This window comes from Amblyomma americanum, chromosome 1 (assembly GCF_052857255.1).
Source record: "Amblyomma americanum isolate KBUSLIRL-KWMA chromosome 1, ASM5285725v1, whole genome shotgun sequence".
In the NCBI taxonomy this organism is placed as follows: domain Eukaryota; kingdom Metazoa; phylum Arthropoda; class Arachnida; order Ixodida; family Ixodidae; genus Amblyomma; species Amblyomma americanum.
The window spans coordinates 546,083,026-546,155,114 of NC_135497.1; the positions used below are offsets into that span (position 1 = coordinate 546,083,026).

General features: G+C 45.9%; 1 protein-coding gene and 1 long non-coding RNA gene across 2 annotated transcripts; both read right to left on the reverse strand.

The window, feature by feature from the left end:
* Positions 1 to 3,920: 3,920 nt before the first annotated feature.
* Positions 3,921 to 58,642, reverse strand: LOC144108020 (uncharacterized). Its single transcript, XR_013309461.1, has 3 exons — positions 58,562 to 58,642; positions 26,689 to 26,792; positions 3,921 to 5,137 (listed from the first exon to the last, which is right to left on the reverse strand). It is a non-coding gene; the product is annotated as an uncharacterized LOC144108020 (long non-coding RNA).
* LOC144112737 (uncharacterized) lies at positions 29,651 to 52,712 on the reverse strand. Its single transcript, XM_077645586.1, has 4 exons — positions 52,600 to 52,712; positions 52,437 to 52,536; positions 34,627 to 34,858; positions 29,651 to 29,801 (listed from the first exon to the last, which is right to left on the reverse strand). The coding sequence occupies exons 1-4, from the start codon at positions 52,710 to 52,712 to the stop codon at positions 29,671 to 29,673; spliced, it is 576 nt and encodes a 191-aa protein (XP_077501712.1). The 3' UTR covers positions 29,651 to 29,670.
* Positions 58,643 to 72,089: the final 13,447 nt, after the last annotated feature.

Below are 72,089 nucleotides of genomic sequence, written 5' to 3' on the forward strand. Positions count from 1 at the left end.
CTGTTTTCTGTGTGGGAAATTGGAAACTGTTCTGATCTTACCATGCCACTAGTTTATTCATTGTCAACTGTATTTGTCTTTGGCATGTTGCTACGTTTGAGGATGTGCAGGTTATTTGAAGGTCATCAACGTACACTAAATACAGGATGGACTTTGGGATTATTTTACTTATGGAATTCATCTTTACAATAAAAACTGTTGTGCTTAAAATACACCCCTGGGGAACCCCGTTCTCTTGAACGAAGCTCCTGGACAGGGTTGATCGCAGGCGTACTTGAAATAAGCGGTCGGAACGGTCGGAAAGAAAGTCACTGAGACAGTTTAACATCCTACCGCGGATACCTAGGTCGCCGAGGTCGCGGAGGATCCCAAACCTTCAGGTTGTATCACACGCTTTTTCCATATCAAAGAAAACGGCAAGACTGTGCTGTTTGTGTATAAAAGCTTCTCTTATGGTGTTTTCAAGGCGAACTAAATGGTCTGTTGTTGAGCGTCCTTTTTTATAACCGCATTGATGGACATCAAGAAGTTCGCGGGATTCAAGGACAAATGTTAATCTTATATTAAGGATACTTTCGAAATATTTCGCGAGACAGCTTGTGAGGGCTATCGGCCTATAGCTACTTGGGGAAGTTGGTGGTTTTCCAGGTTCCAGCAATGGCACTATTATAGCTTTCTTCCACTCTTTAGGTATTTTTCCTTCTGTGAATATTTTGTAAAAGAAATTCAAGAGTGCCTCTATGGCAGGCTGGGAAAGATGGGCAAGCATTTGATAGTGTATCTGGTCGGGTCCTGGAGCAGTTTTTTTGCCGGCAGACAGTACAGTATTGATTTCTTGGAGAGTGATTAAATTGTTGTATTGTTGGTTTGCACCTCCACTTGTTGGAAGTCTGTTTTTCGGCAATACTTTTGTATTTCAGGAATGACTGCGTATAGTGAGATGAACTAGACACTGCAGCGAAGTGCTGCCCCAAAATGTCTACCTGTTTCGCTATGCTTGTTTGTATGCCAGGTGTTGTCAAAAGAGGAATCGTGAACGATGAGAAGTTGCCATTTAATTTCCGAACCTGTTATCACATTTTCTTTGATGTTATTTGGCAGCTTATAGATGAAATATAACTCTGCCATGAAGCTTTCTCGGCACTGCGACGGACGTACCGAGCTTTTGCTCTTGCCTTTTTAAAACATACGAGGTTATCATGTGTAGGGTACCTGCGAAATTTGCCCCAAGCTCTATTTTCTTGCTTTTTTTTGCTGCCTTGCATTCTTTTGTCCACCACACTGTGTGTTTTTGCCGCAGCACTCCTGAAGACTGAGGAATAGCTAAGTGTGCGGCAGTAATGGTACAATTCGTGGACATTTCGTTTGTCTCATCGAGACTGTGGTTTTCTAAAACTATATTTTCTAAATTGGCTTGTGCTCTAAAAATTTACCAGTCTGCTAAATGCAGCTTCCGACGTCGCGGTTTCGTTAGGATGATTTCTGTTTGAGATGTCAAACTTATTAATACAGGAAGGTGATCACTGCCACATGACATTTCAACGGCATCCCATATAAAATCATTAAAAACAGATGGTGAACTAAAAGACAAATCTAAACAGCTCATATTGCTCAAGGCTAGAGAGCAGTATGTGGCCTTTTCCGTGTTTAAAAGACATATTATCTGGGAGAATAAAACCTTCAATTGGTTGCCCCCTAGAGTTGCAGCGCTCGCTTCACCAAAAAGAGAAGTGAGCGTTAAAATCCCCAACTACCAGATATGGCTCTGGAAGTTCATCTATCAGTTCTTGTAGATCATGGACTGTTAATGTAAAATGTTTAGGAATGTATACGGAAAGGATTGTTAGTGTTTTATAGCTGACGATGCTGACAGCAACTGCCTCAAGTTTTGTATTGAGCTTTATTTCTTGAGCAGGGATGCCGCTTTGAACGACAATCGCGACGCCTCCCGAGTGTCGATTTGCCTGCTCGCGATAGCATCTAAAATTTTTATAATGTTTCAGGATATGCACATGTTGTGGACCAAGATTGGTCTCCTGAAGACATAAAGCTGTGGGCAACATTGACCCTAAAATATGTGTTATGTCACTGTAATTCTGCATAAGTCCTCTACAATTTCATTGAATTAAAAAACCAATGTTTATGTTTTGGGGTGAGAACGCCAAAGTGTTTACTTATGCTCTGGGCCCGCTATGAGGGGTTGGTCTTTTTTTCGCCCAAGAAAGCTGTTCCGCCGCTGCAAAGAGGGCGGCGTGGGCACTTACTTGTGCACACTTATTTGTGCTAAACGCAAGAATTTTGCAAGATGTTACGCGATTAGACACATGCGTATTTTAGTTCATCGCATGCAAGCAAAGACGCAATGACAAGCTTAGCCTAGTGCTGCTATTTTGTTTTTACAACAAAAACCATTCTTTTTTTCAACAAACCGACGCTCCTCTTACGGATATAAGTCGCAGAATCGTAACTCTAAATAAAAAATAACTCAAATTTATCCCTCATATCTTTTGTTATAGGCGAGATGAGACGAAACGAAAGTCGAGTGGCCCATTTACGGCCAGTGAACGTGCTGAAAACGCCAGTAACAACGCCGAATTGAGTCCGAGGCGGGGAGTCCGGCTTCGAAGGTCGCCGCCATTTGGGAACCATGTTTTAACGTGCCCAGCAGTCGCCCCCACCAAACTCGGGAACTTGCGTACATAACGCGAGCGTACGTTAAGGCTCGATATAAAATAGCCTTTAGCGCCCGCGCACTTTGAAGCATGCTAGGCCATATACCCATATCCTTATTTTTTTACTGGCAATACACTCTGCGGCGTGGAAACGTCACCAGTGCACTCATTGAATTTTTGCTAGTGCTGCAATGAAGTTCTGAGATAGAGTATACTTACGGTTCTTCGTTTTCAGATTTTATACTTTTTCAAATTCGGGAGTAAAAATGGGGATTAAAACTTGTCAACTTGATATTAGGTGGAAGATCGGGTTTTTCGTGCAAAATTTTGAAATTCGTGTTTTTTGGGTTAATTTAACAAGCTGTAATAATATATTCGATCTTTGTATTAGAGGACAACAATTAGGAATACGTTTTAGGTTAGTAAGAGGAGAAAAATCAGAGTTCTCAAGAAAATATTCCAGAATTCGGCATACCTTTGGTAGTTAATAATTACTGGCAGTAAAAAGCTTGGATCAGTTTTGAGACATGAAACATTCTATTCACACAAGCCGATCATTGACTTTTTAAAGGTCCTTTCAACATACACAGTGGTTTGCATGCGCAGCATTTCGCTTTTCATACGGGACCTTCCAGTCTTGGCAGGTATCTCAGCTGAGAGAATGTTCTCTTAACATCGCAGCTGCAATTAGCTAGGCACAGAAATGTCAACGCGGCATTAGCTAGCCCGAGTAGCGCTAGGTGGCGTCGTGCCAATAGTGCATGACTTCAACACCTGTATTAGGAAAGCTTGCTTCAATCAAGTACTGGATAAACTCATCGCGAAGCGCGTCTACACGTCAGTCACGGAAATCAAGAAAGGTGGGTAGTCATCAAACGACTGACTCAGCAGCCGCTTCTGCAATGGGTTCAGTAGGGCTCCCAATTTCCATAACGTCACCTGCCTTTCGTCTTTGTCTGAGACGTTTCATTTCAGGGTGCAGTAGCATTCTGTGGAGATTTTCGTGAAAGATGGGGTCACGCGACCTGCAGTCTAGATACTCTGTCTGTCGGCCGTCCATCGCCCGCGTGCCAACTGGGGCAGAGTAGTTCATCGGGCACAGTTGTTGCAGACATGAGGGCAAAATCAAGTTTTATTCCATTTTCAGCAACATGTTCAGAGTGCAAAAATCAGATAAAATCGTGTTTTAACCAAAAACGAAAAACTAAGTACACTTAAAGACGCAAGCCCGCCGCTCCTATCACCCGTGAAGGAGCCGCGCTGGCTCCAAATGGTGGGGGATTTTTTAATTACAATGTTTTGGTTGTAGATCGGTCGCAGTTTACATCAGGTTGTCAAACCCAACCATATAGGCAGTTCTGTTGAAATGTTGGTTTAACGGTGTTTAAAAAGATTCAGTTCACAACTGTCCACAGCCGATGCCACTATGCGTATCGCAGTACTTCGATTCCGAAGCATTCCCCCAATACCTAGCAGCAGCATTTCCTCAGGCAGCTTACAAGGAGAAATCGTAACAGTGCCACATGCCTTGTGCGTAGTTCATGTACAAAACGTACACAGTATATCTACTGCGAAAATGACGCTCACCGCAACAGGATCGTGCATACATTATGCGGTGTGCTTGGCTAGGCTCATTTCCACGTCGATTAGTCAAATACCATCTGCATCCCTCTTCCCAATAAACGGCACCGCCGCCGTGACTCTACTCTTCAGCCAACATGCGAATGATACCATTAATTTTAACCGTTGTGACACATAAAGAAGACATGCTGCAGGCATGCTGCAGACAGCAGGCCCTGTGCTGCTTGGTGAAAAGCCTGCGGCAACCAATGCACAATGTTTACCTTCGGTGGTTGAACCAAGGCACGGCATGCTGCATACTGAAGCGGCTGCACTTATCATGCTCTACTATATGATGACATTGCCCAACACGCAGGCACCCACTGTGTGGTAGCTTAGCTTGCCATGGAATTGTCCTTTTGATCTGCGTAACTGGTTCGATACACTTGTCCTGTATAATGTTAATACATGTTAAAGAGCCACTATTAATCAAAATTAACCCCAGTTTTTTTTATTACAGCGCACCTCAGAGCTAACAAGCAGCTTCGCCACATCCACAACAACACATAGCAACTAGCACCGAAAGCACACAAATATGCACAGCCACCAAGACACTTGTGAAGACACCCTTCCTTACACGGTCAACATCTTCAGTTTGCTCCACCAAACAGAAGCCCACCATCAGTGCTGACTGTGACGACTTGCCCTGACCATGCCACTAGAGCCATCTTAATAGGATGCAAACCCTACACGAGGGCTTGCACAAGTTTTGCCTTGTTCATAGCTGAAAGCTGCTTGAGAGGGATGGTGGAGTTGATGTCAGCGTGATCGCCTGTGCACTGCCAGAGCTGCCACTTTCCATTATCTCGGCAACAATGCTGAGGAGCTGGCTGACGTAGCCTGCACTGAATAAATACAGATGGAAAACAACATTGTTTATTGTTCCTTTGCTTGTTAATGATGTTCCTTGTACGTTTTTCACACTGACCCCCCACCCCCTATGTAATACTCTCAAAAGATGGCCTTTATGGGTATGCTGAATAAATAAATAAAAAGAATGCAGCCGTAAGAAACACTGCAAAGAACTACAAATTGACCCTCTCCCTCGGCCATTTATGTTTCTGTGCACAAATTTCAAGCTCTCCAAAATATTCCGCGCATGTGAAAGTGTATACTTCGAAGAGGATTTGTAGCAACTGATTTTAACTTCATTCAATTAAGTATTGACAACAAGAGTCTTTATTTCATTCAAAATGTTAAGGACCTCTATACTTAAACAAAAAAATCTGAAGGCTAGCAGCACTGAACTGGACGACTGCAGGTGCTGCATTCTTTGAAGCAGCCTCTGCTAAGTTAAGCCAAGTAAGAATGATATGTTTATTCTTTCTCTCTTTCTCTCAGACATGCTTACAGATGTTAATCCAGGAATCAAGATGACCGTACCGATACCATTCTAGAAAGTCAGTGTTACTCAGCACCCAACTGCTCAGTGTCAGAACATTACACACAAATTTCACCATTCCTTTACTTACGGTGAAAGTAAAGCAAACACAGCAAACGACTAATTCTCTGAATGCTCACTGCTGTAACACAAATTTCCGTCTCTCTGTTGTATCCGTTGGTATCCACGCCATATGTTGGCGGCTTTTGACCACTTTAACTTGCGCGGTCATGCTATTGCTACAAGTTAAGGCTACAACGCCCCCATCAAAGGCATGACTTGCGGCGAACCTTAGTGACTGAGAGAAGTATTCGCACCTTTGAGGAACGGTGGCGCCACGAGGCGGTTTTTCAGCCATTGACCGGTGATCAGCGTTGCCAGTGCAAACAATTACCCTTCGCGCATTGGACTTGCCGATGCGAAAAGTTTAAAGACATCATTTGTGTAGTGCCCCATAGAATAAATCGTGCACTCTGAGGTGAACTGAGTCTGCACAGTTCCTCTAAGTACTAAAACTGAAAGCACTTTGGAGCCTGGAGCTGTGGATAGGGAATAACGTGATTGATTCGTATGCAGTGGTTGTATATAGTGAGCTTGTCTGGAATTTTTTCCGGTGGCGTTATCTCGGTGAATTAATCGCCATAGCGTGACTGTTTACGGCGTTCCTCGTGCGGAGTTTTAAGGCAAGATTAGGTATTTGTTCAATTCAGAATCTGAACCCTGTGTGACCACAGTTGAAGGCAGTCACCTTGCCGTCACTGCAAATTACCGTACAGTCTCACGACATGCCATAAAGAATGCAAAAAGAAATCAAGGCGCGAACTGGCTAAGAAGGTTGAAGATATGTGCTCTAAAAGTGTGGTTTTATTATGAAGGTCTGAAGATGTTTTCACCGTAGCACTCATGAAAGATTTAAATAAAGCGGATCCGTGTGCACTATAATGTTTTTCAAAATGTTCTGTATGTCTGCGCACTTTATTGTGTTCACGACTTTTGTGAACGCTCTTTCGTATGCGCGCGTTTCCGTGGCACCTCCATCCCCGCTTCGTTCTCCATTACCACGATGCCGTCGCGCCATCTACTGGTGGCGCTTAGAAGTGTAAATTACTTTTACGGCACTGCCTGCAAAGCATGTCGCTGATACAATGTTGACACAGCGAGGGTCCATCCTTATCTTCATATCAGCCTGATTTGAAAACATTTACATTAGACGGTTGTATGGGACGCGGTAAAATGCTTTTGAAAAATCAACACAGACAGCATCAACGTAGAGCGATAAGTGCATTAAATGATGAAGGTCGGTTAATTCGAACAGTTGAGTTTGGCTGGAAATACTTTTTCGAAATCCGTGCTGTTTAATCAAGAGGAGATTATTTTCATTTAGGTATGTTATAATATGGGTGTATATTATACGTTCTAGTCCCTTGCATCTAACTGACGTTAGTAAGATGGGTCTATAATTGCTTGGATGTAAACTCTCCCCGGATTTGAATACCGGTATTATAAACGCAGCCTTCCATTCAACCAGCACGCATCCTGTGTCGATGGAATGCTGAAATATTAAATAATATAAGGGAACCGAATGGTGACTGGTTAGCTTTAAAATTTTTGTGCTGATGCCATCGGGACGTGGATGTGCTTTAAGCGGCATTCGTTCTGTTACACGAGATACATCGCGTGCTGTAAATAAAAGGGGTGCAAAAAGACAGGCAATAGAAAGTTGTGAAAGCTTAAGTGAATTATTAAGAGACAGTTCATTGTAAATACCGTATCAAAGTTATTGTTCAACTCCTTACCACAGTTGGCTGTTGGTAACGCACTACCGTCTTTCCTCAAAAGTGTTGGCATCGAGTGATTATTTTTTAGATTTACAACGTTCCAGAACTTTTTAGGATCCGTTTTTAATACGTTAAGAAGCGCGAAATTCAAGTACCGGTTCGTTTTGCGTCAAGAATTGTTTTTTTCGACCAACCCAGATATGTTTTTGCAGTTCTGCCTTTCATATGGAGTGTTATTTCGTGATACTTTCTTGTACGCTCTTTTCTTTTTATTTAAGCACTTCACGTGTCATGTAAACCACGGGTCGTTAAATCATGATGTCATTGACAATTCCGGCACACAGAAATCTTCAATCTTCTTTAACTAATCGCAAAATATGCAATTGTTTTGAGTGGTCGTACGATTGTCTTTGGTTTCTATTGCACTGCGCAGCTCTGGAGTTACCCAAAGCTTGCCGATTTTACGACTTTTCGTTCATGCCACGTGAGGAAAACAGTTATGATATAATTGTTTATAGGTATCAATAAACATATATAGGCGAAATTTGCATAATCGAGTTGGGCTATCTTCCTCCAATCTACTTTGACGATCTGGTCACCAAAATATTTCAATGATGTCTCTGTAATTGCTTGGTGGTTGATGCAGAGTTACTCCCTTATGGTCCGGCCTTCTCAATGCAAGCAAACACCGGAAGATGATCACTTCTACAAGAAGATAAAGCGCCTGATATATCATTCGGTTGTATAGTGTTAGTGATAATCAAAGCGAGAATAGAATGGCTTTTCCTTGTTACTCTTGTTGGTATATTATTCAAGCCAACAAAACAGTTCGACATAATGGTATTAATAGAATCCCTAGCATATGGGCTGCGAGTATTTTTGTCAACATTAAAGTCGACACAGGCTATTAAACTTTTAAGCAGAACGTTAAGTTGGTCGAGTTGGTATATAATCATCTTTTGAAAAACAGCGCAAACAACGTCGGACAAGAACAAGGACACGGGACCAGCGCTGACTCTCAACTAAGGCTTTATTAGCAACACCTGGAGCTTATAAAGGGAGATACATACACAGAGTACATCACATGATACGCTAAAAGAGATAAAACATGAGGCAGAGAAGCACGCGACGCTCAAAGGCCACCAAGAAAAGCTATCTCTTTGTCATGAAGATTGACTGAAGGTTTGCTGACACACTTTGGTTCTTGACTGATATAGAATGCTTCCATGATTTCTCGCGTGGTTTGATCACAGTGCGTGCACAGCACCTTTGTGCTACGCCACATGGCTGTGCATTTTTCTTCTTCTTTTTCATTATTTCACACTTTTTACAGTGGCTCACCAAATATGAAAGTTCATTGTTGTTGTCAAGATTGTTTCTGTGCACTTGCAACCTTTTATTTAAGCACCGTCCTGTCTGTCCAATGCAGCGGGCTCCGCAGGAGAGTGGAACCTCTTACACAACCCCTTTGCGACAAGCGACGTTATTGTCTCTGTGCGCGGTGCCACAACCGTTCGTTTTTTTCCGACGGTTCCGTCTCCCTTTGGATCGCCGGACATAACTGCTTTAGTTTGATGGAGCTGATATAGCTACATTAATTTAATAACGACTTGCCACATTTTTCAGCCCATGGGTGATGAGATGTTGGTAAGGAAGAACAGCAACTTTTTCTTCTTTTTTTTTGTTCTGGTTGCCACGAGTCTTCTGGGTGTCCTGCTGTTTGACCCACTTGAGCAAACGAGAGCAGGCCTCTGTTATCGTGAAACTTGGGTACCCGGCAAGCCTAATCCCGGAAAGCTGTGACTGGAAACTGTCGCTGAGTGCATGTTGACAGGATTTTGTCATAGAATTACGAAGGCAGGAACTGGCAATGCCGTTTTTAACAATTTTTGATTGACTTGAATGGGAACTAAGGAGCGGATTGGTTGATCTGGGGGTTGTATTTCCAGCAGACATGATCGAGACCGAACCGCAGGCGCAAATCCAAGAACTGCAACTCATCATCGGATGGTGCCTCAAAGGTGAAATCCAGCCCGGCTCCACATTTTCTAAATACCTTCAAGATAACACGCATGCGCGATGCTAAACGATCATGGTCGGTGAACACTACGTAGTCGTCCACATACCTCACGGTCTTAAGGTGCAGTGCCGATAGTTCTTTCTCGAGGTCCCTATTTAAGTACATCAGAAAATTTTCGCTAAGGACCGGGGCGACGTTTCCTAGAGCTACTCTGGTTTTACCTGTGTTCGACTGTCGTGGGTTGGCAGGGCAAACTTTATTCACAGAAGGCAGGAGTGTGTATCGGGTCAAGAGTCGCACCGGTCCTTAGCAAAATTTTTCTGATGTACGTAGATAGGGACCTGAAGAGGGAACTAACGGCACGGCACCTTAAGACCGTAAGGTATACGGATGACTACCTGGTGTTCACCGACCGTGATCGTTTAGCATCGCGCATGCCTGACATTTTGAAGGTATTTAGAAAATGTGGAGCAGGGCTGGATTTCACCTTTGATGCACCATCCGATGTTGAGTTGCAGTTATTGGATTTGCGCCTGCGGTTCGGTCTCGATCATGTCTGCTGGAAATACAACCCTAGATCAACCAATCCGCTCCTTAGTTCTCATTGAAGTCATTCAAAAATTGTTAAAAACGGCATTGTCAGTTCCTGCCTTCGTAATTCTATGACAAAATCCTGTCACCATGCTGTCAACGACAGTTTCCAGTCTCAACTCTCCAGGATTAGGCTTGCCGGGTATCCAAGTTGCACGATAACAGATGCCTGCTCTTGTTTGCTCAAGTGGGTGAAACAGCAGGGCACCCAGAAGACTCGTGAAAACCAAAAAGAAAAAAAGTTGCTGTTCTTCTGTTGTAGCGGCGGGTGCAGCCCAAGCACACGAACTGCTAGCAACCAAAACCATCCCGGTTTATTGCCACATAGTCATATATATACACATAGCGACACTGGTGCCTCTGGCGGCAGGTGATCCCCAAACCGGAACCGAAACCACATATACAACATATTCCCTTCCTTATAAAAAAGACAGCTACATGGGTTAGTGATTTAGTAGTGGTAGTACGTTAGTGCTCTTTTACAGAAATATATTTACAGTAAGAACAATGTGCTTGTCTTATGCACTTAATACAAAGATATAAAACAAAAAGAGGAAAACAAGATACAACTCTATTTTTGTCCATATTTCACGTCAGCAAACTCAACACTCGTGCAGATTGTGACAGGTTCATGTTCACTGCAAAACGTGTCTTTCTGTACTTAGTGCCCATAGCGGTCTGGAGGTCGTCTATTCCTTGATGGCTGTATTCTACGCTGAGGTCCCGATGCTTCTGAGAAACCACTGGCGGCAGGCGAAGTCTCTTCCGGCTCACAGCCGGTCACTGGTGACATAGGCGGCTGCTTCTCAGCAGCCACAGCTGAAGTTCCAGTTGGCGCTTCTGAAACGGGTCTCTCCAAGGTAGACGGTGAGCTGCTTTCCCTAGCGGTGTCATTTGTATCACTCCTTTCCCCCCACCCACAGATAGATGCAGAAGCTCGTGGCATCCTTGACAACTTTGAAGCGTTCCACGTTTTTCCATCACCAAGTTTGAAGGACGATTGCCCCTGCTTTCTTATCACTTTTCGTGGGCGGCTAAAAGCCAGGTCACCTTTAAAAGCAGTTGTTTGTTTGCGTACTTGTACAAGGTCACCAACATTCACTTTGGTTTCCATTGCGGCCCTGCGAGTGTCTTTGTATAGTTTACTGGATTGCTGCTTTTGCTTCACCCGCTCGCGTAGGCGGTGGAGCTCTGAAGTAGGGTCGGTTGCAAATATTGCTGACGGATACCTAACGACATCGAGCCGAGTCCTTGGCAGACGTCCATGCAGGAGAAGTGCTGGAGCAACTGCAGTTGTGGAATGCGGCGTACAACGGTAAATGGCCAAGTATTCTGTTACCGTTTGGCGTAAGGGACGCTGCTCGAGTGTAGCCACTTGAACAAAGCTTTTAAAAACTCTGTTGAACCATTCTGCCTGTCCGTTTGCTTGCGGGTAGTATACGGACGAATGCCGCAAGCGGATGCCGCGATCCTGCAGAAAAGCTTGGAACTCTCGAGATGAAAACTGTGGCCCGGTATCGCAAACAATTTCCTCTGGGTAACCTTCACGTGCGAACACTGACACCAAGAAGCCTGTTACTGTGCGTGTTTTGGCTTGGTTGCAAAAGCATACTTCGGGCCACTTAGAAAAGTAGTCGACCAGCGTGATCGCATATCGACAATCGTGTGGTGCTCTCTCAAATGGGCCAACAATGTCCATGCCAAGCTTTAGCCACGGTTCCTTTGGTAAGGGGACCGGGTTCAATGGTGCAGCCATAACCTTCGTGCTCTTGTCCGCTGCCTGGCATATACTACACGTTTGAATAGCTAGCTCGACTTGCCGGTCCATGGCTGGCCACTAAAATTTTTCTCGCAGACGTGCTTTCGTTCGTACAATTCCAGGGTGAGCCTCATGAGCAGCGGTAATTATCCGCGCTGTAAGTGATGCGGGAACCACAAGGCGTTCGCCACGCAAAATCAAATTGTCCACCACTGACAGTTCATCGCGAAGTTTGAGGAAAGGTTGAAGCTCACCCGGCGCAGATTTTTGCGCAGGACAAGACGATTCAATGCAGGCCTTGGTTCGTTGCAGTGTGCTGTCTTCCGACTGGGCCTGTTCAAACTCTTCCCTGGTAATGCAAGAAGATATAAGGGCAACTGATACAGTTTCATCTGGTAAAGTCTTCTTCCTGAGGAGGTGACGCAGGGAGGCGAGAGAACGCATCTGCTACTCGATTTTGCGAACCCTTCCGGTACTTTACTGTATAGTTGTACTGCAGTAGGCGCTCCGCCCACCGTGCTATCCGCAAAAGACGCCTTCCTGGCCCTTGAGTAGACAGCAATGCGACCAAGGCTTGATGGTCAGTAAGTAACGTGAAATGGCGTCCCCACAAGTAAACATGGCAATTCTCGCACGCCCAAACGCACGCAAGCGCTTCGCGTTCTCCTGCTGAATATCTCCTCTCTGCAGATGAAAGCGCTCGACAAGCAAAGGCGACAGTGTGTAGTTTCTCTCCCTCCATCTGTTGGAGAACCGCTCCAAGCCCACAGTCTGAAGCGTCAGTGGAAACAACAACTGGAAGAGATGCATTGAACATCCGCAGGACTACGTTGGACGCAAGTGCCTCTTTGATCTTTCGAAAACTGGAGTCTACCTCGCCAGACCAAACAAATCGTTGCCCCTTTCGAAGCAGAACGCGCATCGGTTCAACCATATCGGCAAAGTTGGGAACCAACCTAGAGTAGTATTCGACCAGTCCCAGGAACGATCGAAGGCTGGCTGTATTGGTGGGTGCCGGTGTATCCTTGATGGAAGCAACCTTTTCCTCCAGCGTAACAATACCACTTGCTGTGATCCTGTGACCCAAAAATGAAAGTTCCTGCGTATCGAAGATACATTTGCTGTTCAGTTTGAGTCCTGCCTCTTTAATGCGTTTAAGTACTGCTGCAAGGTTATCTATGTGCTCCTGCCGGCCCCGCCCGAAGACTATAATGTCATCTATATAGAAGAGCACGCCCTTACATCCTTGCAGGACTTTGGACATCATACTCTGAAATGCAGAAGGCGCGGAAGCCAGTCCGAAGCACACTCGTTTAAAACGAAAGAGGCCTTCGTGAGTTATAAATGCGGTCAAATCGCGACTCGCAGGGTGAAGCATGACCTGGTGGTAAGCTGATGCGAGGTCTAGCTTAGCAAAATTTGTAGCGCCCACTGAACTATGCAATAGCTCTTCTGTGTGAGGAAGGGGAAAGCTGTCTGTTACGACAGCTTTGTTTGCTTGTCGAAGGTCTACACAGAGGCGAATACCTCCCTCTTTCTTCTTAACGAAGTTTGGATTGCACTGGCTGCACCGTGGATCGCGTTTTGGCGTGATGCACAAAACCTTTCGCGAGGCCAAGGCCTGGATCGAAAAGAGATCCAAACTCGCCAACTAATTCCTTTGGGAGGTTAATATCCTGCACGGCTTTCGTCGGGTCAGGGCGCTGTTCCCTTCGAAAATTAGAAGTTAGCGTCGTTTCAAGGCATTGCAGAGATGACCCATCAATCTGTAGACCGAGGGCCTTGATGGCATCGATACCCAAGAGTGAGGTGCCTTGTTCTACGACGTAGAAAAGAAGGCTTGTTGTGCTAGCTTTGTACGCAACGTCAGCGAAGAAACAGCCACGAACCGGAATTGGCTGTTTTGAATAGTCCAGTAACCGAACAGTCGGGGCCAAAAGTACTTGGCCTTCAAAATACTGCTTAAAAAGATCGTGTGCAACAATGGAAACTGACGACCCAGAATCTACAAGGAAAGTTATGTCCGCACGGTCAATCGAAACTGTGACGTGAACAGCGGAGCGAGCGGCCGTCGTCACAGCCAGAATGCTCAAAACTTCCTCGCTAGGAGAGTCTTGGCTGTCTACCTCACGCACCGGAGCGGAGCCTCGTTTCTGGCAAACAAAGCGGAAGTGACCCATGACACCGCAATGGTGACAATGCTTGCTTTTGGCTGGACAGCGAACTGATGCTGCATTGTGCTGGGATGAACCGCAGTGGTAACAATGAGACTGGCGGTTGTGCGACCGCTTCGAGCTCTCGTCGGATTCTGGTGTACGCGTAGGTGTATTTCCACGAGTATTTATGCGTCAAACATCTACAGAAGGAAATTCTTGCAGATCATTGTACGCCTGCTTAAACTGCCTTGCCAGTAGTACTGCTCTAGCGAACGAGAGAGACGATCCTTCAAGCAGAAGACGCTCGCGCAAGCTCCGAGACGAAATACCAGCAACGAACTGGTCACGCAGCGAATCTTCTTCGACAGGAAAAGAGCATGTAGCAGAAAGCTCCCGCAATGCAGTGATGTACTCATTCACTGATTCACCAGCTTGCTGAACTCGCCTACTGACACGATGCCGTTCGGCAACAACATTGCTTGTTGCCGAAAAATGAGCGTGCAGAGCGGCGACTGAGATATCGTACGACGATACTTCAGGCCTTGTGTCGCCTGTGCCCTTGCTATCTTCCGACGTTTTCTCAGTAGCAGTTTGCTCACCGAGCTTGACGTTGTCCAACGATGGAAGTGGTAATGTGTAAAATATGCGCTGACCTTCTACGCCGAGGCTGTGAAGAAGTAGTGCTTTGCGACGATCCGGCGTGCAGTCAGAGGCCCCCGAAGCAAGCAGGTAGTTCTCGAAGATGCGGAACCATTGCGGCCACGCAACAGCAGGTCGACCAGGCACAGGCAGGAACGGGGGCGGCGGCGCGAGTCCAGAAATGCTCATGGCGCCGGAAAGCAAGCGGCGAAAGTCACGCCCCCCGAAATGATCCCATCCTCGTCGCCAATGTTGTAGCGGCGGGTGCCGCCCAAGTACACGAACTGCTAGCAACCAAAACCATCCCGGGTTGTTGCCACATACAGTCATATATATACACATAGCGACACTGGTGCCTCTGGCGGCAGGTGATCCCCAAACCGGAACCGAAACCACATATACAACATCTTCCTTACCAACATCGCATCACCCATGGGCTGAAAAATGTGGCAAGTCGTTATGAAGTTAATGTAGCTATTTCAGCTCCCATCAAACTAAAACAGTTATGTCCGGCGATCCAAAGGGAGAGGGAACCGTCGGAAAAAACGAAAGGTTGTTGCACCGCGCACAGAGACAAGATCGTCGCTTGTCGCAAAGGGGTTGTGTAACAGGTTCCACTCTCCTGCGGAGCCCGCTGCATTGGACAGACAGGACGGTGCTTAAATAAAAGGTTGCAAGAGCACAGAAACAATCCTGACAACAACAATGAAATTCAATATTTGGTGAGCCACTGTAAAAAGTGTGAAATGATGAAAAAGAAAAAATGCACAGCCATGTGGCGTAGCACAAAGGTGTTGTACACGCACTGTGATCAAACCACGCGAGAAATCATGGAAGCATTCTATATCAGTCAAGAGCCAAAGTGTGTCAGCAAACCGTCCGTCACTCTTAATGACCAAGAGATAGCTTTTCTTGGTGGCCTTTGAGCGTCGCGTGCTTCTCTGCCTCATGTTTTATCTCTTTTAGCGTATCATGCATGATGTACTCTGTGTATGTATCTCCCTTTATAAGCACCAGGTATTGCTAATAAAAGCTTAGTTGAGAGTCAGCGCTGGTCCCGTGTCCTTCTTGTTCTTGTCCGACGTTGTTCGCGCTGTTTTACAAAAGATTATTAAAGTTTTGTAGTGGTGACACTGAACAACAGAAGCCAGAAGCATGTTTAAAACTGCAAAATAGATGCAATATTACCGTTAGGACCCTGATAAACAATAAGAAAGCACAGCACTTTGAGTGAAGAGAGAATTTCATAATCTGGGATAATTAGAGTGAATGTTTCAAGCAATTGCCCTTCTGTGTCGTCTCTGCGCAATAATGCAACACCACCGCCGCGAACATGTTGTCTATTTGCTTAATGTGTGGTATAACCGTTAAACCTGAAAACATCAGACTCACATGTGCTCCGCGTCTCAGTGAACATTACTGGAAAAATTCACAAAAAACTGCCAAAAATTATTCTAAATAAAATACAATGTTTTTCACTGTAGTAAAATGAATATATTTGTGAGAGGTCGCCGAAAACCTTGACGCAGCTTGATTCACATCACTAGACAAATAATAGCGAGTCTCATTCATCACGCTATCTTTAAACACAAAAGAAGAACGAACCGAGCGCCAGTTACAGGTTATCGAGTTTGTTTTTACTCCTAATAAGAATTGAAACTGCCCCACTGGTCTTTCGAGCGAGAACTTTTCCGTTCATGTACCAGACAAAAGCATATCCTTTTTCATTTGCCTTATCTTTCGCAGCTCGAAGAGGTGCTCTGTGGTAATGAGTTAGATTTTCCTGAATGAAAACTTTCGGTTCACTCTCCTTTAGCGCATTGTTTTTCTGCAGCCACAAGTCCTTTGTCTGTGGCTTGATAAAGCTGATAATTATTCAGGGAACTTTATCTCGCCTCACCGGCAGTCGGTGAGCTCATGAAACGTCGTCGTCAGTGAGCAGAAGGACTTGAATCGTGTCGGCAGCATGATTTAGTGACTACAATATGTTCTCGCCCGCGACAACAGGAACACCATGTACTTTCAGATAAAGCCGCCGACTGCAAAATTCTAGGTCGTTTACTTGTTGCTGAAACTCACCTTGTACTGCAGTTTGAACTAGGTTCTTTTCTTCTAGCTCGGTCACCTGCTTTCTTAGAGCCTTTTTGTCAGTGTCCTGTAGGATTATCTTTTGTTCAAACTCATCAAACTTCCACGACATCAATTTTACTGATTTTTACATGTCACAATTTTTTTTTCGACAAGAATAGACAGGCTTTTTAGCTTTTGATTGATGGCCTCGAGAGCATCGGTTTCCACTTCGCTGCGAGCAACGCGCGCTCCAGCACTTTTGCATGTGGGGCATCTCGAGGACGCTTTGGCGGTTTCTGTTTTTGCTTTGAATGATATCATGGTTACGCCAGCGCACTTGCGCAAGTGGTATTCGAAGGACACTCGGAGCATTGCACCGGCCCTTCGTCTGTGTGAACGGGTAGCTGACTTGAGAGGAAAGTAAAAAAACATAGCTAACAGAAAATTTGAACACAACAGAAAGCAAACTCTAAGAAAAATAACACGAACAAAACATGACTACGTGGCTATGGCAGCAGCAGCAACAGCATTGTGGGTAGATTCTTCATAAAATCACAAACGTGCTTTGAACACCAGCCTGCAACTTCCTACGAACAGCAACCTGCAACTGCATGTGTGACTGAATTCTTCTCCAACGCGTGTCCATGTTTTTGACGTGAAAAAAGCTGAATACATTAACTTTCCATTTCATCTCATTAATTTGTATCCCATTCTCCCCTCGAGCAATGATTTGCCCTGTCCTTCATTGCGGTTTAAAGTGAATCAGAACATTGAAAAGCAGTGCCCTCACTGTATTATGGCATAAATTGCGTTCGGTTTCGGAGGAACAGTTCCGAAGGCAGAAAAGTATCTCTGGACGTTCCATTCACAGAGGCGGAGTGGTGCATTGCCTTTTGTTGCTTTTGCTCCATAAAACCCAATATAACTAACTCAGGCGGAAAATTATTTATGGACGTAGCTTGAAAAGTATCTATAAGCATATTTTCATTAAAGCTGCTATTATTTTGCGATTATTATTCGATGTTCGAGTAATGTATCATTAGCTGGTTACAGTGCTCTCTGAGGCGGTAAATAACCGACATACAACTATTTCATCATGTTTTCATAAGCGTAATTGCTGTGGCTCGCTGCCTTCGAAATATTATCGATATCGCGGCATATCCTGGGATGAATCACCGAGGCATTGTCGCGATACGATTATATGATTTGTTAGAAAATCCTTACCGGCGCACATCGAATGCGACAACTTTGCGACATCGCGGCAGCTGTGCCCTGTTCAAGGCTCGATCGGCACCGCAAGGTTTGGGTGATGTGCGACAGCAACGTGCGAACTTTGATCTGCTTCCGCTCTACTCTTGGGAGTGGAAGTCCACATACTCACTCATTCACCTTCGCCCAGTGAACCTGACAAGCGCCGGTACAGCAAGAAGAGTTTAAGGCTAAACACAAGGCAGCATTTTTTCGGCGGCGCGTGAGCGTCTCGTCTATAGGTGTCGGCACTCGGTGCCCGCAGGAGGAGACCAAACACATGAGGGCATAAGAACTGATGTCTTAAGACAGGGGTGTGGACAGATCATGGATCATCATCATCATCAGTCTGAATACGCCCGCTGCACGTCAAATGCAACTCCCATGACTCACTCTCCAATTAACCCTGTCCTTTGCCGGCTGCGGCCACCGTATCCCCGCAAACTTCTTAATCTCATCCGCCCACCTAACTTTCTGCCCCCCCCCCCCCCCTCCTCCTCTGCTAAGGTCGCCTTCGCTTGGAATCCAATCCGGTACTCTTAAACACCAGCCTTTGCATTACATGCCCGGCCCAAGCCCAATTTCTTCCTCTTCATTTTGACTAGAATGTCATTAACCAGCGCTTGTTCCCTCACCCACTCGACCTGCTTCTGGTCTCTTAACGTTACACCTATCGTTTTTCTTTCCATAGTTCGCAGTGGTGTCCTTAACGTAAGCTGAACCCTTTCCTTAAGTCTCCACGTGGATAAAGCTACAAATTATCCCCTGTCCGTAGCTAATCGTCCTATTCAGTGGTGAGGGGAACCTGCAGCTGGGAAGGAGGACAGAAGGGGCGCCTGTGTTGTCACAGCAGCGGGGATTATTTCGAAGTCACAGCCAAGGTGCGGCTTGTCATTGGTCCCGACTAACCCACCTACAACGTATTTCCAGCGCCAACGCCGAGATCTGCCCTCGTCAAGTATCTGCGACTGCTTACACTGGCTTGCTCCAAGCGCCAGAATTTCGCCACCGGAGACGCCAGTAGCCGAGATGCTGACGCGATGCCTAAGAAACGCTGCCTTGTGTTTCGGCCTTTACTTTCTTGTAGCTCTGAGGTTTGCCTAGGACAAATATAATACACATATAATCAAAGTGCTCCATCACGCTCATGCTGCCTACTAATATATTTATCGTACAGCCAGCGGTAAAATAAGGGGAGATGTGAGAACGCCGAAAAAACGCACCGCTGCGCCCTGTGACGGCGCGCTTCTGCTGTCTATAAGAAGCGTATCGCGGTAGCTTGGCTGGAAACGCCCGTTGGTCGACGGGATGTGCTCCTCAAGGCCGATTCACACAACGAACCGCTCGCCCGCTGACTAGGCGTCACGTGTCGTTGTACTTGCGCTCGAAAATGCCCCTGGACTGAACGGGCCAAATGGCCGCCAATATGTCTAACCACGGCTAGTCTCGAGAGGGGCGCGCGCGCTCTTCATAGCAGAAAAGCGCGCGCTCCTCTCGAGACTGGCCGTGGTCTAACATGCTAATCACTACTCCTGTCTTCACCTATGCAGGTTTCGTTGAGCGGATTAGGCATGGCCACGGTCATACGCCACGCTAGTTTACCGACATTGTTAACAAGGAGTGCACAGAAGGACCGGGAATGGGACATCAGGTGACGTCTGGTCCACGGGACAACGGCTTGTTAGTTTTTGGCATCGCAATACCGGAGTGTCCCTAGAGAACTTACAGAATCGCTAGCCGAACCAGCGTGCGCTACCAACTGTATGTCTTTCAAGCCATGGCGGCATGTCCGCCGTGGTCGTGATTCCCGTCGTGCACATCACTGTATGTGCGTGCCGAAGCTGGGCCGTTCCTGCGCGGTAGTCTGGTCGGCGATAGCAGGAGAAATGCAGAGTCATGAGAAAGCTGCCAACTACATAAGGGAAAGCTTTTGAGCACTTCATTTTGGTATTCTATAAGGGCAACACAAATTATCAGGCCGAATTTGTGGCGACCGCGTGGTTCTCGCTCCTCACAAAATCGCGCTAACAGACGAACGTTTTTACGGAATCTACCATGGAGAAGGCGAAGTGTTCCTGTGTCGCCGATGTCTGTGACAAACGGAAACGCGTTGGCACCAATCTTATCCATTAGTGCAGTTAAGGGCCTGGGCGACTTTGCCATTATTTAGCGGCAAAGCAGTACCGCGCTCGCCGGAGGCGACTCCGGTTGTCGCGCTTTTTAAGTGCCGTGTTGTTTGCCGGTAACTTCTTGGTAACAATCAGCAATGAATACGAGGAGTCGACGGTAAGTCGTGTTCTCAGTTGAGGATATGCAGCTATCTGTGGCGAGAAGGAGGAGCAAAATAAGCCGGGATGTGAATGTGTGCAACGCGATCGCACAAAGAGAAATATTCTTTCCAAGAGATTCGGCCTTGTGCATGGATAGATCGTTCAGAGTGCATTTTCGTCGAAGTAGTCCGACAAAAGTTTTGCGGGATCGATCGTATCGATACCCTCTCTCGGGGCCGTCAGTTTGCCTGGGCTAACCCTTCAAAGAATCTTGACAAAGCGGAGGTGGCGGAGGTAAACCAGTCTAGATCGTGTACGTGGGCGGATACCGCGACAACATGAACATGATAGTCGCCAAAACTCCGTCTGCTGTGTCGCCTTTTTTTTATTTGAGTTCCTATCACAGCTATCAGACATAATAAACTCGTTACCTAGCGAGGGCCTCGGGAGCTCTCACCTACGCAGGCATTCTGCTCAGGAGCCCACCACAAACAGGTGTTCACACGCAATTCGAACGACATACGTCGAAACACATGCCGACAGAAACTTAGAGAAGCAGAAATCAATTATCTTCATGGTGGGCCTAGGGGGACATAGTCTGTTGTTTAACTTTTTGAAACTTCACTTATTTTAGTAACGTTTGTTGCTGGTCTAGTTGGATATGCATCACATATCCATCACATATCATCACATATGCACCACATTCATCACATATTTTTGCTGATGAAATTAAAGAAATCACTTTATAACCGATTTAACTTGTAGCGCCTTATTTTGGCTGCGCCTATAGCACGGCCAAAGCGTGCCCGCGCAAGGAAGAAAATAATGAAGGTGCGGGGCCGTGGCACGTGAAGACACGGCTGGCTGTTCTATTCTTCCATGAATCCGAGTCAGGTGCTCGTTCTTTTGCTCCTAAGGCATAAGCCCGCAAACTTGCCAGTCTTTTTGTGTAACTATTAGATATGCATGAACTTATCATTTTATTTGACCACTAAAGCAGATAGGTTACAAACCTTGATTCTTTGCCGAGGATTTCTTCAGCCATAACTTTATCTTTAGGTAATTTCTGTAAACTCTAGTGCTCCTTCATTTAGACCGACAAATTATCTCTGTTCTGATCGTGTTTTTTTTTCAAGATATTAAAAGGACCCGTTCACGGCTGTCACAAAATTCGGCGTATCTTCGAAAAAAACCCGGCGCTGCGCGTAAGCTCACTCAGCTCGCCGTCGGGGCGCCAAAGTAAACATAGACACGCGCGGCGTCGATTCTTCTCGAATGTTGGATAAGTTTTTGCTGGTTGTTGACGGAAAGGGGGTAATTTTGTGTGCACTAAAGTGATACCCTCCCCCTTCGCTCCGGCGCTGATGAGCGTGCCGCGGATGACCTGGATTGTTCTAGAAGGCGGTTTCCGCGCGCGACCAATGGGGTCGCGCGCCCGGCGCAAGAAAGAGAAGGAGTTTTTGCGGTTGAAGCTGCGTGTATGTGCGCGCCTGCCTTGGCGCGAAGAACAAACAGACGCAATCCGCGCCTATAAATGAGGGGCTGCAACCGCCGTCTGTTAGCCCGAGCCGTCGTTCAAGTTTCCGAGAAGAGTGCCCGCTCGACTCCCGGGAGAACACCGCTCGCCCAGCCCGGACCAGCGAGTCAACGTGCGCCAGTCTGCGGATAGGACCCGTCGTGCTCCTCAAGTCGTCGGACTGTCGCAGTGCCTGGTGAACTAATTGTGTTTTGTTTATCTGTCTCTCCCTGTGTTAGTGCACTTTAGGTGCAAAGATTTTGTTGAATTGTTATCTCTCTCAAGTGTTACCTTGCACGTGTTGCATGGTATTGGTGGATCACTTCGTATGTGCTCGTACGAGTGATAGTGAAATCCTTTGTATCGTCTCTTCGCTGTATAAACTTAGTTTTGTTCTGTGAACCTTTGGCTCCGACCCATTCTTTGGCCTGCGACCGGCGAAAGCTGGACACCAAACGACCAACCCCTTGTCACTTGGTAGCTTGGCTCCGGCTGAGTTTGCCACGCCGAGTCGAGGGCGTCTCCTCTGTGACCGAGGCCGCTATCCCCACACGCTCTAAGGGTGTCTGAGAGCGCACGCAAAAGTGCGCGAAGTGGTGACAACGGCAAGTCCTTATTTATCTGTAGTCTGTGTAAATACTATTCGTGGAAAATTCACATCACACATTTATCCATTCCTTTCTGAAATCCTCAGAAGGAACCTATCTGCACCCTAGCCATGGTTGCGTTAGCCACAAATGATAACAATGCATCTGTTTCATAAAATAATGGCAAGGAATAGAGCCAAGGATCTGAGACGTGCAAGACAGCTATCACTTCACACCAATTTCCTTTTATGAGATGCTGTCCTGATGGCACTGTTCGTTTCTCATGTAAGGGCTACGGGGGGGGGGGGGGGGGGGGGAGATGTGATATAGAGGCCATGTGCCCCATAAAGCCTCAATATTTCATTAAAAAATTATGAGAATGACGAATGGCAGGTAGCTGACGCAGCTTGCCTTAAGACTATATAAAGGATGGCTTATGGGGGATTAACGCCCCAGAGTGACTCAGTTATGAGGGACGCCGTAGTGAAGGGCTTCGGAAATTTCTGCCACCTGGGATTCTTTAACGAACACTGACATCGCTCAGCACAATGAGCCTCTAGATTTTCGCCTCCATCGAAATTCGACCGCCGCGGCCGGGATCGAACACCCACCCGTCTTTCAGGTCAGCAGCCGGGCGTCATAACCACTAAGCCACCGCGGCAGAGCCCATGTAAATGAGGCCACTTCATCTTTTGCAGTTACGATTATTTTTGCTGTCTCGGTGTGCATTATGAGGCCACTGCATTCCGGGCACAGAAAGACTAGCGTCATTAAATGTACATGGCACAAGTCATGTCACAGTTCCTTCAGAAATTAAGGTGTTGGGCAATCCTAGTTGACACTCGTTTTCACACAGACAGTTCATAAACTAATAAATCGTGACATCACCGTCCGGCAGCTTAGTATATTTTGCATCCACATTGATAAATATTACATAAATTTACCCGAATGCATGTACATAGATTGTATGTTAGGGCCACACTCCGCGTGAGAGTTCAATCTGTACAGCACACAGTGAAACGCCTCCAGAATGAATGCCAATTTATAAGTTAAAGATTTTCTGTAACCACATGTCCACCACGCATTCTATTTGGTGAGCTTTGGTTTGGTTTAATGACTTCAGATTGACTTATCCTCTCAAGAAGGCTTCATGCCGCATTATGAAAGCCCATATCACTTCATTGCAACCCACATTTCATATCTCACCTAAATATTCAGCTTATTGCCTTCAAACCAGCTGCTGTTTGTACTCTATAGCTCTGCAAGGATTCACATGCACAATGTTTTTGTGCAGCTGCTCTGTAATTTATTCACTTGAGGTTTCACTGTGTGTGGATGTTCACCAGTGTTGTGTGGATACTGCTGGTGGAGATTGGTGTGCATATTGTAGGTTGGGCTTCAATGAGGGCGATAATGTTCTTCAAGTGATTGTGTGTGATATCTGTGAAGTACTGTTTGGAATGGCTGAGATAGACGAGTTCCATAAGACGGCAGTGTCAATATCCAACAATAAATTCCACATGGCACTTAGCGTGAACGCTTGTGTAGTTTATTTATCTACTCTGGTGTTTGATTCGAATGACATCAATGACACTGAATGGCACTGTTTCCTCCCGGCTGAAAACTGCGAGAGAGCAATGATATGCTTGGCACAGCTGTTTGCAATGAAAACTCGTGTGTCATTCTTCTGTGGTTTATAGTAAACCTACTTCATCTATACTGTCTGTGAGTATTTTTACTCATGAAAAAACAACATTCCTTCTCAGTGCAAGCTCATTATAATGATGCTGAGGTTGAGGCAGGAGAACACCGCTGTAAAAATTAAAAATTCAGAATTAATACTGATGTTTACGTGCACTCGAAGTGAAGGCATAAGGCATGAAGCGCAGCTCCCGTAGCAGTGCAAAGATTGTGGGTACATAGCAGCCAATGCTTAAGTTAATAGCACTGCCTGTTTGTGTGCCCCGCAGGGGGGCGTCTGCAGCTTGCAGGCGTCGGTGAGTGGCGACACCGCGGGTTCCCGAGCATCCGTAGTGACATCCCCACAAGGGTATGATGGTGAACCGTGCATCACCACGGACCCGAGCACCCACGCTTCGCCGTGCGTGGCATCTCCGTGTCCGGGGAAAAGGGGATCCTGGTGGTTGAGCCGACGCCGAGCATTTGGACCTTTAAGGCCCCTCAGCGGAGGCAACACACCACTTACGCCCCAGCTTCCTGTAGACGGCACCTCCGGCCTGACCCGACCGAGGGAAATCGGCAGTCGCCTTTTCCTGTCCTGTCCTTCATCTTTCACTTTCCTATCTCTTCCTTACAACTTTCCTGTCTGTCCCCTCCTCCTTTCTCGGCTTTTTCACTTTTCATAGGCGGCGACGGTTAACCAAGTGTGGCTGACAACCCTGTGTTATGCCGTATTAGGTTATAGTGGCGGTGTATAGATGGTGTGGGCAGGACTTTTTAAGGGCGCCTGTCCCATCCCCATGTTGGGCTCCGTGATGGGCGGCTAGCACCGCTGCCGAACACCAATCTTTTTTTATGGCTCCCCCCTTTCAAAACCTGATCGCTCTCATAAAAGAGTGCGGACCGAAGATATAACTATTCAATGTTTCAGGAAAACGAAGGAATAATTTCCAAAATTTCATCTCTTCCATAGTGAGGAAACAAAAAACTGCAAGAACTATGTCCCCATTCTTAGTCTCAGAATATCTGACTGATGCCATCGGTCCAGGCTACAAACTGTCAAAAATGCCCAATGGTGACCTACTATTTGAACTAAAAGACATCGTCCAATACTCCTAACTTCATAACCAAGTGCAAATTGGGGACAACATTGTGTCTATCACTGCACACCGATCCTTGAACACCGTCCGTGGTGTGATTTCTGAAAGATTTTATCCACCTCACTGAGGAAGAGATGCTGGAAGGCCTCAAGGACCAAAACGTCATAAACGTAAACCGTATAAAGATAAGAAAAGAGGCCAAAGAAATCCCAACGAAACACATAGTCCTGACATTCAACTGCAGCACACTTCCAGAGTCCATAGAAGCAGGCTATTTGAAATTAAATGTACGCCATTACATTCCAAATCCACGAAGGTGTTTAAATTGTCAAAGATATGGACACGGGTCACAGAGTTGTCGTGGCCACAAAACGTGCGCTAAATGTGCCTCAAAAGACCATGCTTCCGATAACTGTGAAGGAGCAGCATTTCGCTGCGCACACTGCGGATATGATCACCCAGCATATTCAAGGTCATGTCAAACATGAAAAAAATGAAAAAGATATCATTACAATGAAAACAGAACAAAACATCACATTCAAGGAAGCGAGACGACTCTTCCACGCGAAGAACACTTTCACCTTCTCTACAAAAACAACCTTTGCTGATGTGGTGCGCGGGGGCGGTGCGCCACACAGCACTCCGGCATCTGCCAAGGCCACGCTCAGTGAGCCTATGGCAGAGCCGCCCCCGCCCCAGGCAGAGACAGCGAAAGCTGCTCTGCCATCCACAAAGCAGGGAGATCCATCCAATGGGTCGGCTTCCCGCAAAACTTCCCCCCAACGGGGGAGGCCTAAAAATCATCCGCGGCTTCGCGGTCCTCTAGCACCTCTCTTGAGGGGATTTATATAACTCCCAGTCCGTCTGCTTTAAAGCGGCGGAACAGCTCTCTCGGGCGATAAAAAGGCAGACCCCTAATTACGGGCTCAGAAAAGTAAATTCCTTCTGCTCCATTCCCACTCAACAACACAAGCATGACTTTTGTGATTCAATGGAACTGTCGAGGATTACTGAGAAACTACAGTGACGTAACACATATTTTAGGGTCAATATTACCCACTGCTTTGTGCCTTCAGGAGACCAATCTTGGTCCGCAACATGTGAGTATCTTAAAACACTATAAAACTTATCGACGCGATCGCGAGCAGTCAAATAGGCTCTCGGGTGGTGTCGCAGTTGTCATTCAAAGCGGCGTCCCTGCTCAAGAAATTGAACTTAATACAAAACTTGAGGCAGTTGCAGTTAGCGTCGTTACCTACAAAATAATAACAGTATGTTCTGTATATCTTCCCCCGCACATCACATTAACAATCGAAGATTATGAAGGCCTGATTGGTCAACTGCTGGAGCCATATCTGGTGGTTGGCGATTTTAACGCTCACTCCCCATTTTGGGGAAGCGAACGATGTGACTCAAGGGGACAAATAATCGAAATTTTATCGTCTCAAATAATATCTGTCTTTTAAATACGGGAAAAGCCACTTATTGTTGCCCAAGCTCGGCAAAAATGAGCTTTCTCGATTTAACTTTCGCATCACCATCGCTTTTTAATGATTTTAAATGGGATGTTTTAAGTGACCCTCTGAGAAGTGATCACCTACCTACTATCACCAGCCTCTCATCTTCTACTCCAGTCATCCCCACCAAACCACGGCGCTGGAAACTTCACCTTGCCGACTGGTCACTTTTTACAGCAAGTGCCACACTAGAAAAAGAATTTTGTGAAGACCTCAGCATAGACGAAATTAATGAAAACTTTACCACATGCATAATATCGGCCGCTACACTAGCCATACCACAAACAACAGAACTCGTACACAAAAAAATATAAAGTATGGTGGACACAAGAATGCACATTGGCAAAAAAAACAACAACAAAATAAAGCTTGGGGATCTCTGCGTCGGTATCCCACAGCGGAGATTCGTTCGAATAAATGCCGAGAAATCCTCGTGGCAGAAATATGTGTCCTCAATAAACAGCTCAATAACCTCAAAAAAAAAATGTGGGAAAAGGTTCGTAGATTCAGTAGTGACCATACCCCTTTCACACTTCCTCTATTGACTACACCCGGTATACAAACATCATTAGAAGAACAGGCCAACAAACTGGGTGTGCATTTTGCTGAAGTTTCCAGTTCATTCAATTTCACAAACACGTTCCAGAAGTACAAAGCAATAGCAGAAAAACAAAAACTTCCATTTGCAGCAGGTATGCACGAGGACTACAATCAACCCATCACACTCCAGGAATTGAATAGGATATTATCTTCTGGTAAAAAGACAGCACCAGGCCCAGATAATGTGCATTACACTATGCTTGCCCATCTCTCCGAGGCTGCCGTGCAGGCATTGTTGAAATTCTTTAACAAAATATGGACAACTGGGAATATACCTGAGGAGTGGAAGAAAGCAATAATAGTACCTTTTCTGAAACCCGGAAAACCACCAACAAGTCCTAACAATTACAGACCGATAGCCCTCACCACCTGCATTGCTAAATCTTTCGAAAGCATAATAAACATTAGACTGACCATCACACTTGAATCTCGTTGACTCTTAGATGTACATCAATGTGGATTTAAGAAAGCCTCCTCGAGCACTGATCACCTTGTCCGCCTAGAAAACACCATCCGGGAGGCGTTCATCCACAAACAGCACTGTATCGGCGTCTTCTTCGATTTGGAGAAGGCCTATGATACCACGTGGAAGTTCGGCATCCTCCATGACCTAGCAGAGCTAGGGATCCGCGGCAGGATGCTGAACTGCTTGAACGACTTCCTGACTAACCACACATTCAGAGTCCGTCTAGGAGCAACTCTGACAATGACATTCACCCAAGAGAATGGCGTACCCCAGGGATGCATTTTAAGTACGACACTCTTCATAGTAAAAATGAATTCCTTGGCCAAAGTAATACCCAAGTCCGTAATGTATTCAGTTTATTTAGAGGACCTACAGATAGCATACACTTCTCCAGCATACTGTCCTGCGAGAGACAAATACAAATCACACTAAATAAACTGGCTGCTTGGGCAGAGCAAAATGGATTCAAGTTCTCCCTTCAAAAAACAGTAGCTGTTCTGTTCTCATTACGACGAGGCCTACAGGTCGATCCCAGTCTGTGCTTGAATCAAACCACCCATACGAAAATATTCTATGGTCGGCTATAGAAAAATCCTTGTATAGTCGGCTGTAGAAAATTCTTTGTATAGTCGGATATAGAAAATTGGCCCTAATAGCTAAAGAATTTTGTTTGGCTGCCTTTAGCCTTTACTATAGTCACAGCTATGGGTGTCTTTAGCTTTTGGTATGGTTTTGTGTCATTATGTGCCTAAAGCATTTTCTAATGCCAGTTATAGACTTCTCCATTGTTCACCTTTTTATTCCCTATAGCTTATAGGCATAATTTTCAACGATTTCTATAGCACTTTTTAGGCACTTTTACGTCTTGCTAAACACTTACCTATAGTTCAATCTATGCTTCTCTTTAGCAGCCAGGCTATAGCTTCTTATGGCTTTATCAGGCCAGGCTATAGCTTCTTATGGCTTTAATTTTCATTTCCTTTAGCAATCTTTATGGTTTCCTAAAGAATTTTGTATAGATGATGTTGCCTACATATCATTCTCAATTGCAGGCTAAAGATTTGTCTTTTGGTCTCTTTAGTTCTCTACATGCAGTTGTATGGCTTGTTATAGACTTATCTATAGCTCAGTCAATGCTTGTCTTTAGCAGCCACGCTATAGGCTCTTACACCTTTAATTCTGCTTTTCTTTAGCAACCTGTATGGTTTGCTAAAGGCTTTTATATAGAAGATGTGGCCTATTGCTTGCTCTCAATTGCAGGCTATAGCTTATTTTTCAGTTTCTATGGTTGCCTACAGGCAATTGTATGGCTTGTTAAAGACTTCTCTATTGCTGAAACTATGCACCTCTGTAGCAGTCAGGCTGAAGCCTTTTATCTCCACCTCTTTAGCAATCTTTATGGTTTGCTAAAGGCTTTTATATAGAAGATGTGGCGTATTGCTTGCTCTCAATTGCAGGCTATAGCTTATTTTTCAGTTTCTATAGTCTACAGGCAATTGTATGGCTTGTTAAAGAGTTCTCTATCGCTGAACCTATGCACCTCTGTAGCAGCCAGGCTAAAGCCTTTTATCTCCACTTCTTTAGCAATCTGTATGGTTTGCTAAAGGCTTTTTATATAGAAGACGTGGCCTATTGTTCGCTGTCAATTGCAGGCTATAGCTTACTTTTCAGTTTCTATAGTTGCCTACAGGCAATTGTATGGCTTGCTAAAGACTAACCAATGCTTTTTTTCAGGCAGGCTATAGAATTCTATTTACGTCTCTTTTGCACTTCGTATGGTTTGGTAAAGAATTTCATGCTGCTTTTGCTACTGGTCTCTTTAGCAGGCATGCTATAGCTTCCTATAAAAATTCTTTATAAAGAAGTGCAAAGATTGCTAAAGCCTTTACATGGCCTAACATTCTTACAGCTTTCAAAAGTGTGATGTCTTGCCTTTCCATGACAGCATTAGTGCTTTGTTAAAAGTATAACAGCTATTGGAAAGTGTAAATCACATAACTTTATTTGCCGCCATCTCCTGCTGCTCCTCCATTTAAGTCTTCCACTTCTGCCTTGTGCTTATTCAGAATTGATGACAATGACTGGCGAATGGGCGCCTCTCTGATCAAGCCAAATTTCTTGCATGTGTACTCTGAAAACACAAAAAAATAACTTGCATGGCAATATTAGGATTTGATAACTAATACGCATCTTTACAGCACAACTCAGGTGCCCATTAAAGCACATTCACCTAACCTGAATCCCAAGTATACAGGTAGACAGATTTTACCTGCAGGCCTATCTGAACCCCACGCCATCACATTCTGTTGCAAATGATCCAGCTGCGCTGTAATATGATATTCAGATAAAACTGCCTGTTAGCTTGTACAGTGCCGGCTCTATTTAATATGGCTCATTAAACAAAACCGCGCCATCAGCACTGTCCACTTACCCCCTCCTGGCTACTGCAACACTGTCAACAAAAGGGATTCTACACTTTACCCTTGGCACCATTCTGAGCATAGCTGATTAGAGGCAACACACATCCCTCACTCAGCTCGCATGCCCATAGCTACTAAACACTCCAGTTGGCATCAGCATTTCACATTTAAGCTCTTGCTGAAATTCACATTGCCCAAAGGGTAAATCCCTGTAAAATATTTTGTGGTAGAAAAATACGTGCTCTTTTCTATGCACTGTATCCACAATGCAAAATGTTCATGGCTGATTCCATAAGAGATCAAAACTACCTAAATATTTTATATTTTTAATTTGCTTGGCTATTCTATATGCCAGGTGTTTCAGGGAAGGAGATCACTCATTTTTAAAAATATGGTTTTTGAGGTAAAGGGAAGCTTTTTGCGGCATATTAATATCAGTTTTGGCGGAAGTCAAAAAATAAGCAAATCATGTTAATTAGTAAAGTTCCTAATTAAATTCTGATAATTAACTTTTGTATTAATTGCTGATTGCCACCCGCTTGCAATTAGTGATTTGTATCCGGCCACTAGTAATAACCATAGCAGGTTTTAAAATTTCGAAAATGCGATTACCCTCGCCGCTCTGGCTCAACTATTTTGGGCCATTTCTGGCACCATTCGAAAACCGTGCACCGGCGGCAGAGCTAAAAGCGATGTCAATCAAATCGCGTCACTTTGTCATGTGGTCTGCACTGTCCCGCCCAGGATGGAACACCGTGACAATGCACGTGTGTGCTGGCGCTGCGCCAATGAAAAGTAATAAGGTGCTCCGAAGGCACCCGCAGCGAGCATACGCTTTGCCGATGCATGACAAGAGTGATAGCCACGTGACAGCCCCCTTGAGTGACACGAGCTTGTGGGTGCAGCTGTATGCCTGCATCGGCCACGCGGTTTCGATTTCACGCGCCGCGAAATCCCAGAATATCTTGCCGCGTAGCGGCAAGCAAATTCCCATTTTCGAAATTCTAAAAACAGATGTGGTTATTACTAAAGGTCGGCTACAAATCCCTAAATGCAAGCGGCCGCCTATCGATAATAGTTAAAAAGTTAACTATCAGAATTAAATTAAAAACTTTACTAGTTACCATGATTCACCTGTTTTTTGACGGCCACCAGCACTGCAATTACTATGCTGCAAATAGCTTCCCTTTACCTCAAAAACCCTATTTCTAAAAATCAGTGATCACCTTCCCTGACACGCCTCGTATAATTGAGCACAGTATTCAATGGTCCAATATGAATGCTTTGTGGTGGTGCGACACTTATTGAAACAGCCTTTAGGAGGGGCATTTAGGCGATCCTGGGAGGCAAGCCAGATAGGCCAAGATTTGTGAGACTGCACCTATATCAGGAGAAAAAGATTATGAATGTCGTCGTGGCAGAGGCAGCATTTACATGCAGAGTAAGATTTTGAAACTTCTAAATGACGTGAACCATATACAAGCCATGACGAATACATTATGCCCAACAAAATTAGAGGTGAGTAAATACTAGAAGCTTATTTCCAACGCTGTGAGGTATTACTGCTTCCTAGAAGAAATTCCAAAAAACAAGTCTCCAGTTATGCTACCATATAAACGCGTGTAAGGGCCGCACTTTTTTTTCCAGATTTGAGGGCCAATTTTCGGGGTGCGGCCCATACACGCGATTTACGAAAAAAAAATTTTTTAAGTAAAAACACACCAATGAGGAAATCAGCAGCATTTATTCTACGTTCAATTGCCACTCGCGGTGTATTCCCACTGCGAGCTGGCCGGTGCACGCTCATCCCACAAGAAGTTCGGCAGCACGTCCGCTGTCTATGCGTAGCCGTTTTGCGCGCTTCCATCACTTAGCAGAGCAGCACTTCTTCCAGTTCAGGAAACTTGCATGGCTTGCATCAGAAAGCGCGCTTGTTGCAGCTTGTGTTCCTCAATGCATCCTTTTGGTTGCACCATCGTCAGACGCACTTCTCGGCTACGTCGAATTTCCTGTCCGCCGCACGCTTGCCGTGTTCGATAGCAAACTCCCAGCCGTGTAGCTATTAAGGTGCTTGCCTTATCGTGCTAAAACTGCTAAAACTACAACGCTCCGCAGCAGCACGCGAAAGCTGCAACTAACACCTGTGCCTCTGACAGCAACAAAACGCTAGAGCTGATGCCGATATGAATAGCGGGAGCTCGCGGCGGAGGAAAAAGTTGATGATGATGATGAGCCGCGGCCTCTGGTGCCATCCATGGGCGGCACCTGGAAGCTCCTGTCCGCATGCGTTGCCTCCGCAATGAAGTGGGCCGTTGCTCGCAGCCGAAGCTGATCGCGGCGGTCACGGCGCGTGCATTTCGAAGGCTATTCACACATGGGTCGTATGGAAAGTATGGGTGCGGCTCTTACAAAGATATTATTTTTTTCTATTATTTCCTTCTAGAAAACACTGTGCGGCCCATACAGGGGTGCGGCCCTTACATGCGTTTATACTGCATATTTAAGAATTTTTTCTTCAGCAACTGTATATCACATTTTCAACTTTGCAGATGAATAAGCAATTAGGTGATTCAAAGAAGTACCAACTTTCACTTTTACATATAAAAGGAAAGCATAGGAAATAATGTCCCAAATCCGGTATCTTTAAATACAGCCTTTTTCAAAAACAAAAATAAGCATCCCATCCAAATTTTTTCTTAACATTCCTGAAGGAGACCAAGAAAGAACAGGGGAAAAGAATGTTGCATTATTTTGGTTTTCAAAATTGTAATCAAAGCTTGAACCTGTAGCTTATGGAGCATCGGCAAAGGAACCTAAATTAAGGTTGAAAAGCTGTGACTATGTCGTCCACTACTCTACATTATCTCTAAATGCCAAGACAGACTTTTTCAGTCAAGAGAGAGTACACCTAATCACATTTATTAGACCAACACCTATATGTTAAGTAACAGGGAACAGTGGTGCAGCACATAGGAATGCATGTAAAGAAGTGTTCAAAGCAATTTTCTGACCACGTTGCATTGCACCTATGAGGTTTTCATTAGTGAACAAATCACAAGCAGATATTGGAATAGAATGTGGAAGTGTAAAAGCCTATTTAAAAGCCCATGTATTTTTAAACACCATAATATGTGCTTACCGCAGTTACTCCAGCCAGCACATATTGTCGAGTTTTAAAGATACACTGGAATTTAAATGATGTTTTGCACTTCCACATCCTGTTCTAAGATGAACTAGCTGCATTTACATCAAATAGGTGTTAGTACAATGAACATCATTAGGTGCACTTTCTTGACAGAGGCCTGTTTTGGCATTTAGAGAACATATAGAGTAGCAGACTGCATATTCGCTGCTTTCGAACCTTAATTTATTCTCCATTGCCAATACTTGAGAAGCTACAGGTTAGAGCTTTCATAACGTTTTTTTTCCTGTTACTTTTGGTCTCCTTACAGAGACTCGCTGTACAAATTTTAAGAAAGTTATGGATCGGATGTCTTAAATTTAAATAAACTTCAGATTCAAGAAATCATTCCTTATGCTTTCCTTTTATATATACCAATGAAAGTTGGCACTCTTTTTAATCACTTCAATGCTTATCCATTATGCAAATTTGAAGGCGTGACTTATACAGCATCACTGGACGCTTGTGGTGTTTTTAGTTTCTTGGAAGCAGTAACTTCCACAACAAAATGGAAATAAGCCAGTCACACTAATTCTGATCTGTAATTTTGGTGGGCAAAATGTATTCACCATGGCTTATACAGTACATCATTATTCGTAAATGATTGAGGAGTTGCAAAATAGTGCTGTGCATGGAAACGCTACCTATGCCACGATGATTTTATAATCGTTTTTTCTAGGAAAAGACATGTTCTCGCTACAGCATCCACTACTGGATACTGTGTGCAATTAGTATTGTAAGACAGACAATTTGGGTTTGATGCCCTAGCGGCCAATGCCCCAGAAGGAGAGAAAGGCGACGGAAGACGAAGCTGACGAAGACGAAGCTCACGAATGCTTGGCTACGGAGCTGCGCTGTGTTAAAAAAGATTTTGCAAGTGTAAAGACGCAAATCTAACAAAAACTAAACATTTTGACAGCTTTGCCTCTCTGGTTGGGTTTGAGGACTTGTAATAAACTGTACATCTCCAACCAAAAATTTTAACTTTAACCCAACGTTTCGGAGCCGACTTGGCTCCTTCATCAGGGGTGACTGAGGGCAGTAGCTAGCGTCTTTTAATTATGGAGGGGAGGAGGGGGTCAAAGGAACGACAACTGTGATGCGAAAGGCGTGGGGGAGGAGGGTTAGGCTGTTAGTCATGCTGGCGCACTGCAGAGAGGTGGTTAATGGCAACTTTTTTTTTTGTTGAGTTGAAGACCGAAGTCCCTGGGCATGTACTGGGGGCAGGTTTGAGTCGGAAACCTATGCAGCCCGCTGCACGACTACATTGGACACAGTGCTGAAGTTTCATGCAACATATCTGTCTCATTCCAGCCATAAGCTCTACAAATATGCAAAACTGCAAGAATACTTACTTATCACCGCGTTCACCCGAAAAGGGTCCAATTGGGGTTTAGCATCCTTCCTTTTGTGTGCATTGGACTGCCTTCCTGTTATCGACTTGTTCACCAACTCCGCTGGGTCAAACACCTGTCTGAGCAGCTCTCGTGCATAAGTGCTGGCAGTCTTACGAGGGAGGCCTACATCCAGCATCTTCAACACAAATTTTTCAACCAGGCAGCCGCCAATATATTCCAAGTCGTCACCCTGCATGTCATCGAAGATTTTGTTTAAAACTCATTTACAAAAAATACCCTCTAGGTTCCTGACTCAAAAATGTTATTGGGGCTGCGTAACTTTCAAGCTTCCTACTTGAATGCACTTTGCAATAAGGTCAAGCGTCAGATTTCTTTTGTCTCTCTTTAGCCAACTACCTAAATATCTAACAAAAGGGACAAGAAATGTTGCGTTTACACTGCCACAATTTGGACATTTTTTGCACGCCATAGAATTTTAAATGCAGAAATGGGCACTATAAAAGCACGGCTAAATAAAAAACCCACTAAAAGTACTGCACTTCAGGTGCCATCAGCACAAAACGTACATGGACCACAGAAGTGAATTCAAGCATTTCTTGAAACTTGGCACAGGAGTAATGGTTTACCCTGTTGGTAGAGGCTAAGCATGGTGGACCATGTTTGTAGCACTCTGTAGTTTGCATGCAGCTCATAGGGGCCCTGGAATACAGATCTAACATGATTTGCATTTTTGTATTGATAGTATGGGGTCCTTGGCAATGCTTTAACACCCAGGGAGATCACTAAACTCGTAATTTTTTAATCTGCTTCCCAAACACTGGTCTCAGGCTGATCACGCCAAAACATAGCGGCGATTTTCAACAGAGAGCCATGAGGGGGCAATAAAACTAGGAGACTAGATGACTAGATCACTTTACACCAGGGGAATGAATAAAAAATAAAACGTCTATGAGTACAGTAAGCCTTATATGTACATGGTTTGGTTTATGGTTTATCGGGGTTTAACGTCCCAAAGCGACTCAGGCGATGAGGGACGCCGTAGTGAGGGGCTCTGAAAATCTTGACCACCCGGGGTTCTTTAACGTGCATTGAGATCGCACACTCCCTATACATGAAAAAAAAACAAATATTCTACTTTAAACTATAGCTTAGATGGGCATTGTTGTTCAGGCAAGCAATAGTGAGAATATATATATATATATATATATATATATATATATATATATATATATATATATATAATAAGCCAAGCCAATCAATGAATTCCATGACCAAAAATGTCAACAGAAAGTGTGATGGAGACGTGTATGAGAACAGCTATAGTAGGATATAATGTAAAAAAAAATGCAGTTGCTAAACAATCGCTCTTTGTTCACTTGCTGCCATTCCGGCTTCTGGAGCAGTTTAGCTTAAGGTCATCATCTCCAGCCTGACTATGCCCACCGCAGAGCAAAGGCCTCTCTTATATATCTCTAATTAACCCTGCCCTGTGCCAGCTGCTGCCATCCTATTCCTACTAACTTCTTAATCTCATCCGCCCATATAACTTTTGGCTACCCCCTGTTACGTTTACCTGCTCTTGGAATCCATTCCGTTACTCCTTGAGAGTGAATGAGTTAAATCGATAAAGCAGTGGTTATATTGCAGGTTTCATAAGCCTCACGTGACCTCGCACCCATTTGTGATGTTGCAACGATACACTGGAACCAAAACAGAAAGTGAGGGAAAAAATTTCAAATACTAATTATTCATTGAGCACTGATGAATTCCCTGTGGTGAACATGTTTACTAAAGTTGAAGGGCACGAAAACTAGTCAAATACAACTCCTTTAAGTTTTATCCAACTTTGGTAGGTTTCCAACCCCGCCAGCAGCCAAAGGATTAGAAGCAGGCATCAAGAGAGCTCTGCTGTGGCCTCGGCCTTTAGCCAACCAGCCCAACCTGCAATGTCAGATGTGTGTACGCACAGCAGCAACAGTCAAAAGGCATAGCTGTGGTCAGCCCTTGCAAAGTAACAACGGCACACAAGTTTTAGTGACCAAAACAGCTGTGATTGGCAGTGCCCGGCGTTGGTACTTAGCGACCAAAACGCATTTTCGGCTTGTTTTATTTAGAATTCTGTGGGTAGATTAATTTAATTTGCAAATTGTGATTTCCGAATTCTTTTTTCAGTGGTCTTTAGAATGTAATCAGGGGGTAACTATCATTAGCATCCATCAAAGTGCAGCCATACGGCTACAAAGAAAAGCTAAGAGCTTCCAAAAAAATTTCATAGATGAAGAATTCCTCCCAGGACCATCGCTTCACACGAGCAGTCACCATACCAACTGAGCTAACCGGGAAGGAGTTGTCAATTAATTCATTCTCACCTTGCCATATGTTACCTCATTTGGTATTGCGACTTATCCTCTGAAGTGGCAGTCCTAGCTTCGAGCCCCAGAGCAGGGCGAATTTTTCTTCAACTACGAAGTTTCCGTGGAAGCTGTTAGCTTTCCTTTGTAGCCGTATGGCTGCACTTTGGTAGATACTAATGAGTAATTATATCCTGCTTATAAATAACTCCATCTTGGGCTATTTCCCTAAACAATGGCCTTTGTAATGTATGGAATAACACCCTGAAGTCATTTTCGTGGTCCAATTTACTTTTACTGCTGATAATACATGTCACTGCACCCAACAGCACACACAGAATTATAGCCTCCAATACCAAAACTGGGAATGCATGGCTGCTGCCAATCAGACCCAATGCAGGCAGAAGCCGAAGCAATGCGTTCTATAATACATTGTGTCAGTGGTTAAAGCACTTGGCTGCAATCAGGATGCAATCCTGGCCATGACAGCCACATTTCGATAAAGGCAAAATGGAAGATGCCCTTGTACTGTGCAATCTCAGAACACGACAAGAACCGCAGGGGATTAAAACTGATCCAGGGCCCTCTACTACAGTGTCCCTGACAGGCTTTAGGACACTGAACTCATGTAGCACCATACCAGGCTGTCACATTCCTTGACTACTTGTCCTGCTCATCATCACTGTTACAGAGTAAATCACAGCAAAACCCAGCAACACTTGCCAACTTTTACGAGTGAGAAAATACTTTGGAGTCAAGTAAAAAATGGCATCAGTTGTACTGTTCTTGGCATTTCGTAACCGTCATTCCGCCAAATAGTTCGGCTGCACAATGGTGCAACTGGCAGCCTGGCACACTGCTTTCTCTCCACAGCTGCATCACTCTGTTTCCAGTGCATCATCTATAGAAGGCTCTTGCAACAAGATATGCCTAGCAATTTCACTGTAATCAAAGAAGCTTCTGTTCTCGACTTTCTAACATTTAAGGTTGACAGTTGTCTTCAAAATACACCTTAAATAACAAATTATGCTAGCATACTATGCATCAGGACAAAACTAGTAACTGCAAGAAAGGATATATTGCACTTTGTCAAAATAGATAAAGCATTTGTGAAGGAAATCTGCTTCACTAGTCGGGTGTCTAGTAGAAAACCAGAAAAACGCCGATTTTTCGAGCGTTTCCTCAATAAGCAGCGTGTCGGGACTGTTCAAAGAACAATTTCTTTTTCGAGTACTTTCCGGAATATTTCAGCAATTAAACTTCGAGACAACATACAAACAAGATGGACGCTTATTTAACGTTCTAAAAAAGGTATTTTTTGGCCGTTTTCCGTGACTTGGAACACACGTCCCTCTTTAAAGGGAAACTGAGGATAAATGGAAATTGGCCTGCATTGATACGCTTCCCGATTTTAATCACAAAGACTATTCTCAGCGGAAGCGGAGCTTTTATAAGCTAGAAAAAAAAAACAATACACGAAATTCAAGAGTCGCAAGCAAAGGCCACCTCTTACGTAAATTGCATGGTGGATAGCAGAGGTCATGGTGTACCGCCATTCACTTCACAATGATTTTAACGCGTTCTTTTCGGTACGACGTCTTGACTTCGATTCGACTGGCTAGAAGATTTTGAAGCCCAATTTCTTGGGGATGATAAATGCATCTTTTTCGTCGGGCCAACGTCAATATAGCGAGAAAGAGCCATAGAAATAATTTTTCTGAGAACAATATATTACTGCGGCTGTTCTCAGTGTCCCTTTAAGCGAAGGTCAATAATAAAAGTGTGCTGTCGTTGTTGTCAGATGTCAGGAGAGTGCTTAGCAATCACAGCATTGATCTGTACTGGGTCAAGCGCCTCCTTTCGTGAGGCTCTCTTTGCTTACAGCACACCCTTTCGCAAAACAGGATTTTCCTTTGTTTTCCTCAGTTGTTTGCACAACCCTCATCAAGGCCCTTAGAAATTGGCGGCAGCACCTCAGAGGTAGGTGTGGAGTGGATCAAGCTCTGACTTGTCAACCGATATTCCGCTGCCAGTGTTCGCCAACACAATACAAGAGCTGACATAAGAAAGTATGAAAAACCTGCTCGTTCATTCCTACCTATAATGATCATGAGGCAACCAGTGACATACCTAATTGGTGTAAAACAAATTGCGGAAGGGATGAAGAAAACAATAACCTCTGGACAAACAACTGATTATAATCGTTCAGGGATTTTTAAAAATAAAAGAACAGTAACACTCTATATGCAAAAAGCTACAATTTCGCCCGAAAACATGTGCTGGCCGATAGTCTCATTCCTGCAACAATCCGCAAAAATAATAGCTGTTCCTCAGAAAGGAGCACAATTTTTCATATCAAGCTGATAACTCTCTGGGCTAGTGCACCATTCCATTGCTTACGAATTATGAAACACTAAAGTTAACTCGCAAACGTCGTTGTGCTTCAGACTATACAACAAAGGATAAATGGAAGAAAGTCGCCCAACTATCAGAGGGTAACCTCAAAAGGGAAAGGGTTTAGGCGATCGCCCTGCCTCCTTCAAACGAGAAGTGTCGCATGGGAAAACTGCACTGGTACAATTTCTTCAGCCTTGAAAGCTCGACAAACGTAGGTTGGAAGAACTAAATAAAAAAAACGGCTCAGCTGCTTCGCTGGCAAGCCAAGATTACTAAATGTACCTCCAGTCTCAAAATGTCCTTGAATAAACACAACTGGCACCGTTGCACCAACGCGCCTATGTACAGGAAGCCTGGTGCTAGAGCGGCCCAGAGCTGGCGGAGATACGAACTTGGTTCTGAACACAACTTTCATGAACAGTACCGTACTCAGTGCAACAGCTAGGGCAAAACATAACATATGCAAACTTTTCCTGATGCTCAAATTGGGTGCCGAAAGATAGCTTTTTTTTATTCTGACATGGAAAAGTTACGCGAAAAAACACCAACTCACCAGACAGGGCACAGAACGTGCCTAAACTGACAACTAGTTTTATTCACAGAACGCGGCATTATTTGAGGGCAACAGGAAATAAACCAGGCATGCGCCGTCAAAAACAGTGCATATGATACATTCTGGCCGACTCCAAGGCCGAATCCTATAGCATCTTATCAAGAAAGGCTATTTCATTGTAATACAGCTCAACAGAAGAATCTCTGGTACAGTCATGCCCATTCTTCTTTATAATATAGGCATCAATCAGTTCGAGTGCGATAGTGTTGGGGCTCTTGACGAGAATTCTGATCTCACTTAGCAGTGGTCTGCAGCCCTGGTAGTTCAGGCAGTGTTTGGGCAAATTAAAACCCTCCCCCGTCGATAACGATAGGTCATGTACCCGTGCGCGATCTTTAACGTTGCGCCCTGTCTGGCCTACCTACTTCTTACCAGAAGTTAGTGGTATCTCGAATATGGCACCGATTTCTCATCCCTCAAAAGGCCTAGCGTGCTTTTTGCCAAGATCACTTTTCTTTGTTCCTAGTTTGGTGATGCGGCGGCGCAGCTTTTCCAGTTTGAATGGTGCAGTAAGCACCATTGGCTCTTTTACTTGCCCGCCGCGTTCTTCAGGTTGTGCGACACCTTATGCACATAGAGCATCACCGTCGGTCTTCCTTTGCCGCCCTTTGTCGCGATTCTCCTTTATTTATTTTTTTTTATTTTTTTGCATTAGTGTCTCAGCCACAGCCACCATGATCGAACCGGGAAATCCGGCTGAGATAAGATTGCCTATCTGTGCATTAAAGCTTTCATGAATTTTGTGTGGACACGACTTGGTAAAGGCCCCCTCTTGACAAGTTTTGAGTGCGCCGAACTATATGGTAACAGAGCTAAGTGTCCTGTAGCGCCCTCTTTTGGCTGCACCTAAAGCACGGCCAACTCGCTTCCGCACAACGAAGAAAATAGACGGCCCCCGAGTGTGGAACCTGAAGCCACGGCTAGCAGTTCTGTTCTGAGTCACCGAGTCACCTGTCTCGTTCATTCGCCCTTGCGGCATAAATCCGCAAGTGGTGACCTGTACTAGCACAATAACTGATTCGGGAAATCCATCCGCGGTACAGGACTTGCGCCTGAAGGACATCTCGTCGCTGCGGCTTCGCTTTCACCTGTCTGGCCCCAGAACACGCAGGTCTGTCTTTTCCAGATCCAGTTCAAACACAGCCACAGCACCTCGGAAACGACGCGCTACTACCAGCTCGTCTCCGTGCTGCCTCTTGATGTCGCCAGAGAGCTCTCGCACTCTCTCTCCGAACCCAGGAGAAATACACCATATGAACTCCTCAAGACCAAGGTGCTAGAGAGAATCATGACGACGGAACGCGCTTTTAAATAAGCGCGAAGTTCCCACTCACGCCGCGTTGCTTCGAGATATCTGCCTACAACGCCTTCCCGAGACCATTGGCCTTGTCATCGCAGTGGCCGGCGACATCGCCCTCGAACAGGCGGCTGTGCTCGCCGATCTGGTTCATCAGGTGGCTTCCCCGTCCGTCACTACTCTCTTGCCGCTTGTCGGCCCGGCGATTTGGAGTCTTGGAAGCCCGCATCGATGATCTCACCGGCTCAGTCACCAAACTTCGGCGCCCACTCCAGAAGAACCGTGCGCCTCGTTGCAGCTACCGTTCTCCTTCGCGCGCACGTCAAACTCGTAGCCCCAGCACTCCGTCTTTTTGCTGGTATCACCGGCGATTCCGGTACCACGCATCGAAGTAAGCAGCAACCGCAGCGGGGGCCATGCGGTTGAGCATCCGCCCAGCATTCGGGAGGTGCGGGGTTCGATCCCCAGTGCCCTCACGTACCCACCCGTGATACAATGGGTACAAGCTTTCCCCTTGTCTGGTGCTCGGCTTATTTTGGGCGAAACGCTTGGGGAATGTGTCTTTGACCCCACCTTGAGAAATCTAAAATACCTTGTGCCATGCGCTCTTTGGCCATAGATGCCCTTGCGCCATAAAAATCCACTATCATCATCATCATCATCATCGAAGTGAACATGTCCGTGTTCGTGGTCGAAAAACGCTCGCCGAGATCACTAACGGCGGCGTGTGATCTCGCTTGTCACCTCGGCCACCTTTTTATGGGAACCGATAAGCTCTCTTGCGCCCGGTTCCTGACAGACACGGGCGCGGAGATCAGCGTGGCTAACCCACTAAGGCTGACCGTTCCAAGTCAACGGGGCAGTCTCTCTCTGCTTCCATTGCCTCGTCCATAGCGGCGTACGAACTTCGCTCCCTCACTCTCGACTTAGCACTTCGCCGCACTTTTCGACAGGTCTTGTCATCGCTGGCGTTGTCCACCCCCCCCCCCACCCCCCATACAGTCATAGGATCAGATTTCCTCTCATAATACGATTTGGACGTCAGCGTGTGGCGTTATCGACTGACAGACGGTTTGACTGGTCTCTCAATCTCTGGGCTCCTGTCCGTCATTGCTCCCATCGGCATCCGTACACTGATACCTTGCTGTTCCTTCAAGCAAATCCTGAGGCCCTTTTCTGAGTTAACCAAGCCATGAAACCTCACTCGGCCGCCTAAGCATACGGTGACACACCGAACCGTCACCCGCGACCCGTCAGCAGCCGTTCAACCACGCCGCCTGTTTGGGGACCATCTGACTATATCCAAACGGTAGTTAGACCACATGTGACAGCGTGGCATTATACGCCCGTCGTTCAGTCCGTGGGATTCTCCGCTGCAACTAGTGCCCAAGCGAGATCCCGGTGACTGGCGTCCGTGCTGGGACAATCGTGCGTTGAGTGCCAAGACTGTCCACGGCAGCTATCCGCTGCCTCATATCCAGGACCTTATATCGTGCGTAGATGGCTGCGCCATATTTAGCAAAGTGGACCTAGTTCAGTTGTACTACCAGGTACCCGTGGAGCCCGCCGACTTTCCTAAGACCGCCATCACGGCGCCTTTTGGTTTGTTAGATTACGTGCGGATGCCTTTTGGGCTCCGCAACGGGGCTTACACGTTCCAGCGGTTCATCGCTGAGGCTACGCGGGGCCTCCCAACTGTGTTCGCGCACATCGATGATGTCCTCATTGCCAGCTGTATGCCTGAAAACCACGTGCGCCATCTACGTGACTTCTTCCAACGCGTACAGCAGTACGGCCTGGTCGTGAACGTCACTAAGTGTGTCTTCGGCTTATCTGAGCTCGAGTTTTTGGGCCATCAGATATCACCGCATAGTATCCGCCCTCTCTCGTCCCACATCAAGACCATCAAGGGTTATCCCAACCTACTACACTGCGCCAGTTACGCCAATTCCTGGGCTGGTGAATTTTCCCGGTGCTTTGTACCGCACTGCGCACAGCTGCATCGCCCACACACCGACCTCATTCGGTGAACTGCTGGCCCGTCATCTGCCATTTCCTGCACATCATGAGCCCAGGCCACCTTTACTGCTGCCAAGAAAGTTGTCGCGAACGCTGTTCTTCTGATCCATGCGTGCAGCAACGCCCCTACTAGGCTGATGGTGGATGCCTTCAGCGTGGTCGTCGGAGCCGTCTTACAGCATTGCGTTAACTTCGAGTGGCGGCCTTTGTCCTTTTACTCTTGGAGGCTACTTTCTGCTGAGACGCGCAGCAGTGTCTTCAGCCGCGAGCTACTAGCCATCTAAGCTGCGGCACAGTACTTAGGAAATTGTCTGGAAGGATGCCAGTTTCACATGCTGACCGATAACACCAACTGGCGTACATTTTCCGAACCAACTCAACAAAGTAAGTGTTCCGCGAACTCCGCCATCTCGCTTACATTTCGCAATTTACTACCGACATCCGGCACGTGAAGGGTGCCGATAACAGCGCCGCTGATGCCCTTTCTCGTATAGCTGTTGTTGACTCCATCTTTAGCCGTCTACTGGGCCGCATTCTCGTTCGCACAGCAGAATGGCAGCGAGCTTAAAGCTTTTCGCGAGAGCCCCCGTTCTCTCCAACTGCGGCTTGTGCCCCATCCGTGCTCGCCTGAACCTTTGTGGTGCGATCTCTCAGCAGACCTTTCCCGCCATTTTGTTCCCGCTTCACTACGTCTCACCATTTTCCACTTGCTACACAACTTCTGTCGTCCAGGCTTTCGGGCTATTCAGCGCCTTCTCGCCGTGCGCTATGTCTGGCCCGGTATTAACGGCGATGTGGGCGCGTGGACGCCCACATATCTGTCCCGCCAGGCAACAAAGGTCTTCTGTAATACCAAGGCGCCTCCTCAGGCATTTTTTCCACCAGGCCATCGTTTCCACCTTCTTCATCTCGACATCGTTCGTCATCTACCCGTGTCCGAAGGTTATCGTTAACTACTCACCATGGTCGACCGTCTCACACGCTGGCCGGAGGCTGTTCCCATTACTGACATCTCCGCTTAAACTGATTCCTGCGCCTTCATTTCTACGTGGGTGTATCTCTTTCGTTGTCCTGACACCGCGACAACAGACCGTGGGCGCCAATTTCACTCCACCCAGTTTGTTTCTCTTACTGTCATTATTTGCGCCACTGCCTGTCACCCATGCGCAACGGCATGGTGGTATGCCTTCACCCCTAACTCTAGGCCGTCCTAGCTCCCTGTCTCCGCTGCGCCAGCTGGCTTGACGCCTTGCCTCTTGTCCTACTTGGTTTAAGGGTCGTCCTCCAAGCACACCTGCAGTGCTCTCCAGCAGAGCTGGTGTACGGTACTTCCCTGCGTCTCACTGGAGATTTCTCCTCATCAGCGCAGCCACAAGCCCAGCCGCAAGAACACCTGCAGCGTCTCGTGGACTGACTTAAATGACTCTGGACCATTCCGCCTATTCCTTCCCGCCGCAACACCATCTTCGTTCACCCGGATCTCATTTCCACACGTTTTCGTTCGCCGCAACGCTGTCCGGGCACCACGAACCCGCCTTACGACGGACCATTTCACGTTCTCCGCCGTACCCTAATACTGCCACCCTCCTTCAGTATAGCTGTGAAGAGACGCTCAGTTTGGGCAGCCTTCAGCAGGCGTACCTGGAGACCACGACTGAGTGCCTCACAGTGTCGCCTGACATCGGCAGGCCCCTGTCCGCCGCCTCCGACTCCCCGTTTCCCCTCCTACGCTGCCAGCCATCAGTTCAGTTCCGACTTCAAGTCTAGGCGGGGGACCTGTAGCGCCATCTTTTGGCTGCTCCTAGAGCACAGCCAACGTGCGCCCGCACGAAGAAGAATATAAAGACGACGCCTGGGTGTGTAAGCCACGGCTGCCAATTCTCCGCCGTGGATATATGCCTTTAAGCCGGATGACATCATCACCATCACTTATGCTCTGCCCTAGATCCGAGTCAGCTGACTCGTTCCTTCGCTGCTGAGGCACATGCCTATAGCCCTTTTAGGAAGTGTGCAGCAATTCACTGGACATGTCAAGCGAGGGTGTAGGGTCATGAGATCTGAGATGTGGAGGCAAGCTCGGCTCTTCCAGGATTGATTACATGTTTTGTTACGCCTAAAACCGGGGTTGGCGCGCCGAACACATGTTACGTGTGCATAGGCGCCTCGCCGCACAGATTGCAGAGAGGTGATGGAACAATGCCGTTAGCCAGCTGTTGATGCTTACGGGAAAGAGCAAGGGTGTTCATCCCACCAATCCCGGCCTGATAGTGTTTGGTGACATGCGTGTCGCGAATAAGATTAGCAGTATACTGAAGAACGGACCTAAATTCAGTTATGAAGCTTCAGCAGAAGCCCATGAATTGCTGGCGGTGAACCGAGGAATGGCCAGAAAAACAGATGGGGAGAATTAGCGGAGGTGCCGCTTACAAGGAATGGATGCTCTGTGAAGGTCGGGTGGGAAGCCCTCTTCAGCAAGGATGCAACTAGAAATAGGAGCTGCGGCTCGGTTCTTCAGGCACAACGACCTACGCCTGATGCAGGCCGACAAGAATATATGATTTTTCATTTCGCCTATGGGTGTCTACAATGGCAAGGCAGTACAAGCACTAAGGAAGAATTTCAACCAGGTAAGTAGCGCTGCTACTAAGAGCAACACATCGAGGTTGTGCAGGGACCTGTGCCTTTCACAACTGGTAATGGCGATCCGCAAGCGCAAATCGAACTCGTTAAGTGTATTTTCTTTACAGCAAAAACTCATAAAACGGACATACCGTTTCGTACAATGGTTAGGGAAGAGGGGTCTTGGCAGATGAATGTTAGTAAGTTAAGGCTGTCAACTGGGCTAGTTGTGTTTATCACCCATGTTAACTAGCGCATATACAGACACGGACAGAGAGAGGTGGGATTGGATTGGCTTGTGTCCTGTCCCACCTGTATCTGTCCGTGTCTGTGTCTATGCGCCAGTTAACATGTGTTAGCCAGTTACATTATAAACAATTGAAAAAACTGAGAGTAACAAACCCTTTCTTCGCGAAAAGTTCAAAAGATGTCACGGAGTACCTCGAGTGCCAGACAATTTGGTTTGTGTTTTCGGTGAATGTCGAACACCTTTTCTATTCTGTAAAGAAAAGAAGGCTGTGTTGTTCTCATTGGTAAGGGCATGTGTGGAAGAACACAAAGAAGTGTCACTCCGGAAATATGCAGGCATGTCCTTATATGGTTTTCCGAATCTTATTGCATTTTACCTCAGCACCACTTTTAACTTATTTGACAAATACCATTATCTGCAACGTCGTGACTTATGCATACGGTCAGTATAGCAGCTGTATTAAGCAACATGTTTTACCTCATGTTGACTGTTCACTGGCCGCTGCCCAAGGTGGCAGTAAGGTTTTAAAGGTCATGAGGTACATAGATATTTTGGTAGTGGTTTTGGGCAAAAACCATGCTATAACGTGCCAGGATATGTTGAAACAGCTTTTCGTTCAGTTTATGCAACATGGTGAAGGTTTAACCTTTACTCATGAAATGCCGTCTGAGGACACCCGGCAGTTTTTAGACATCCGCATGAAATTTTCAAACGGTAATGTATGTTGGCTGTATCATCCCAGAGCCCAGAAACATGTGTTACCCCATACTTCGGCGCACTCAATGTTGTCAAGAGCGCGGATTGCTACTCACTGCCTGGATTCTGCTCTCATCTAGTCGTGTACACACAAAATTCAGGAAAGCATTAATGTACAGGTGCGCAGGCTTATCTTATCCGGACTCCTCTGTGCGATCGTGACGGATTTGGCTGAGGCACTACTGCAAACAATGAAAAGAAAAACGCGACAAAGGAAGAAAAACAAAGAAAGGCCGACAGTGATGCCGTATGTGCATAAGGTGTTTCACAAACTTAAGAATGCGGCGGGCAAGTAAAAGAGCCAATGGTGCTTACTGCAGCGTTAAAACTTGCAAAGCTGTGCCCTCGCATCACCAAACAAGCAGCAAAGAAAAGTGGTTGTCGCAAGAAGCACGTTCGGCCCTTTGAGGAATGCGCCATCGGTGTCTTGTACAAGATACCACTACCTGTGTAAGAAGTACGTAAGCCAGACTGGAAGCAGCGTTAACGATCGCGCACTGATGCATGGCCTATCGTTGTCGACGGGGGAGGGGGGGGGGGGGGGGTTCTAACTTGCCCAAACACTGCCTGACTTGTCAGGGTTTCAGACCACTGCTGAGTAACATCAGAATTATTTTCAAGAGCCCCAACACTATCGCACTAGAACTGATGGATGCCTATATCATAAATAAGAATGGGCGTGACTGCATCAGCGACTCTTCTGTCGAGCTGCATAACAGTGAAATAGCCTTTCTCGATAAGATACGGAAAGATTCGGCCTTGGGGTCTGCCAGAATGCATCATATGGGCGGTTTTTACTGTGAATGCCTAGTTTGTTTGCTGCTCCGCTCAAATAGGGCTGCATTAAAACGAATAAAATTAGTTGTCAGTTTGCGCTCCTCCAGTAGCTTGTCTCGTGTGCATGTCTTTTCGCGCAACGTTGCCACGTCAGAAGAAATTCACCAAGTAGACCGACAACTTGTTCGACTTAAAAGTAGGTTTCAAGACGTGCAACGCTGGCTTTCAAATCATACAAGAAAATTCTAAGGGCACTTAAGCTCCGCCTTAAGGGTACGACGCGAAAGCGTTATTGGGTCCCTTCAGCGGCCTGGGATCCTCTGCACATTTCTTCGCACAGACACCGACAAGGACAGCGTTGTAAACAACGCGGTGACAGGTGGTCACATATAGCCCCGAAACTGTCCCGCTGAACGAGCACTGCTCAGTGGTCGAAGAGTAGCGAGCCGAGGTCTCGACCCAATGAAAAGCGGTTCGAGTCTCGGCTCCGCAATTCTTCTATTAATCGTAAATGCTTTTGGTCAGAGGCATTGCGTAATATTGGTGGAATGATGTCAGAACCTTGTAGACGAAGGACGAATTGTCGTGCCATCACAGCTGTTCTACTGTGTGATTGTTTTGGGGTGTTTTAATTACCCGTGCCACGTCATGTGGTTGTGACGTCGCAACCTTGTAGACCAATCCCTATTATTTCGACACGCCACCAACTACGGCAATTTTCGCTCTGAATGGGCCTGTAATGACCTTTTTAAAAGTTAATTGAAGAGGCTGAAGATGTGCTTACTCCTTGTTTTACTGAAGCATCATTGTTTTTAACGAGTAGGGCCAGAATTTTCTGCTCGTTCTGTCCTTGGAATAATCTTCAAACGTCTAGAAACAATATTGCCACATACAATTTGTCACAGCAAATTTTTGACTACAATTCAGTTTCTCCTCACATTGTTTTGTTCTAGTTTCAGCAGCCGACTGCTGGTTGTGACATCAAAGACAAGTTGACTCAGTGTTGAAGTCACGTGAGACATAAACAGAAATGCAGTAGCTTATTTGTTGATACGTTCCCCGGCCGGCTGTTGCGCGGACTAGTATAAATGAAAACAACAAAGCAACGAACATATTGCAGTTTTTGTATCGCACATGAAGCTTGAACGTCCTTCTTAGTCGATTGCGACGTCACGGCGACCATTCGACTGCTGAAATTGAATTATAAGTTATTTAGTGGGTGTAAACTAATTTCATTCATGTGTTGACCCATCTCAAACTGCTCTCATTATGGGGCTGCACTGGCACACTTGTCTCCTTGGGTAAGTAGGTCGAAAGAGAAGGGTCCCAATGGAAAGAATAATAGATGAAAAAGCAAGCACACATAGGTAAAAGCAATTTCAGGCATAATATATCGAAGCGTACAAGTCAAAAGTTCTGGTGTGGAGGGCCGCTTCTAACCTAGAAATTTTGTTTTGCTTCGCGAGTTTATATACTTCAATGTTTCCATTTAATTATCACAAAAGCGAACTGCTTACGCAAGCAGGAATAACCGGGAGTCAAAGAATTGTTACAGTTAAAACCGAAGGAGTTGCACCTGACCAGGCGAGAGGCTGAAATTTTTAGGCCCAGAATACTGCACATCCTGGAGTTTGCAGGGGTTTGAGACCTCTTAATTATATGGCAATGGTATATACAAAATTACAAAGCAAAACAATGTATCAAAAAGTTTGGTACTCCTTATCCTTTCGCCTACAGCCCCTTCCTGAGGACAGGCTGCAAATTAAATGCTTTTTCTAATGTATTCAATTAATCACAGCCCCTTAACAAAATATACCACGTAATACAGGTAGAGGGCTTCTTAAGTAAGCTGGGTACAAGCCTCTATTGCATAAATGAGAATAAGCTCGTATTCTTGTGCAACCCGGGAACACGAGGTGTCAATGCTCTGTCACTCTGACATATTGTCTTTTTAAACTGCTCACAAGTATGAAAAATCCAATGATCATGCAGCAATTACGTAGAGCATAACTGCTAAATGGGGACCACAATAATGCAGTGCTCGGGACATCTTCAGTTCTTGCACTCATAGCTACAATTACGACACAAAAAAATTTAATGGAATAAAAGAGCACAACGATAGTTTGTGATCTGTAGTTAGTCTTCAAATGAGCTTTAAGCCTTCGGTCTAGAACTATTCCCATGGTCACCAGAAAAGCAGTAGTTTACCATCTCAGCTGCAGCAGTGGTGCGAGCAGATGCTGTGGACTCCACTCTGTGGGTTATTTTTTTCAGGCACTTCACTATCTTTAATGAGTCGGAATATAACAGCAAACACACAGAGTACAAATTAAAAGCATATATGGCCTAGTCTAAATCGCACAGCCTTTTGGAGTGGAACGTTCATTTATCAGGCAAGCGAAACCAAACATAAGTGTGCCACAACAGAAAACAACAAATTAAAGGCGCACGCACACGCTGATAAGCAGGTGTACGAGCAACGTGACCGACCTGATGACAAGAACGCATCTTCTGACTTTATAGAAAAATGTACAAGAAATCGTTACTAGTACAACTATAGAGAACCTGGCCTAGCATTTAATTTTATGTGAAACTAGCGCTTGTGATTTTATGTAATATGTTATGTAACTTTATGTCGAGAGCATTTATGAAAATTTCTGGCAAGGAACTTGCTAAAATGCATGCAGTTGCTTTTTCGGGACATCATGGAATTCAATGAGGGTAATATTATTAATATGCCTACCATAGAACTCTAATTATTCGATTCCGAAGCTGCCGCTCCAGAAACAAAAATACAAATTTTTCTTCCCATTTCTGAAGTCGCAACTTGAACACCCTATAACACAAGTTCTGCTGCAGCCAGACACATAATTTGACCGTTATTGAATTTCTTGATCTCCAGAGAAACCACTTCATGCATTTCAGCAAGTTACACCCAAAAAAAGTTTTAAAAGCTTTCGAGAAAAAATGCATATCATAATATTCATCGCACAGGAATTTGTTTTACATGGAATTAAACGATGTATTTACAATTAGCACAAAAAATACGTTACCTGAAGACTTTAGATTGGACTTCACTATTAAAATTTTGTTTTCTAATACCGACTTTCTTTTTTAACGCCTCAAGTTTAACGTCATCAATGTTAGAAAAGAGGCTAGTTGGTAATGTATCTCTTCGTAACTTGTGCTACGTCCTGTTCTTTTCGTTTGTCGGCGCCCAGCAGTTTCAAGTAATGAAGAAATGCCGTACCAACTGGCCCCTTCATTGTACTATGACCTGTTGCTGCTACTAGGTTCTGCTACCTAGCTACTAGGCTTTGGAAGCAATACTGACGCGGAAGTACTGCCACGTAGACCTGCAAGCAAGGCGCACACAATCACTTTGCCCAGAAAGGAGGAGTTTCATTTCAGCATTTGTTGGACAGTGCGCACTGCTCGAGTGTTCTACACGTGGGTGACTCGGACTGTACATGCTTGAACGTGCAAATTTCGTCTTACTTTGTTCACCTATTTCTCACTTGTGATAGAAAATAGCATGCCCGGCCAAAAATGTACACCCTTCCAATTTTTTAACCTGAACGCGCGAGCGACGACTTCTCGGCGCTGCTGTGGCGGGAGAAGGAGAGGAGAAAGCCTGCGAGCGCAAGGGCACGCCCACAATTCCTGCTGCTGGAGTAAGCTTCGTCTGCTAGGGTGTTCTCATTAGCGCGAAGCAACCCCTGCGCACCATCGGATTTTATGCATCGGAGGCCCAAGAAGCTGCGAGCAATTATTTTTATCCGCTGCATATAGCATGGGTGATTCTGAAAAGAGCGTACATTTGGGAACTGCCTAGCATGCCCAAGAAACCAGTTGCAATCATTACATATGAAAAGCTGATTGAAGAGTAACCTTGACTTTGCCGTGTTACTTTCGTTGAAGAAAATGCTGTCGACACGCTACCCGAAAATACAACCGGGGCCTGTACAGTCGTGCTTGGAACGCTACGCGTTTGCAACAGTCCACAGCTGCAAACCCGTAGCAGATAGAACACGAAACGAACAGCACTCTCAGAACTCGGCCATAAGACTTGCTTCGCAGGTGTTGGTCCGCACGAAACAGAACAGCAAAGCACACGACGCTAGCTACAGAGACACGGTCAGTGCGCATGCCCGTTCCCTCTCCCGTTTTCCGCTCTGCTTCACCTCGACACCGTTGCACCGGTCAGTCGACGCTCGCATGTTCATGATAAAAAAATGAAAGGTGTAAAATCTAATTTTTCTGGCTATTTTATACCATTGTCAAAGGGTGAGCACTTTTTCCGGCACGTTGCATACGTCACTACGAATGCGGCAAGGCGTTTCAATTGAAATTAAATCTCTCAATGGACCCAAATCATCTTTATACTTTCGTAGTAGCAAGTAACAAGGTCGCAATTAGCAAGGTGCTTCTTGAATTGGCCTCAAACGCGTCAGGGCACACTGACCAGTAAATCATCACAAGCAACGACTACAAGAAAATAATACACCGTATAAAATAAGGGGCAATAAAGTTTTATAGTCCGTGCTTATGTGGTGTTTAATTATGCCTACGTTCTCGTCAAAATTTGCACCAAAGCGATTTTATAACGATGCCAGTCACTGCCAACCGAAGTAACTTGCACTGCCTCGAAGCGCCTACAATCCAGAGCAAAGTGGGGAGGGGAGAGACTTGCCTGTAATAAATTACGATAATATTTTGAGGACTTACCCCTTGAGGCGATTCGGCAGAGGAGTCCCCAGCGCTACTGGAGGATGCAGTACCGGGTTGAGAGATTTTTGCGCGCCGCCTCTGCATCTTCGCTGTGTGCCTGCAAACAAAGCATGCCCACGGTCGCGAACTGTACAAAGGAGTAGTGTGGTTATAATCATACTCACCACAGTCAAGCAGCTTGGCCATTTCAGGAGGCTCTCCATACTCCAAATTCATGGGGACGTGACTGTTCCACAGCTCCTTTATGGCGTTCGTGTCGGCCATAAGACGCATGCTCACACGGATATCCCAAGCTCACCGATCTTGTATACGTCCCACGAAGCCTCCGTGAGCCATTCCACGACTATGCGCATCAGTTCTGAGGACCCGAAAACGCTAACGCAGCAAACGTCGTGACTACAAGCCAACGTTTTTATATAGCTACAAGCCTCACGGGAAGAAAACGAAAACGGCTATCGCTATGCCTAGGCTATAATGGCTATGACTCAGACATTGAGAGCAGGATTGAGGGCTTGGCCGCAAATTATTAACAAGTGGATTTTATTCTATTTTATTGAGTTAATATTTGTTTTAATTTTTTTTTGCGCTGAAGTAGGAGGTGGACCAATTTAGCTAAACTTTAGCGACGCCTTTGCTTATAAACAAAATGTGCTGTTGCTTGTAATGCCATACTGTCTGTGCGTCAGCATGCGCGACGGGCAGCCAAAAGTTTTGTTCCACGAACTGAAACCAACGGTTCAAACCAAGAAAGATAAATAGAGCAATGAAAAAGAACAGACAGCCTGAAACATCTCAGTACTCAGCGTTTTATGCTATGGCTTGCATTTCCGTCGAAGTGACTTTCGGCAGGAGAACGGGAGGTGATTAATTGCTATTTAAAGTTAAATACCTATAAAACGTGCCCCAAAGACGTTCAGATAAGCAATACAACCCACAGAAGTGCGATTAGAACATGAAGACAGAAAGAAGAGAGAAAGTGGATGCTTGAATCCTCACTCGTATATGCAGTGCCTGTGATGCCGTCGGCCTTCCAAAATGTGTTGCTAATTCTGCATTGTACATAAAAGCGGATTCCATACTTGTCGACCAGATTTAGGCTTTTAACAGTTTAATCGCTTTTAAAAATGTTAAATTCGTCGCTTCATTCTTCCAGTTTCATCCTTGCCAGCCTGGGGTCTCGCCTGCATAAGCCGAAAATTTGTTTTGTGCAATCTCTTCTTCACCCAGTAAACGCCCGGGTGTCGGAAATCCTTCTGGTGTGTGCCTACTCTACCTTTGTTCAGATTCATTTGACGACATTTTTCCAAACGTTGAACGCAAACCATCTGTACTTCCATATGCTGAGTAGTTTATTACAAAAGCACCTAACATCTTTACCCTCTCACGCAGTCTTTGCGAAGGACGCCTCGTAATGTCAATAAAAAGCAGGTATTGGTATTTTCTCTCTGTCCCTCGATTTCTCATTCACGCCCCACCTCCCCGACTGTCAGTTACTCACAGTTTAATTTGCAGTTGTAGATTTTTACCTGAATCAACCGCAATATTTTGGCCAAATTTTAAACGTTAAGATTCACGCGTTCCACAGAAAATCCGCCGTCGTCGTCGTCGCCGTGAGTGCAAAATAAGGTGGCCCAAGCGGCCACAATATCGCAGGGGACAATGGCCAACCTGGGGAAGCAGATCCTGCTCGGCTTCAGGCAACCCTTCATGGTCATCTAAAACATTGACGTCTCTGTCAGTCTGGCGAACGGCAGCGCAGGGAACGCTATCGCGAAGCTTAAGTGTCCCCCAATGTTTTTAGCAGCGGTCCAATGGCGTTGTTTAAATTAGGCACCTATTTTTCATCTGTCTTTATTGCTACGGATTCCTTATCTCTATTCCTCTCACACCGCGCCTACGGGATCACTTTGCACTACGCACACTACAGTTTTGGTTTTAAACGGGGTTGCAGTTTCCTTGGCGAAGGCATCTCTTCCCGGCCCAATCGTTACTCTTCTCGCGACCTGCGCATATATTGCATAGATTTCGCAGGTATATTCTGCTGTAAGAATTATAATCCTCAGTACCAACCGGCATCTTCTTATCTGGTCTGGCGGTCTCCCCTTTGTGCCCGTTCTGGGCTGAACGCGAAACCATTGATCACTTCTTGATGTCCTGCCGCTTCTTCTCTTTACGGAGTTGCCTCCTTGAAATCCCTTATCAAAATCTTGGGGTGGCTTTGTACACTGGGGTTGTTCTCTTCCTTGGAGGCTCTTATACTTGGCCACCACAAAATAAATGCGTACTCCACCTTTCAAAACTTTCATTTAAAAACCAATTACATCTCCCATCCTGAAATATTCCTGATAGAGTTACTTCTTTCTGCCCATGAACAAAATTCATCTGTAATGAAATTTCCTTACGATATAGACTGCTCGCAACAGCCTCATTCCATACCATGTCACCCATTTCACGGGAACCTATTTCTTTGTTCCAAAGTTTTAATCTGCAGGCAAACTTCTTTTAAATTAAAAAAAAACGCTTTTGAGCATCTGTCAGTTGCCGCGCAGTGCGTCGACCTCCGGAGCAGGTAAGGTCACATTGCTAGCTGACATCGCCAACCAGGACCGTCGGGCGCTGAACATGGAAATGGTAACCGGTATTTTTCAGTTTAACACCGTGACTGAAGCATGTCTGAGGGATTCCATTCAATATGAGATTTTAGTGTTACAATTCAGCTATACCATTTCGGAGTTGTCTGAGAAAAATATTGTCGCCGACAAATGGTTGACGTGCGACAAAGAGATTTACTCAGACGCGCTGGGACGTGCCAGACAGCAGGCAGCTCGAGCGAAGAAGGCGACAAAGCGCTAGTCCCTAGAATGCCCAAGGCTTGCAAATTGCCAGGTAAAACAGATCGCCGCGGTACGGCGCCACTGGAGGGGTTCGTACTGTGGCATTACTCCCCCTCTCTGATGAGCATCAAATCGGTGCCGCAGTAATGGGAAGCAGGAAGAGAAGGGACGTCGCAGGTGTCTGGCGTCTAGTGTAGACACGCCTCAAGAGCTAGCGGGCGTGGTTCAAGCCGTCCCAAGGGATCTTTGAGGTTCGCCAGAACACAGCGAATGGTGATCACTGACGACTCGAAAAGGGCGGCCATGTAAATACGGGAGAAATTTGGTCACTGCGGACACAATTGCCAGGCATTCTTTTTCAGTGGTGGAATAGTTCGCTTCGGATTGTGACAAGGTGCGGCTTGCGTATACAATTACGCGTTCGAGGGCATCTTGCCACTGCATAAAGACCGCACCGAGGCCGATGTTGCTGGCGTCTGTGTGCAGTTCAGTGTCGGCTGGCTCGTCGAAGTGTCCATGGATGGGCGTACATTGGAGACGAGTGCGGAGGTCTTAGAAGGCCTGCTGTTGCTCCTGGCTCAGAAAACCGATTCGGCAGCATTCGTGGGGCGAGTAAGGGGCTCAGCGATCTGGGAGAAGTTCGGCAGAAAACGCCGATAATAGGCGCACAGACCCAGAAAGCTGTGGGCACATCGCTTATCGGTTGGCACTGGAATAGAAGCGACGGCGGCTGCCTTACCGTAATCAGGGCTAACTCCCTTAGCGCTCACGATGTGGCGCAGAGACTTCAACTCCTGGAAAGCGAAGTGACCCTTTTAGGGCTTTAGGGAAAGACCAGTTCAAAGAATTGCAGGCGCCTCAGGTGCACTTCGAACGTGGCGGAAAAGATGACGTCATCCAGGTATACGAGACAGGACTGCCATTCTAGATCGGCAAGAACAGTGTCCTTCAACCGCTGGAAGGTTGCAGGAGCGGAGCTCGGGACGAAAGGGAGCGCCCGGAATTCGTACAGACCTTCCGGTGTAATAAAGGCGCTCTTTTCTCGGTCGCTTTCATCCACCTCGATTTGCCAATACCCGCTGCGTAAATCTAGCGATAAGGAGTACGTGGCGTGGCGCAGCCGGTCCAGGGAGTCATCAATGCGCGGCAGAGGATAAATGCTTTCTTCGTGACTTTGTTTAAATGTCTCTAATCAACACAGAACCGTATGTTCCATCTTTGCCCCAAGAACAACAGGCGACACCCACGGGCTCGTCGACGGCTGTATCACCTTGTCCTGGGGAATTTCTTGAACCTGTCGGTGAATGGCATCACGTTCCTTCGAAGAGATTCGATAAGGCGGCTGACGTAATGGTCACTGGCTTGCATCGACTATATTGCGGCGCTTTGTGAGCGGAGTAAGCCTAACCTTGGAGGTCGAGGCAAAACCGACGCGGAAAGATTCGATAATGCTCTCCAGGCAGCGTTTCTGATTAGACGGGAGGTTTTGTTTCACACCGGTTTTTGTGGGAGTGGTTGGTGCCTCCAATGATGCTGGGGATTCGGACAAAGTGTGCTTTCCCGCGAATTCGCCAAGTTCTTCGAAATATGCAATAGCACTTTTTCCAGGCAAACACTGAGGTTCACAGCCAATTGGTCACCAAAAGTGCGGTTCGCCCACTGTTCAATTCAATAATTCCGCGAGCTACAAGACTTGCCGAACAAGGAGCAGACATGTTGGTTTCAGCTGGCCTGTGGAGCTTCAGAGCAAGGTGTCGCCAATTCATCGCTCAGAATGCTTCTCACAAGCTTCCGAAGCTCCTCGGCGGGCAGCGACGTAGGCGTGTGCATTGAAACGGCTGCTACAGTAGCTTGACGTCCGTAGTGCACGCCCCGTTCCTGCAGAGAACGCTCCATACCCGTTGCCTCCTCGGTAAATTCGTACAACGTTCTTGGTGGGTTACGGATCATTCCGGCAAATAACTACTCTTTTACGCCGCGCATTAAGTGACGCACCTTCTTGAGCTCGGGAATAGCAGGGTCTGTGCGATTGAACAGTCGCGTCATGTCCTCGATGAACATCACGACGCTTTCGTTGGGCTGCTGTGACCTCGAGTGCCGGGCGATTTCTGCGTTCTCCTTCCTTTCGCTCGTACTAAACGTCGCCAGCAGCTCTCGGCGAAAAACCTCCTAGTTGATGAAAGAAGCTTCGTGGTTTTCAAACCACGTCTTGGCCGAGTCCTGCAGAGGGAATTAGACGTTGCGCAATTTGCTCTCGCCGTCCTACTCATTGAAGCCCGCCACTCGGTCAAAGCTCGCCAAGCAGTATTCAACGTCATCGAACCTTTCACCGTGGCACGATGGCGGCGACCGAGGTGCGTGAAGGACGAACGGCGGGGCATTCCCGGAATGCTGACTTGTCTGGCTAGCCGTAGTGGATGTCATGGCCCTTACCGGCATTGTCAGTCGGCCGAACTGAGGTTGTAGGCTTCGCAGACGGCGGCTCGCCTTGTGGACGGGTGTGGAATCGCGCTTTGAGAACAGGCGTCAAGCGTACCCTCGTAGTCAGCGTACATGTGAGGCCACCCAGCACCTCCACTAAATATGTCACCGACAAACGATTGGAGTGCAAGGAACAGGTTTACTCAGACGTGCTGGGACGTGCCAGACAGCAGAGAACTCGAGCGAGGAAGACGACAAAGCGCTACCCCCTAGAATACCCAAGGCCTGCCAAGCGCCAGGTAAAACAGTTCGCTCGCGGTATGGCGCCACTCAAGGGGTTCGTACTGTGGCAATATGTACTACTGGGACAAAAGTTTCCGGGACGCGATTATGAAGGAATGAAGCAGGAATATGAAGGAATTATTGAAAAAAAAAACATGCTCATAGTGGATTAGGAGTAAAGAAAACCATGGCTCATAAGTGGCGATAAAAACCTGCCTAACGAGTGGCACACCTACAATCAGTGCAAAAGATCGGTTTATTCCGCACCAAAACAAAGGCTCAAAAGGGACACAGCATAAAACAACAGATCGAAGCATGCGTTACCTCTCGGGACTGCGCAAGGCTACGGCTACAAGAAAACAGGCGCCACAGCTGAGCGCGGCAGAACAAAAATAGAGAGTCGGAAAGGTAGATGAAAAGAACTACACAGAAAGTATGTAAATTAGGTTGGGGCAACCAAAAAAGATAGAAAAAAAAACCCTGCCTGTCATAGAAAGTACAGTAAGACACGGATAAGTCCAGGCGGAAGCTATGAGAACTTGAAACGGTACATGAAACCTGGCTACTTGCGTAGCAGCCACTCACGCCAAAGAGGTATTCCATCCTTCGGGATGCCACTTCCATCTGTGCTCTTCATCCCGGTACGGTGTCGCACCGCCGTCCGCGTTGTACAGGCGCGGACTGAAGTGAACGGAGCGCGCCGCACAAGAAAGGACTGCGTGTCAGCGCCGCCTAGCCGAACCAGACGAAAGCTGGAAATCGCCAGGCGCATGTGCAGGCCCGCTTCCGGCGCGACCCTCTCAATGCTCCGCTTGCCTCGCATTCGTCCGGCGTCTGCGTCGTGCTGATGATGATCGTGATCGGATGGTCGCGCTCTGTGTAGATAACGATCATTTCGGAATACACAGACCGCTGTCTTGATTAGGCAGATTGCGCGGGGACGGCTCTACGTTTAAGCCGCTTCGTTTGAAACAGCTGGAGGCGCGTTTGCGCCGCAAACAACCCACGTGTTTCGAACTTTTGCTGCCACTGGGACTCTTCTGCGTCTCGCTGGCAAGCAAACGCGCTCGAAACACTCGGCGTACTGCCGCAGTTTTGGATTAATTTTCTACAGTTATCACTGATGATTCGCCTTGTCCCTGCCAGGCGCCGACGCAGCACTAGTGCATGCACCCTGCCTGTCTCCCGCGAGACACACCGTCCCTATACTGGATCCTGCTCTTATCGCCACCGAGACAGTGCACTGCGTATCGCGCTGCCATGTGCGGGGCACAGCTCATGGTAATCACTTTGCATGCACCTTCGGATCTTAGGATGACTACAAGCACCCGCTGTCTCACCCACGTGAATGCCGCCGCTGCAGTTCACTTATGCCTTTGTGGCTTAAAATTTCTCTTTACTATACTCTCTTTTATTCCAGACTTTCCTACTGTATTTTGGTTTGGGGTACCACCTCTAGTAAAAATTACCTGCGAATACTCAAGTTACAGAAGCGCGTACTTCGGTTGCTTGAAAGGTATACAGGGCACCCACAAGACTTACCAACAGGTCCACTGTTTGTAAAGTATTCTCTGCTAAGAGCTGATGAAGTTTATTGTTTCAAGTTATTGCAGTATGTACAAAAACATAAACTTCACGTAAGTAGTAGCCCTGTCGAAACACATACGCTCGCCCTTCGGAGGCAAGAGCGCAGAAAGCCTCGAACGCGCACGAATTATGGCAAACAGCATTTAAATTACCAAATTCCGGTGCTTCTAAACAAATTGCCTGATGATGCTAACCTAAAGAAACCAATGAAGAAAAAAACGGTAAAAGCATTGGTTATTGAGAAAGAAATTCGTTACCAGTGACTTCTCTTAAAATCATGTGTAGCGTCTCTAAACCAGTACTGCTTTTTTTCAGTTCTTTTTTTTCTTCTTTTTTATATGCACATATGTTCTCCGCGATGACTGAGCTTTGCACCTTTGTTAATATTTTATTCTCTTCGTTGTTTATATTTGTGTATAGTCATATGTACTGCATCCTGCAAGACCTAGAAATGCGTAAAGTGAAACAACAAATGTGTGTTTTTTGTAATGCTGTCGAAACTGCATGCGGAGGGAGAGCCTCGTCAGGCCAATAGCCTTTAGCTTTCCCTTCGCTTTTTTCCTTGTATTGGAAAGAAAACCAATAAACAATCACAATCACAGTTGTGTGCCCCGCGTGCAAAATTCGGCCTATAAGTACCCGTGTGCGCCGACTAAACAGAGTATGAGCCACTACAGAACCCGGCAAGCGATCCAAACTCTTCTGAGCGAGCTGTATTGCTTCACTGCTACCGGTTACATATAGACATTGGTCTGTTTGGCAATATAGGCGTGGCAACTTAACAGCTGCATCCAGCACATTTGGAAGCAGTCACAATTCTTGAGACGCTGGATCGCGCTGCAAAAAGCTCCAAGAGCGGCGGTTTCGTCTCATTTTAAGCAGACCTCCTAGGCGAGGTTCCAATGCAGGAGCAATGTGGCGCAGGACAGACACACAGGGCGCATGATTTGCCGCTCCATCGGTTCCTCGTAGGAGCAAGCCGAAAATGAACGGTAACTGTATTAAAAGAACCTGAAACTACGGTGGTGGATCGAGTGTTTTGAGTATATTTGATCTATAGCGAGACGGAAATGAATCCCAGAGGCAACTAAAGTTCGAAGGACGCGCGCTATTTGCGATGTAAACGCGCCTACAGCTGTCTCAGATGAAACGGAATAATGATGGCGTCGCCCCCGCGGGATTTGTGGCATCAAGGCAGCGGTATATGCGTTCCGAAATGGCCGCTCACTACTAAGGGCGCAACTATCTGACCATAATCATCATCAGAGGGACCCTGATGCCAGCCGTATGCGAGGCAAGCGGGGAAATTAGAGGGTTGCGCCGGTAGGGGTCCTGCATATGCGCGTCGAGATTTTGAGCTTACGTGTGGTTTGGCTAGGCGGCGCTGACACGCAGATTAAGATCAAACGGACAATGGAACCATAGGGGAAGAAAGAGACGCAAGCGCCAGGGCCAAGTTAATTCAGATATAGGTTTCATTAACAAGCAAGGTGGCAGGAATAGACTGAAATGGGAGGAAATAGAAGAACAGTTAAGACTGGAGGAATTAATGGTATATGGTTTAGCGGAAACACATCTTAGAGACATGGAGCAACCACCCTGTAACCCAGACTACGCATGGGAATATTGCAATAGAACAGAGGGCAGCAGAAAGGGAGGTGGAATTGGGGCATTCATTCATAAAAGTATGAATTTTCAAAGGGTTAGACTGGGATGCAGGGAACATTTATGGCTAAAAGGAACAGTGGCAGGCAAGCAAACACTCCTTGGCTTTGTATACCTGTGGACAGGGGTTAATGCCAAAGAGGAAAACAGGAAAATGTTAGAATGTATTGCAAGCGACATTGATGAGATAGGAGGACAGGGCGAGATAATTATATTAGGCGACATGAATGCACACATAGAAGACCTGGATGGGTACACGGATTCGACAGGAAGCATGCTGCAGGACATGTGTGACAGGCATGATTTAGTTGTATGCAACAGCACCGAGAAGTGTGAAGGGCTCATAACATGGGAGGCGGGGAGTCTGCACTCGACGATAGATTATGCACTAATGTCACAGAGGATGTATAACAGATTAGGGGTAATGAGCATAGATGAAGATGGTTCCAGAAGTCTAGGTAGTGACCACAAGCGTATCAAGTTGAGCTTGAGAAGAAAAAGCATTGTAGGACTGAATCAAGATAAACAATCAGGGAGAAATTTTTACTCAGAAAAGCAATTGGAAGTAGCAGCCAAACAAATTGAGAAAGTAATTTTTGAGGATAGTGAAACAGAATGGACTTATACCAAATTAACTCGATTACTGGAGCTAGAGCTAGCTAAGGTGCGAGTAAAGCTAAAAGGGAAAAGATGCAAACCCAAGAGTTGGTGGCATGAGGAGGTCAAGAGGGCAATAGAAAAGCGCAAGGAAGCATCCAGGGAACACAGATATTCCAAGAAGAGGGGGGAACCAAAACCCGAAGTAGACAGAAAATGGGATACCTTCATAAAGTGTAGAAGGGACGCATCCTATTTGATTAATGATAAAATTAGAAGAAAGGGTGCCCAATGGATGTCAAAAGTAAATAAAAAGGATAGAAAAGCAGCCCAAAAATTCTGGAAACATCTAAATGCAATGAGTAATAAAACTAGGCTAGAACAAAGGTTTATTGTTACAGATGAGGGTATTCGACTAGAAGGGGATGAAGCAATAAAACACATAGGAACAAGGATGACGGAAAAATTTTCAGCAAAGCACGTGGTACATAATTTATCGAAGGAGGATAGACCGGTTACAGCAATAGCTTCACTTGAGCAAGGAGAGTGGGAAAGGGCAGAGAAGAAGGTTCCTAGTGGCACATCAACAGGACCAGATGGTATCCCGATTATGTTGATAAAGAAGTTAGGACCAAAATCCAAGCAAACATTAATACAGGTAGTGAACAAAATGATAGTGGATGAGAAAGTCCCCGATGAATGGCGATTAAGTAGAATGAACATGATATATAAGGGAAAGGGGGACAAAGCAGACGTAAGTAACTATCGCCCCATAACAGTGACGTCTGTGGTTTACAGGGTGGTGATGCAAATTATAAAGGATAGACTGCAGGCTTGGGTGGAGAACGAGGGGGTGCTAGGGGAACTACAGAATGGGTTCCGGAAACAAAGGAGTTTGGAGGACAATCTATTTTCATTGACACAGTGTATAGAAATTGCGGAAAAGGAACATAGGCCCTTATTGCTAGCATTTCTGGATATTAGGGGAGCCTATGACAACGTTACTCAGGAGCATTTGTGGGACATATTGGGCACATTGGATGTGGAAAATGGAGTAATTAATCTTTTAAAAGATATATATATAGAGGTAACAGAGTGCTCATAAAATGGAAAAAAAATTGTATCAGGGCCTGTAGAGATACAGCGGGGGCTTAGACAAGGATGTCCTCTGTCCCCTTTGTTGTTCATGTTGTACCTGCAAGGTTTGGAGGCCAAGCTAGAGGGGAGCGGACTAGGTTTCAACCTATCTTTTTTCAAGCAAGGGGAATTGAATAAACAAACATTACCGGGACTAATATATGCGGACGATATAGTGATAATGGCTGACAACAAGGAAGACCTGCAGAAGTTGTTAGACATATGCAGTACAGAGGGAGATAGATTAGGCTTCAAGTATAGTAAGGAAAAATCTGCAGTCATGACATTTAATGAAGAGGGCGGCGAGCATAGAATACAGGAGTTCGTGCTAAAGGTAGTGAATGAGTACAAGTATCTTGGGGTGTGGATAAATAACAGTGTTGAGTATCTGACAGAGCATGAAAAATATGTAATGAATAAAGCTAGTAGGAATGCAGCTGTCATGAAAAATAGGGCACTGTGGAATTACAATAGGTATGAGGTGGTAAGAGGGATCTGGAAAGGGGTGATGGTCCCTAGCCTGACCTTCGGGAATGCGGTCCTGTGTAAGAGGCCAGATGTTCAAGCAAGGCTGGAAATTAGGCAACGGGGAGTAGGGAGGTTAGCTTTGGGAGCACATGGCAATACACCAAATCAGGGGGTACAGGGTGATATGGGATGGGCGTCTTTCGAGAGCAGAGAGGCTTGCAGTAAGATAACATTTGAGGAACGATTGAGAAGGATGGAGGAAAAGCGGTGGGCTAGGAAAGTTTTCAGATACCTGTATATAAAGAATGTTGACACGAAATGGAGAAAGCGAACTAGAAAATTGACAAGCAAATATCTGGACAGCAGTAAGGGGGCAAATCAGCAATTATCGGTTAAGAAAAAGGTTAAAGGAACAGAGAGAGCTTTGTGGAAAACAGGGATGCTGACGAAATCGGCACTAGAAACATACCGGACCTTTAAACAGGAAATTGTCAAAGAAAATATCTATGATAATTGTAGGGGAAGTTCTTTGTTGTTTGAGGCCAGGACTGGAGTTTTGCGGACTAAGAAGTATAGAGTCAGGTACCAGGAGATAGACACTTTGTGCATTGCGTGCGGAGAGGAGGAGGAAACGGCTGAACACTTGATACTTTTCTGTAAAGGGCTTCACCCTACAGTGGAAGGCAGCGGGGCTGACTTACCCAAGGCACTGGGGTTTAGGGATAGTGAAGGGAAAGTGGATTTTAAGAGGTTAGAAGTAACCAAGCGAAGGTTATTTGATTGGTGGCTAAAAGCAAGACAGGAGTAAAATTTCACAAGACATGGCTAGGTGGCTTGAGCCACCGCCCGATGTAAAGGGTTCAGCCGTATCCATCCATCCATCCATCCATCCATCCATCCATCCATCCATCCATCCATCCATCCATCCATCCATCCATCCATCCATCCATCCATCCATCCATCCATCCATCCATCCATCCATCCATCCATCCATCCATCCATCTTCTTGTGCGGCGCTCCGTTTACTTCTCTCCGCGCCTGTACATCCTGCTCGCTCGTGCTGACCGCCGAATCCGTGACCACGCTCTAGCAAAGCGTCCGCAGGAATCCCCCCCGCACGTCGCTTCGCTGACCTTATCAAGGATTCACCTCAGCGATCGGCACATCTGGCGAGCAACTTTTCGATCATGCGCAGTTGCGCTGCCAGCGCGCGCACCTAGATGACTCGAAGAGAGAGCGCGCATTTTACATGGCTATAAAAGAGGCCGTAGAGCCCTACACATCGAACCGGCTGTTTGGCCTGTTGCATTGTGTTTTACGTCGCATTGGCTTATGCATAGAACTTGCACATCGAAACACTGTTTTTCCAGTCCTCTAGCCTGACATTCCTCTGCAAGTGTTCACTTTTCGAGGTGAACTGTGAGGTGAGGTGAGCTTTGGACATATATGTGCATCACACTTGTTTATTTGTCAGCTTTCTTCGGTGCAGTCTGTTCTTTCCAACTGGGCAGTTGATATAAAGGAGCAACACTAATTAGTATCCACCCAAGCACAGCATCTTTCAGAATTAAGGATTTACCCAACATACGTTGGACTAACATACGTTGTACGAACAACAGTCTCCTTTACCCGTCACGGTGGCTCAGTGGTTAACGCGCTCAACTTCTGAGCTGGAGTACCTTGGTTCGGTGGATCCCAGCCGTGGAAACCACGTTTCGATAGAGGCGAAACGCTAAATGTGCCTATCTGTTGCGCGAGGTTGGTGCACATTAAAGGTCCCCATATGCTCGAAATTATTTCGGAGCCGTCCACTGAGGCATCCCTCATAGCCTGAGTCGCTTTGAAACGTTAAACCCTATAGACCACACCACATCATTCCAACTTCAATTTGTTAATCAGTTTGGCATCGCCCTGCCAGTTCCTAGATTGGTTAGCTTAGAGCAACTGCCCCTATTAGGTGATGGGTTCCCGGGTTTGATCTCCGGATCGAGACAAATAATTCAACTGTGAAGTATCTGTGAAAGCTGTAAAGCTTCTAATGTAGTCATTACGCTACACTTGGGTGGATGCTAATGAGTATGCTTCCATATTTAATCTATACAGCACCTCGAGGCTTTCGTATAAACACTTTGGACAAACAAGGCAGCTTTTCGATTGCGCTGGCAGGATGGGGGCTTTTGAATATATTCACTCCACTTGACCTTTCTGTGTGGTCATTTATTGTGAGAACTGAAGACCTAATCTTCATACTGCTGTAGGGTTATTTATTGTGAAGACTGAACACCTCTTCTTCATACTTTTTTATTTTTTTTGTCAGGAAGAGCCACTGAACCCAGGAGCAAAACTCACACGAGGCCAGAGTCTGTTTACGATGATGGCCAGTCTGGGGCACCATTTTTCAAAGAAGCGACAAAAAGTATTCTGAAACTGCTTCACGCCAGCATGCTTCAAGGCCAGGAATATTCGCCCGACAAATTTGTTGTTGTTTAAAGACTTTTCTTTTGTCACAGCGTAAGCGTACCTTGCACATCTACTGCCCGGAATGCTTTGAATACGTAACGGTTTTTCCCTGTGCAGATTACAACGTTCAGTGCACTAAGTGCAGTTTAAGGCACAAGCATGATGATCTTTCAAAGTCTAGCTCATTTTTCATCGCCCTGAATATCGATTCGCAAATTACCGAGCTCCTTCCAGTGGGAAGATTTTAAATAACCGCAGTGGTCCTTCCTACGATGTCGGGGACATTACGGGGAGTGCTGCGTACAACAGGTTCCCATTAACGCCAAATGACCTAACTGTAACATGGAATACAGATGGCGACCCTCTGTATGAATCATCAGGAAACAGTGTATTGCCTTTGCTTCTGCAAGTCAATGAACGGCCGAGCACAGGAAGAGTTCAGATGCTGCTTTTCTTTGGCTTGTGGTTGGGGACAAAGAAGCCAAGCATGAACAGCTTCCTGCACCCATTCACAGAAACAATGAACCGTCGGTCGTCACAGCGCATCTGTTGGAGTTCAAAAAATAGTGTGTACAGAACGTGCTATGTGTATTCTGGCCCCTGTACTACCTTGAGCAATATGAGCAGGAACACGAGAGCGCGTGCCCGATAACCTCGAACCTTCCTAGAAGCGATACGTGGCGGCAGTTTTCAGAAACAAAGTGGAAAGAGAGGTGCGTTCTTCCATTTCTCACAAGCAGACAACGTAGCAGAACCCTTTCCACAATGTTGTGAAAAGCAGCCGCCGTGCATTGCCACAAGGAGGGTTTGAGGATGCCTGCCAGGCGGTCTCGTGTTCCCGCTCATATTGCTTATGATAGTACTGTATACACCATGGCAAGATGCATGGTCATGAACATGACTTGTGTAGCCCAAGTCGCGGCTGTGCATGGTGCGAGCAGAGTGGGGAGGTAGTATAGAAGGGTAGATGGCACACCCGGGTATACCCTATGCTGATACATGCAGCAAAGGACGCAAGAACGTTTCGGGAAGCATGCAGAAAAGGCACAAAAGACGGGCGTGCCTTGCAAGAGAATTATGGGTCCTAGTGTCGTGTTTTTCTTGTCATGTTTCACTTTTCGCAACTAATTTCTTGTAGATATCATGCATGCCATGTCCAATAGCTCATAACAGTCTGGAAACTGAGCAGGCTCCCAAGGTCGCTCTATGAAGCGAAATTTTGGAAAACGTAGGAATGGAAGGAATGGTTGGTGTTCTTTTGTCCTGTAGTTATGAGGGGTTTCCTGCCGAGAACCTTCTATGCATTTTTTGCAGATATTGCGCTTCTGCTTGCAGTCCTGAATTTCAAATGATAAGCTTGCTTGGGTAAAAATTGGATTGGAAGAAGTTTAGACGAATACCAAGGCCTTTATGATGTTCCGAACATGACAGACATTTCGCAAATCCTGATCCATATAGTGGGCACGGGGGGCCTCTCTGGGACTACTCCGCCTATGCATTCGAGTGTCTTAATGGCCGGCTGGTGCGCTTTGTCAATGGAACTAGGTTTCCACATTTGCAGATTGTAAAAAAATTTTCAATTTTGCAGATCCTACGACAGATTCTCTCCAGGACCATGAAATGGCAGAGCCATTTTTTGCTTTATTGGGTCCCTGCTTAAAGAATATTGCCTAAATTGCGTAAGGAAAACATGCTCACAGCAGGGCGCTGTTCTTTTTAAGAAGGGAAGACAAGCAGGGGGCTTTGTTCGGTATAGAAAGGCAGCAATAGAGTTATTTACTTATTGTGTGACCTCACTTGACTAGTCCCGAAGAAAGAATTCTTAGCTTTCACCTGTGACGGAGTGTTTGGAAGTATGTATGATATCCTCACTTCCGTCCAACAACCGTGTCCTTCGAATGCAAGTTTTTATTTTTGAAATCAAGAAGTTGCATTTGCAAAGCACATTTTTAGGCTGCAGAGCTCTCTGTAACCCTATTCATTTTGTGACTGTTATAGAAAGATGCCATTTCAGCATTGTGGGTGCAGAAAATGTAAGCAAGTGCGTAGTACTTCACTGTTCCTCAGTGAAAGCTACTTTAATCAGCGTGACAACCGACTGCCCTTAAGGGTTTCATTGTAATGTCATGTTTATTTTGCATGCTCTTTCCATGTTTTTTGATGTCCATCTCTTAACGCCGGAGGCACTTGCAAAGAAAGCACCTTCAGGTTTGGTTTGGTTTGATTTACGGCGAGAAATAACTCCAAGAATATTAATCAGGCGAAGGGCATATGGCATGTTCTCTCAGATAATGAATGGCAGTTTGCCAATATGCCTAAAGACAAAAGTATACAACAGCTGTATCTTAGCGGTACTTACCTACGGGGCAGAAACGTGCAGGCTAACGGAAAGGGTTCAGCTTAAGTTAAGGACAACGCAACGAGCTATGGAATGCAAAATAAAAGGTCTAACGTTAAGAGACCAAAAGTGTACAGAGTGAATGAGGGAACAAACACGGGTTAATGACATCCTAGTCAAAATTAAGAAGAAGAAATGGGCTTGGGCAGGACATGTGATGCGAAGGCAAGATAGCCTCTGATCTTTAAGTGTAACGGAGAGGATTGCAAGAGAAGGCAAGCGTAGCTGGGGGCAGCAGAAAGTTAGGTGGCAAATGAGATATACAAGTTTGAGGAGATACGGTGTCCGCAGCTGGCAAAGAACACGGTTAATTGGAGAGACACGCGAGAGGACTTTGCCCTGCAGCGGGCGCAGTCAGGCTGATGATGTTGATGACGGGACTTAAGTTCCCAAAGCGACTCAGGCTATGAGAGACATCGTAGTGGAGGGCTCCGAGTAATTTCAACCACGCACACGACACGAGTGCCTTGCGTTTCGCCTCCATCAAATCGCTACCGCCACAGCCGGGATCGTCCCGGGTATTCCGGGTGAGTAGTAGAGAGCCCAGCCCCTTAGCCACTGTATTGTGATCGTCAAACTGTGACTGACAGCTTTCCAGCACACTGTACAGGAAAAGTGAATCGTGGATGCGACATCATTATTAAGTTATCTAGCCTACAAATAGCTTTCATGGAAAAGATTGTCAGGAGATTGCGTACAATTTGAATGTAAGAATCATATGTTTTTACTATTAACTTTTAGCTGCGCATTCGTTTTTGAACAATCCCAAAATGTATAATACTGTGCAGAAGCCAGGAATGAACAGCACATATCTAAGAGAATATTTTATGCATAGAAGTGTTACTACTAGTTTGAGGGAAATTTTCATGTCTGAAAATGTCGAAATCGTTATGGTACATTCCAATTACATGAACTTCTCAAGATATATAGTGTTAGTCATCTGCCTGTTGGTGCGCGTTCAGCGGAACGTTGCTACCAAAAGGTTGTGCACTTCATGCCATAGAGTTCACCCCATATACCAGCTTATGTAGATACCTATAGAGTGCATGCATTTGTGTAATCAGTTCAGTGATACTTTATGTGGTTGTGAACGGTGTTTTCTTGTGCTGTAAAAAAAATTAGTTTCCTACTGCTTGTTTAGAAGTGTTCTGTTTTGAATTTCTTTTTAGTGTGCCTCTTTGTTTCGATGCTTTGTTTGTGAAGTGTGGATAAGTGTTTTGTAGCTTGGCACATTATTTTCTAACAATGAAAGCTTTCCAATACCGTTTAATTGTTATATATGACATGAAATGTATAAGGGCACATTAACTTGCTTTTTCTTTCACAGAAAAATACATATTTCAATCATGCTTATTTGACCCAAATTAATAGAGAATCAGAATGTTGTTTGGGAATGGCAGAAACAAAGTAAGATGTAAGGTTTTACATACAAAAAGTACACCACACGTTATGAGAAGTGCAAGGGTATTAATCACTTTGCATCAGGGTTCTCACAGAATGGTTGGCCTGATTTCAATGATAGAAATGGGGAGTAATGAAGAGGGGCAATATATTTTCGTCTTCTGGCACAACATGCACTTTTCTCTCTTCGGATCACTCAGGTCCACTCTCAATCATTGGTGATGATACCTATGTTCCAGCCAGGCAGGCTGAAACTTACATTTTCCGCCTTGCATGGCGTTCCAATTCGGACCAAAGCACAAACCGCAAGGGCAAATGGTTCCCCGACGTCGACGGCGCTCGATGACTTCAGGGCCAGCGTCACTGGTGTTGAAAGTATGGGAGCAGTAGGGAACAGTAGAAGACAGGGAGTGAACCGGGAAAGCAAGCACCGCATAAGTAATGTGGTTAACGAGAACAAAAAACATATCTTGTGCAACGGGCTCTTTTCCTTCTGTAACCTATGACCTTTATAACCCAGTGGTGGTGACCGCTCTCATAGCAATATATGTGTGTAGAGCAAGAACGGCATCTTGGCATGCAAGAAACCAGCAGTGCCCTACCGACGTCCAAGTTTTGTGCGGTTGGCTGCAGCCCTCCCCTTGGCACACGACACGGTTATGCCGTGTCCTTTTCTCTGAGTGATGGAGACAGGCACGTTTCAACAGGGTTTGCCTTCGCGTCCACTGCGGCCATGTAAGTAATGAGCAACACCAACTCCGGCTTTCCGCGAACTGGTGCAAGACAAGCGGACTGCGTAACCGAGTTTTTGTGAAGTACCGTGCGGCCTACGTTACCCACTAGAAAGAAAGCTTCAGCAACAAGAGGAAGGGTTTCTCTTCTTCGCACTGGGGCGATTGAAAATCGTCACCGACGCACTCTAGAACTTGGTCCCAAGTTCTCCTTTGAGCAAGCCTTACTACCTCTCGAGAAGGTAGCGCTCGCACGGACAGTGTCCCAGGGCGTACTCGAATTAGACAAACAGAGGTGTGTCAGTGAGTGCTCAGAAGTCGTCTGCAACTACAAGGGCAAGCAGGCGTCAAGACGTATAAAGGCATTGATCAACTACTTGGCAGCTGAAGGCTTGAGGTCTACTATGTAGATGATTTTTAAGTTTTCTGAACCATGGGTCTCCCAGGAGTGTTACCAATGTCAATAAGATTTTCAAAGAGAGGAGCCGGGGTCTGGTTTTCACGTTTGAATTACCAGACGCGGGTTCTATTCGGTTCCTTGATTTAAACGTCATTTGCCATGAAACCGGAACGTGTTGGGAATATAAACCTAGAACAGCTAAGCCGCTCCTAAGTTACATTTCATAGCAATCAAAACTAGTCAAGGCGGGGATTGTGACTTCGTGTCTCAAGGCTTCATTGCTTAAATCGTGCTCCTACAAGGTTGCGACTAGCTTCAGGGGGCAGGTTCAGAGGCTTAGGGAGGCTGGTTTTCCAGATGTGGCTCTGGCTCAAATATCCGAAAGGATATTGACTAGGGGCGATAGTCTCGCAAAAGAAAAAGACGGCGCGCTAACAAGAATAGTCAGGATTCCACATTCCACATGGAATGTCACATCGGTTGAAGAAGGTAGGGGCAAGATACGGGGTAAAAAGTAGTTTTCAAAGCTAAGAATAAGGTGAGCAGAGTCTGCAGTGCAGTAAGGAAGAACCTCGAGGGCCGGGATGACCGAGGGAGGAACAGATGCACAGTTTCACATAAAAAATCGCACGTCGACTGCGGCACTGGAGCGGTTTATTCTATCGCGCTTTCCTGCGGCAAGGCGTACATCGGCCAGACAGGGCGCTGTATGAAGGAACGGCTGTTTGTTCATCGAAGATCAGTAAAAGGGCAGTTTCATCGAACCTTTCTGTACACTGCAGGAATTATAAAGATTCTTTCCCCCTTTTGTACAAGACAAATATCTTGTTTAGTCACCCAGATCTGACATGCAGGGAGTTAGTTGATGCGTTTCTGATAAGGCAGGAGTCTGAAACATGTCTCTCTTCGCCTTCTATCAATCTCGTGGAAAAAGAGATTCACTCTCTCGGGGAATGTGTGGCGACAGGTTGATAGCAGGTGCATGTCATGTGTTAAGATTGCTGGTGTGCATTGTTAAATTAAGGCGATTAACCTCCCTCTGCGTGCACGTACGGTTTTACAGACTATTGCGATTTTATGATTTGGGGTTTTTGTGTGTTTTTTCGGTTATTGCTTTTGGTGCCCGTGTTACTAACCCTTCTAGAAATAATAGTTAAGTTGTTAGATAGAGCTCTTGTCGTCTCGTGTTTCTTCCTTTATGTCCTGTATTTCGCGCTGCTTAAAGATAAATCAGATCGACCCAAACTTCTCAACGAATTCAAGAAGTGC

Excerpts from the sequence above, each read along its gene's own strand:
- LOC144112737 (XM_077645586.1), bottom strand. The coding sequence starts at position 52,712 with ATGCGTCTTATGGCCGACACGAACGCCATAAAGGAGCTGTGGAACAGT. Across the intron at positions 52,537-52,599 it reads AAGCTGCTTGACTGTGGTGA|GCACACAGCGAAGATGCAGA; the intron begins GTATGATTATAA and ends CTTTGTTTGCAG. Across the intron at positions 34,859-52,436 it reads CTGCCGAATCGCCTCAAGGG|GGTGACGACTTGGAATATAT; the intron begins GTAAGTCCTCAA and ends GATGACATGCAG.